Genomic DNA, 62,265 nt, shown 5'->3' on the forward strand with positions numbered 1-62,265 from the left:
AAAAGAGGATTCATTCTTCTAGACAAATCAATCCAATGTGAAAGTTATTTTCTCTACTTCCCTTTGGTGTGTTTTTCCTCCCTTGGCACTACCGCATAGTAATCAATAATCTGATGACATTAGAGATTGATCCTGTGATTTCCTACATGTATGACTCATGTACTGCACTCGTTTCATGTACGCTTGTCAGCAACCGAGCTTTGTTCTCTCCATGAACCTTCAAATTACGGTTGACATGTCACGAAAAACAATACAAAGTAGATAGAGAATCTCTCATATACCCAGGACACCACATGACCGTAACAATCACAAGTTGGTATCATAGAAGAAGATATTGAAATGTGGTGGTTAGTGTCACAATTCAATTATACTGCTATGTATTTTTAACTGTAGAAACATAGGTATTGTCTAGTACGACATGTCAATGGAGTACAGAAGACGAAAATTACAGAAAAGGACTTGGCATACCAACTTCACAATTCGATATTTAAATATTTAAAAATAAAGAAGAATATATAAAGGAAAAATTAGTATCCGGTCCCTAGTTTTTACTGTTCATTGACTAAGACCTTATTAGTTCTCAAATTTTGATTTAAGTCCCTAGCATTAATGTGATAATGAATTTACTTGTTTATTATATAATTTTTTAATATAAAAATTAGTAATTAATTTAGGGTTTAATACTCACACCTCTATTAAACTTCTAATTAATTTTCAATTCAAACATTTTCAAAATAATAAAAAATTAAATTAAATTAAGTTTGTACCTATTAGTTTTTTTTTATATATCAAAAGATTCTCAATTTTTTAATCTTAAATGTACCCATTCATATAATTTTTCAATTTTTTAATCTTAAATGTACCCATTCTCAAATATATCAATTTGTTATATGTAAAATGTACCCTTTTTTTAATATAAAATCCATTCAAATTTTTTAATCCATGTTTAAACTTATATGGGTACATTCTTTTTCGTTGATTTGAGAATGTATCCATGTTTTGGTACAATAACTTTTTTTGTTAATTTTGGTTAATGTACCCATACATATATGTATATATATACACACACACAATATAATAGAGAGTATAATTTATATTTTATTATTTTTAATCCCATAAATTATGGGTTTTATTTAAAATCTCATTAATATAAACAATTACAAATTTCAATTTTTAATTTTTAATTAAAAAATATAGTAACTTACATTATTACATTAATGTCAGGGACCTCAATTAAAAACTAAAAACTAACAAGGTTTCAATCAAAGAATATTGATAGCTAGGGACCGCATCCAAAGTGTCCCATATATAAATTAGTATTTCAAAGCTGCAAAGTCCAAACTTGCATTTTTCGTTTGTTTTTGAATTGGGATGAGGATCCTCTCTGCATCCTCTTTGTGAGGATCTTAGGGGTCAATTCATTTTAATTGTTTATCGTACATCGTATGGTCAGCTTTCATAAAGTATTGTTTATGTTCAAATTTAAAATAATTTATGGCTGTAAGACGAATGATGAACGGATAAAATGAATTGATCCTTATAATTCTCACAAAGAGGATTTGAATAGGATCCTGTTCCTTTATCCGAAGAGTTGCTCAATGCCTTGGTTGGCTGCCGACTCTTGTCTTGTGTACAACATATTCTAAAAGTTCGAGCATATATATAATACAAAAGTACTTTCTTACAACTTATTTATACCGTTATTTGTACTATTTTTCTAATAGAGATGACACTCATATGTGTTGATTGACCTTATTTTTATTAAAAGATAGTACAAATAATGGTATAAATAAATGATAAATGTAGCACTACTCTATATAATATAGCCTGCATTACTAACCATCTCTCTGATTTAGGTAAGGTTCACCTCAGTTACAAGGCCAGGGTTCGCTTTTGATCAAATTACACATGTTTCATGTATTCGGGGTGTTTTTATATAAGCGATTTATTTTTTTAAATTTTTTAGATCAACCATTCCTTCTTTTTTTAAATTTGATCAAACATTTTTCTAGGTGATTAATTTTATTTTATTAGAAGTGTACATTTTTCACGTTACTTCTTGGGAGTTTTACATATAGAGGTGATGTGGTAGAAACTAATACACAAATTAAACCCTATTAAGATAGTTGTAGTATGCGTAAGTAGGGATCGTTCTAGGCCAGGGATTAACTAGGGATGCTAATCAACACAAATTAAACTTTAAAAACTAAAACTAGACTCAAACAACTCAAAACAAGCTAGACTGACTCAAATAACACAAAACTAAGTTGAATTGACTCAAAACAATAACTAGAATGTAATTTGGGCGAAAATTGAACTCAAAAGTTTCAAAACAATGTAAAACAACCAATCTGGACAGATTCTAACCTAAGGACAAGAAATAGAAAGGGGGTTTGGTTTTTGATGAATTTAAAACTATAACTAAACAGATTTAAAGACTCTAAATACTTTGGACGAAATTGGTGATTTAAAGGGTGAATGGCTAGTTAGAGGGTCATTCTCCACACATGACACACATGCATACAAATCGATTTCCAGTTATTCTTCCAATAAACCATGAATGACAATGCCCCAAATTAATCGTGAGAAGCACAAATTAACTTTCAGATTTTCCTAAATTCATTGAATTGGACTCAGTAACGCAACCAAATTATTCTTATCAAGTTCCCTACATGAACTACATAATAGAGATACATATCAAAGATCATTAAGTTTTATGAAAATCATAAGCATTGACAAGGCTTTCATAACTATGAACTGCATGATACTCCTGCCAAGAATTCACTTAACACAATCATGACTAGTGACTTTTACTACTTGTGAATATAAGTTCATAACAATTAGGTGAAATTCCCTTATATCCTAGCATCAAATTCATGCATGCAAACTAAGTAGGCCTCCTTAATCAACATACAAGAATAAGTTATCAATCAAACAGATAAGTAAATTGCACTCATGATTCATGAAATCATAACTGGATGTAATCAATTCATATCACACATATGTTCATGGCTTCGAATTCTCCTCTAACTAAAACAAAATTAGTTCCTCATGTTCATCATAATTGAAAACCAAATTAAACTAAACATTGGACTAAAACTAAGGATAGAAAGAACCCAAAAAATGCTCCAGCACTTCAATGGTAGATTTGGCACAATCCTTGGCTACTAGGCACGTCACAAGTCCTCCTTCCTCCCTTGCAAAGCTCGGCACAAGTCTCTGAAAGAACTCAGAAACTTGCGGCACTCATGTATACTTTCCTCTCTGATTTCTCTATTGTGTGTTGTGTGAATTATGGTCAGAAAATATGTATTTATAGGCTAGGGTTTTGGCACAAAGTAGTGGAGAAGAAGGATTACACAATCCTAAGGGAATAGGACTAGGAAATTCGGCACAAAGCTTCTAGAATGGAATAGGTTTCTAGAAGCTTAAGGAGGCAAAGGATAGGGCTTCTAGAAAGGGGTATTTAGGTGATTTAATGTGCAATTGCTTCCCCTTTGCAGCTGGAATTAAGGTATGATAGGATTAGGATAGGATAAGATAAGATAAGATTAGTTTGGAAAAGATAAGGTTGGATAAGATAAGATAAAGTTGGATAAGGTTTTGGATAATGTTCCTATCAAGAGGCAAAAATATATGTTATATTTTAAGGAACTACACTAGGTTTTCGACATTTCAAGGAGAGACAAAAACACTTAAAGCCCACCCAAAAACATGGAAACAAGTTTTTGTACTATCTTGGGAGTCTTATTGTTATATGTCGATGATATCATTCTTGCCGGTGATATTGATGATACCATTCAAGCTGTGATTTCCCAGTTAAAAAGGGAGTTTGGTATGAAAGATTTGGGTATTTTGCACTATTTTCTTGGAGTTCAGAGTAAGCATTCTACATGGATTTATTTTTCATCAGCCAAAATATGTCAAGGATTTGCTATACAAAGCAAGCATGATGGACTGTAAGCCTTGTCTAACTCATTGCTATCCAAATCAGAAGTTGTTGAATCATGGCAGGCAATATTTACAGAAGAATTTTAGGTTCTTTACAATAATTGATTTTCGCCCGACCATATATTGCATTTTCAATAAATCAGATCAATAAATTCATGCATTCTCCCATTGACTCTCATTTTGTTGTAATAAAAAGGATTTAAGATATCTTAGGAGCACATTGAGTGTAGGGTTTTTAGTCCTGTTCTTTGTATTTAAAAGCTTATATAAATGCAAATTGGGCTGGTGATCTTAGTGATAGATGTTCCACTATTAACTTTGTAGTATTTCTTTAGCTCCAATCATATTTATTGGAGTTTTAAGAAGCAACATATTGCTAGATCTCCAACAAAAGCAGAATACAAAGCTATGGCTACTAGCCTACTACTACTGCAAAAGTTGTTTGGCTTCAACAACTACTATGGATGGGCAAATACTCATTCGGTATGGGTAACCGCGGTTACCCGCCCATTTAAATTAAACGGTTACGGTTATAGGTAACCGTTTAGATAAATAAACGGTTATGTGTATAACCGTTTACCCGCGAAATTTAAATGGGCGGTTATGGGTATTTACCGCGGTTATAAACGAGTAACCGTTTACCCATTTATTTTATATATGTAAAACTAACATAAATCATGTTCTCGATCCAATAATACTTAGCACCCAATAAATTAGCAAGAAATTCATCGGTCATTCTCTCAATAACACTGCTACAGGAATGATGATTCTCCTCATCAAGGAATTCGCCAAATTAATTTAAATTTCTTGCGAGTAATCGTGAAATTGACGGAAATACTTTGACAGAAATGTCTTCTAAACACTTCTTGTAACCCAATAATACTTAGCAAATATTATATTTACCTTCATTGGTAACTGTTAAAAATATCGTCCGTAAACTATTATTTCAATTATTGGAATGGTATAAGGACTTAAAAAATAAAAATACGGAAATGTACAATGAATATATCTATAACTGTGTTTAATTGTAAAAAAAAAAAAATTATGACAATTTTTTTTTTAATTTTCAAGTTGTTAAAAAACATGTAGACGTATAAAAAATGGGTAATGGTAAAAAAAAAAAAGATAAACGGGGTTAAAAAGGATCAATGGGTAGACGGATATTAAACGGTTACGGTTAAATGTGTATACGGTTATGGGTATGGTTAACCGTTTATAAACGTTTATGGGTATGAGTATAACCGTTTAGGCAATTACCCAACAGATAAACAGTTATGAAGGTATAAGCATAAACTGTTATGGGTAAATAACGGCGGTTACCCATTCGTCATAACTGTTGCCCATCCCTAACAACTACACAGGGACATTACACATCTTCAGTTGTCATTCCTTTACTTCCTTGTGACATTTCTGCCATGACATTAGTAACCAATCTTGTCTTGCACTCCAGACCCAAACGTATAAAAATTGACCGTCACTTTGCGTGTCAAAGAGTCCATCCAGGCATTATTCTAGTGCAGTTTGTGGCCTCTACAAATCGGTGACAGAATGCATATATATATATATATATATTCACTAAAAATAAGGATTAGTTGCGGAACCAATTCCACATCAAACTTCAACGATCCAAATAGTCTATTTTGTTAGTCTCAATCCATAAGTCATCTATGAAAATATTCACTGCAATCCGAAACTATTTGCCCATTTAATTATCATGATGAAATTTTAATGTTTCTTATAACATAGTGTTAGTCAAATTTCTTTCAACTTAATTAGATGCCTCAAATATTTCTGATTTGGCTAATATTTTGCAAAGATGATTTATGAAGTGCAACTTGAAAAATAGATAGTTCGGATCGCTAAAGTTTGATATGGTGTGAGACTTACAAATAATCTCCATTTTTGAAATAAAAATAAAAATCTCTTCTCTTACAGAATCGATATAAAACTCATTTCTATCAAACTCACACCCCTCCAATAATATTGAATTACTAATAAAACCGATGGTGTTTATTAGGGGTGGGTGCAGGTTGTTTTGGGTTGGTTTTGGACCAAAACCGAAACCAAACCAACCTAGTCGGTTTAGCCAAAATTGCAAATCAAAACCGGCCAAGTTGGGTCTAAAACCGATCATGTCGGTTAATCGAATGTGGCAAGTTGATTTGGATTGGTTTTCGGTTTGTGTGAAAACGAAACCGAAAATACATAATAAATTTCTCTAACAAAAGCTACAGAATATAGCACCAATATGAATAATTGCTCAAAGAAAAGCACAAATGAAGCAGCCCAAGGAAAGCACCAAAGCAGCAGCTGCTGCGTTCTCCAAATAGTGCCCCTATTCTTTTCCAAAGGGACTCTTAAACTAATCATACTTTGGGACTCTTAAACTAATCATATTTTGTTTTTATGTAGTGAAAACATAGTAACTCGTAAATAACTAACCATTTATATTACTACACGTATTAATAATGATTAAAAAAATAAAATGAAATATATGTGAGTCGATTCGTTTAACCGTACTCTAAAAATTTTGAAAATCGATTGCCAAAAAAATTAAAGTCGGTGCAGTTCGATTTAACCATCGAAACTCACCTTAAGGCCTAAACGATACATCAGTTCAAATTTCAAACCAACCAGCCACCAAAGCGCCACTACCATTTTCTCTCTCTCTCTCTCTCTCTCTCTCTCTTTCTCCCACAATGGCCTCTTCCTCTCTCTTCCAATCTTCCCCTCTCTCCCTCAAACCACAAAATCCCACCTCCCTCCATCCCTCAACCAAACCCCATTTCGCCACCACCATCAAATGCGTCTCCACCTCCACTCCTCCCTCCTCCTCTTCTTCCTCCTCCGACCACCCTCCCCACAACATTCGCGACGAGGCTCGCCGCCACAACACCACCCACTCCCACCACTTCTCCGCCCGCTACGTCCCCTTCAACGCCGACCCCTCCTCCTCCGCCGCCGAGTCCTACTCCCTCGACGAGATCGTCTACCGATCCAACTCCGGCGGCCTCCTCGACGTCCAGCACGACATGGCCGCCCTCAAAAACTACGACGGCAAGTACTGGCGCGACCTCTTCGACTCCCGGATCGGCAAGACCACCTGGCCCTACGGCTCCGGCGTTTGGAGCAAGAAGGAGTGGGTCCTACCCGAGATCGACAGCGACGACATTGTCTCCGCTTTTGAAGGTAACTCCAATCTCTTCTGGGCTGAGCGTTATGGCAAACAGTTTCTAAGCATGAACGATTTGTGGGTCAAACACTGTGGGATTAGCCACACTGGCAGTTTTAAGGACTTGGGCATGACTGTTTTGGTCAGCCAAGTGAACCGGCTGAGGAAAATGAACCGCCCCGTGGTCGGCGTCGGCTGTGCCTCCACCGGAGACACATCCGCCGCCTTATCGGCCTACTGTGCCGCAGCTGGGATACCATCGATTGTGTTTCTACCCGCAAATCGGATATCTCTGGCTCAGCTGGTTCAACCCATTGCCAATGGGGCCTTCGTGCTGAGCATTGATACTGATTTCGATGGTTGTATGCAGCTGATTCGAGAAGTCACGGCGGAGCTACCGATTTATTTGGCCAATTCTTTGAACAGTTTGAGATTAGAGGGTCAAAAAACCGCCGCAATAGAGATTTTGCAGCAGTTTGATTGGGAAGTGCCGGATTGGGTCATAGTTCCAGGGGGAAATTTGGGTAACATATATGCTTTCTACAAAGGGTTTCATATGTGCAAAGAGTTGGGGCTAGTAGATAAGATTCCTAGGCTTGTTTGTGCCCAAGCTGCAAATGCGAACCCGCTGTACTTGCATTACAAGGCAGGGTGGGATCAAGAGTTCAAGCCCGTGAAGGCGAACACTACGTTTGCATCCGCAATTCAAATAGGTGATCCTGTTTCGATAGACAGAGCCGTGTATGCACTGAAGAAGTCGAATGGGATTGTGGAGGAAGCCAGTGAGCAGGAGTTGATGGATGCCATGGCTCAAGCAGACTCCACTGGCATGTTCATATGTCCTCACACTGGTGTGGCATTGGCTGCATTGATTAAGCTTCGGAACCAAGGGATCATAGGCACAAATGACCGGACTGTGGTGGTGAGCACGGCTCATGGGTTGAAATTTACGCAGTCGAAGATTGATTATCATTCAAATGATATCAAGGATTTGGCTTGCAAGTATGCTAACCCGCCAATGCAAGTGAAGGCGGATTTTGGGTCTGTGATGGATGTTTTGAAGAAGTACTTGTTGAGTAAGGTGCCAAAGAATTAGTTGCTGAGTATGCTCTGCTCTAGTAATAATGTAGTCTTATGTTATCATCATTTGGTTCACGGAGTTAGAGCCTAATAGGCATTGGTGTAGTCTTTGTATTCAGTTTTTTGTTGGATTTCTCAATGGTTAGGCTGAGCAACTGTTTAGTTTACGTAGAACTCGGGATCAAATTCTGAGGCAGCATTGCCAATTTTGTACGAGTTAATTATCATTTGAATTCCATCACAGTTTTCTTCAGGTTGAGTTTCTTTGTGCCCATTTGAGATTGCTTCTCTAGAAAACATGTATGCTCATTAGTGCTTTTGCTAGAAGTGCTTTTATTATAAATACATTATAAAAATCCAATCGCCCCCAAAAAAGCACTTGGAAGTGTTTTGTGAAGAAGATCTGGCTGGTGCTTCTAAATTATTGTAATAGTTCCGAACCCTCCCCTTCCTCTTAATAATAATAAAATTTAATAAAGAAAATATCACTCGTACTAAAAACACATAAAACTAAAATGGTAACATCACTTTGGCCCATTCATGTCATGGAGTTGGCTAAAAACACATAAAGCAAAGACAACCTTAGGATCATCACAAGACTGAAGCATTAGAGATTCAGAAGGTAACTGTCATTACCGGCTGGATTTGAGACAAATGCATAGAAACGTGTGCTGAAGTTTTTCTCCGGTCACCACTCAAAAAATATGATCGAACTCCTCCCTTGTTCAGCACTTCACTACACACTGAGATGGAGCAAAACCAAAGCACACAACAATTCAAAGGCCAAGCAAGGTTGCCAAATTTTGCAGTTCTGAAATGCTACGATCTTCATCTCAAGCTTGATATGTGAAGCGAGCGCATTATCCAGCGCTGCAGATCAACGTTAGCATAGTCCAAGAGACCAAGTTTCTTGTCTTGAATGCTCTTGAACTTGATGTTCATCCAAGTTTTGTTCACCAGCTCTCGAGGCCAAGTAACTTATTCTTGATCAACAATGATTTGATTTTATTGGATTTTCGTTTTGTTGGGTTTTTAGTATAAAAGGTTTTTCATTCTTAATTTGCAGCAGCAGTACCACCTGTGAGATGTTTTGGACGGTGATGATGAATTTCTTGTTTTGGTGTTGGATCAATCACTTGGTGTTGGTGAAAGAGTTTTGAGGATTGAGTTTTCAGCAGTCCTTAAAGCGCACCTGAAAGGGTTCTATAAATGGTAAGAAAATTTGAATCAGTTGGTTGGTAAATTATAAGTTGCTGCAGCTATGGGAAAGAGTATTTCCGAACACAATGAATTGCTTATTGGATTTTGCGACTGTCAGGCTGCTGTCTGTTTGGTTGCTAAGAAAATAGAAGGAAAATTTTCTCTTACAAAAAAAAGTGGAAATTTTGTTGTGCTTAATTTGCTTTTGTCCCCTGTAGTTTCTTTGTCACCAAACAAGGTTTTTAATGAAAGCATCTGATACTTTCTCAGCACCAATATGGACGGGGGAGAGAAGAAGAATGTGGCAATTACTCAATTCGAACCTGTAGATGCATGGTGGAGCTTTCCATGTTGCGATGAACCTGCTCTGAAGGTACACTGCTCATATTTGAGAAGTTCCCGTAATTGTTGAAATGTTATAGATGCAACCTCTAAGTTCGCTTGTTAAAATTCCATGATTAAAACAGTCACATAAATTTGCTTAAATCCGACAACTCTTCTTTCTTTTGTTGATAGGACACTTTCAAGATAGCAGTAGATGTTCCACTGGAGCTGACAGCTTTATCCAATATGCCAATTGTCAATGAGAAGCTTGATGCAAATGTTAAGAGTAGACTGCTTATTTTGAGGAGTCTTCTATCATGTCAACTTATTTAGTGGCTGTTGTTGTTGGTGTATTCTATTATATCGAAGACACAACATCCGATGGTATGCAAATAGGCGGACACTGTTCAATTGTGTAACAGAATTCGTTTTAGATATTACTTAAACTTTGTCTGCGGGGGTACTGGTTCGTGCATATTGCCCTGTTGGGAAGAGTGACAAAGGGGACTTTGCTCTAAAAGTTGCTGTTATGGCGCCCGATCCTTTCTCCAAGTAAGTTTTATTTCTTTCACTGCTGTTGTGGTTATTTTATTTAACTGAGTGATCGTTACATCTAGATACTTCCAACGTCATACTTTCTCCCCAAACTCGATGTGGTTGTGGTTCCTCAATTTTCTGGTGGGGCAATGGAGAATTATGGTTTGATCACATATTGTGAAAATGAACTGCTTTATGATCCTTTGCATTCCACGATGGCAAGGGAGCAAAGAATAAGTTTAATTTCTAATTCCACTTTAAGCTTTGTTGCACTTTTGCTGTTGTAAAAGGCTCCACGGAATAGTCTGATGAAATATCTATCAACCCTTTTCTTGTTTTGTTAGATGGCAATAGTTGTAGCACATGAAGCATCACATGACGATGGAATGGTGGACCGATTTGTGGCTTAATGAGGATTTTCGATTTTGTGACAAGGGTATTTTTTCGGTCTTTCAGCTCTCTATACCTTCCAACTGGATGGCATTTCACAGGATATAGTTATCTGATCTTTGAGAGCATGCTTCATCTTATATTCATTTTAACATTTCAGATGAGGGAGGGGGTACAAAAACTGCTCTATGCAGCATATTTATCTGCTGGTTGGCAATTCCTGAAGTCTTAGATGAAATCAGCTATAAAAAGGGATCTTCTGTTATGAATGCTGCAGGATTATCTTGGGGATGACGTATTCCAGGTACAAAATTGATGTCCCCCTAGCGAGATTACCTTTCATGCCGTACCAATAACTTAAAGTTTTCACAGTGAATACTGTGGGCTGAAGTACTCTTCTTAATCTTATCACCAAATACACTGCTTGAAATTAGGCCCTTGCAATCCTTGACAGTTTTCTGCAATTCCATGAAGGCCAAAGATGGGAAATTGAAGAGTTCTTGTTATGAAGACATTCTAGTTTGCAGTACATTGTCAATTTACTCTCTGTAATCAGTTAAATGTGTTAACATATATTCAGTTTGTTTATTTACTGTGGGGCTTCATTACCCAATCGGAAAATTGTTAAGTTCCTATATAAAACGATATTTTGGCAAAAATGCAAAGACAGAAGATTTATGGAGTGTTCTTTCGGAGGAATCTGGTGTCAAAGTCAGTGAAATGATGGATGGTTGGACAAAGGAAAAAGGATATCCTGTTATCTCCGTAATAGTCAATACCAAAATCATATTATCTGCAGAAATCTAATGAATTTTTTGTTTTGCAGACACATTTCCTGTCATCCGCTGTGCATGGTGATGGGAAATGGATACTTCCAATAACTTTTTCACTTGGTTCGTATGAGAGGCGCAGGACTTTCCTTTTGGAAACAAAGTCAACAGAAGTGAACATTTCAGATCATGTCGATTCCTCTGATAATAATTTAAAGAATAAACAGAAATGTGATGAACAACTGTGGTCAAGGTTAACATCAAGCAGAGCGGTTTCTTTAGCGTCAATTATGAAGATAAGCTTGCAGCTAGCTTAGGAAGGCTATTGAGCAAGCTTAGAAGCAACGGAGAAATTCGGTGTGTTCAATTTGTCACTTTTCAGATTGTTTTGATTCTGTGGTTTCGCCTTTCAGATTGTTTACTTGATTTTGAGCCATTATAAGCCATTCATAATTAGACGGTTTATAGCTCCGAGTCTCACATTTCATGCATTCTGGATGATGCATATGCTCCATGTGAAGCTTATGAACAGTCACTTTGATCTTTGCTTTCTTTGATGGATGCATACAGAAAATAAGAAGATAATATTTGTCGTAACAAAATTGATAGATGTAAGTACAAAATTTTGTCTTGGTGAATATCAGTAGCAGCACCAACTATTTATGGTAGCATTATCTTTTGCGTTGTATATGCAACTGCAGGTTTGTTATAATGTTGTTGAAATCTCCAGTGAGGCCATCCCAGATTCGGAAATGAGTTGAAAAAGTTTTTCATTAGTCTCCTCCTGTTTTCAGCTTAGTAGAACACACATTATTAGCATGTGAAAACCTTTTTTTCCTTTTTAACTTATTGAATGAGTTGTATTTTGGCCAGCGATTGTGAATTCGATGCCAGTAAAATTGGTTTCTCTCTCTTTTTCCTTACCTAAAATGAACATTGTATGTTGTTGTGATGTTTTGGAGTCTCCTCACGATCATGCGGTAATACTTTATATAGGATCGCTAAACAAGAGTTTAAAGCTAACATACTTAATATATTTGAATGTATTCATACAGAAAACTTGGTTGGGAATCAGTACCAGGAGAGAGTCACTTCAGTGCACTTCAGAGAGCAGAAATCTTGCAAGATTTGGTTACGTTCGGCCATTACAAAGCATAAAAAGAAGCATTAGACTGATTTCAGACATTATTGAACGACAGAAACACTCCGCTACTTTCCTCATCCTTATTAGGCATTTTCGAGTTTAACAGGCAGAAGTCTGAACATTGTCCTGCAGGCTGTTTACATTGCCGTGATGAGGAATGCTAGCAGTTCAAATAGAGAAGGTTTTGATTCCCCATTAAATGTTTACAGAGAAGTGAATACAGTGCAAGAGAAGGAAAGGATTCTACGTAAGATTGAAAAGCTTGCATTTTCCGGCATTCCCCTATTCTCCGTCTCTTGCTTAGACGAAAGTAACTTGGACTTTTTTCTTTACGTTTTGACCTTGTATCAGGGTTTTTTTTCCATCTTCTCCAGATCCGGTTACAGTTCTGGAGGTTCTGAACTTTTTTGCCAGTTTACAGCTTACTTCATCTTAATTATTTTCAGGTTCGAGATCAATACATCATTTACGGACTTATTGGTACAAGCTTAGAATGCTGTGAAACAGCGTGGAGATGGTTAAAGGCACGAGTTTTATTAATTCCTGGAAACATGTTTTAGATGCGTGTGGAATTGGAGAGTAAACTATTTTTGGCTATGAATGCAGAAGAACTGGGACCTGATCCTGACCAAATACAGCGCTGGGATGATGCTCACCCATTTCGTGAGAGACATTGTGACACCGGTAAGCAGAATGATTTCTGTCCTTAGCCCGGTAGGCGATTGTGTACAGTTTCTTCTGACAACCGTTCGTGTTACTTATAAAGTCTTTGCAATTTTGTAGCAACGAAAAGGCTGATGAAGTCGAAGAATTTTGCGATAGCCGAGCGAATCCTGCAATTTCTCTGACTTTGAAGCAAAAGCATTGCTCAAGTCCAAATCAAGGCGAGGTGGTTTGAACACATGAGGCAACAGCAATCCCTTTTTGCGGTTTAGCGCAAATCCTCACTTCTAATATCGTTGTATGGAAGAGAAAAAAATGTCGACTTGGTATATAATACCATGAACATGTCCTCGTTTTTTTGGGTCAAGACTCAATATATGGCAATCAAACCAAAAAATCAAAGGTTTTCTTGTTGGATTTCTAAGTTTCTTTCGCTTGTAGCTTACTACTTTTACATAATTGTGTATATATACATATATGTGTATGTATATATGGTTGCAACTTCCACTGCATGCTCTAGTTGACCAATGTTTCAAGAAAAAATGTGTCTAATTTCGGTGGTAATTTTTCTTACTTTTAAAAAGCAAGAAAAGTATATTAATATTTGGAAATCCATTACTTATAGCCGCCTTCCCAAACCCCCTCTGCAAGTTACCACCATCTCCATCATTGTCATCAAATTTATCATTAGCATATTGCATATGCTATCCTTTTTCAATTTAATTTTATATCTAAAACCCGAGAAATTGTTGTATATTATATATCTATATATATATATATATATATAATTATATAATTATATATATAAACTACATATTAATATAATTCCCTCTCAATCCCCTTTGATCCTTCGATCAATCCCAATTCCGTCATCTTGAAGCTGGAACAAGCTTAGGATCACCAATTCGAATGGCAGCCATGCCAAGTTTGCTATTTTTTTCTTTACCCCCACGACCATGTCACCCTATCAATACCCTCTAAACTTACTCTCTTTCTCTCTTCTTAACACCAACCCCCTTTTTAGATGTCTATGAACCCCGTTAAGAACAAATAACTCCTCCCATAAAAAATTTAAAAAACAAAATTCGAAAAAAATAAAAATAAAAATCATGTTTCTCACTCATAAAGTGTGTGACATTTTTCTAGTATATATAATATGTGATATAACTAGTGTTATTGTCATAGCCCGTCCCGAATTATTATTATTGGTGATGTAAAATGACGGTTTTATCCTTGGATATTGAAATTTTAGTGTGTGTGTGTGACTTATTTTGGAGACTTAGATGTTATTTCCTTGGTTGGGTGGTGACCACGTGGAGCTCACACACAACACACGCACCTTCTCTCTTCTCTCCCGTGCTCTCTCATCTCTCGGACTCTCTCTCTTTCCCTCACATACGGACAAGCAACAAAGCTCACACTCATGCATGGATCGACATTCTAAAGGTGAGATTCTCGTTCCTTGCAAGCCCTTGAGTACATCTATACTATCCTTAGGACTTGAAACCGTGAAAAACCCGAGAAACCCTAACCTCGATTTTGTGCACAGTTCATGCACACGTAAAATCTTGTGTTTCAGGGAATTTTAAGGACATAGGAAGCTTTAGGACGTCCTTGTGAGGCTTGGAGAAGAAAAATGGAGTGAATTGGACGTCGGAGAAGTGAGATCGAAGCACTACAAGTTTGGCCGGAATTATTGAGCTTGCTCAGGCGTGATTCAGTGGTTTTCGAGGCTTCAAACAGGTATAACGTCGTTCCTCTCATCTCCAGCTTTCCAATGGTTCAAGTTTCATAAAAAATGGTGAAGAAACGAAGGAGAATAAGCGTTTTAAAGTTTTACCCAGTTTCCGGCACCGGCGACGGTCGCCGCAGGTTCAAGGTTAGGGATGATGGAATATTCCATCAAGTTTGAAGGAATATTCCACGGCGTCAGTTAAATTTAATAGATTCTGTTACTATTTGACGGAATATTCCTGACGGCGTTGACTGATGCCGTCAGTATGCCTGTCACGTGGCCGCGCGTGGGGGCGTGTATTGTCGTGCCTTGGTCGGCGCATGGGTGGTTAGAAAATTATTCTAAAAATATGGGGATGTTCGTGGAGTTGTGTAGGTCACTGTGGTATATTCAAATACCAAAATTGAGCATTGTATGAGAAGTTATTAGCTAGTTTTGCCTATGTGCTTTAAATAACGTTTTTATAGTTAATTCGCATATAGGTAAGACTTATCCCGAGGACGAGCGTGTTCAAGGGCTACTCGAGGGCTACGACCCTTCGACATACCAGTGAGTGGGCTTTTGGTTTTCAGTATATATTTATATACTTGATATTTTCCCAGAAATATATGTTTAAATGAAAGTATGCCATAAATGCCATGCATATAAGTATAATTCGTATATGAATTGGTATATGATGCTTTATATATATAAATGTGGTGCTGTGGACGCTCAGGTAAGCTCAGGTGAGTTATGTTTGGTTATGTGAATTGTCAATGGTGCGATATGTGATTGAATAATGTTGAGCACCTAAAACTGCACCTAGGGTGATTATGATTTAGCCAGAGATATGGCACACGCCTGTTTATTATGTCACCTCCCGCACCATATGCTCATATTGGATACAATTTTGGTGTACAGTCTTGTCATACAAACCTTATTTATGGTTCCGACTCATAGGTGACTAGCGATTTATCGCCCAGCTATTATGTGTGAGTAGAATTGAGCATGATTATATTACACCCATTATTGTTGTACAGACCTTTTCCTTTGGTTCCGACTCTTGTGCAGTATGTTGTCGTATAGGTCATTATAATGACTCTGACTAGATTGATTTTGAGCTATGAATTCAGCCGTACAGACTACCACAGTGATTCTGGCTAACATGTTACATTTATATGAAAGTATTGTTACCTGAATTGCTTACTCTGTTATAACATTTGTTTTTGCCCACTCACGTTTTCTGTTTTGCGCCCCTCCAGGTTTTAGGTAAGTTTGCAGTTGCTTGGTGTGAAGACTTCGGCCGTTCTGACCTATTTAAATAATTGTAGGACATCTTAAGGTACTGTAATTAGTACTTGTCCTATTGGACTGCCCCTAAACTTTATATGCTCTGATTATGAGTGTTTACTTTTGTATCTTACTCTTAACACTTCCTGTTTAGTAGTACACTCTAGTAGTTTTGATTTTTAATTATTCATATAATTCTTATCTTCATTGCTTCCGCACTGTGCACATGGCTACGTCACCCTCACGTGACAGCTAGCATGCCTTGATCTCGGTCGTGGTGTGTCAGTTTGGTATCAGAGCCTAGGTTTAGCAGTCCTGTATAGTTCTTGAATATTCTAATCCTTGTGATGTCTTATGTCAGAACTATGCCGCCTTGTAGAGAGCCCCGTCACTCAGATGAGCCTAGTTTCCCTAATATTGCTCAATTAGGGGAAGCTATAGTTACTGCCCTTCAGACTGCATTACGTCCTCCCTAGATGACACCTTTTGAGACTGTGTATAACCTGAAATTGAATCACTTCATAGGAAATAAAGGACATGAGGGAGCGGAAAAATGGCTTAATCATATTGAGAAGACCTTTCTTGTGATGCAAAGTCAGGGGAACCTTCCTCCTGATAGGTGGGTCGAGACGACTACTTGGTTTTTGCGAGAGTAGCCTGCATCTTGGTGGAGACAGGAGTCCCACCAGTTGACCCCAGCAGAGATTGCAGACTGGGGAATGTTTAAAGAGTTGTTTCAAAAAAGGTTCATTCCTCCTGAGTACATTGATCATAAGAAACAAGAGTTTACTCATCTGAAGCAAGGAAAGATGTCATCTAATGAGTATTATAGGATGTTCACTGATTTGTCGCGTTATGGTCCGGAGGTTGCTGCTAATCTGGTTGAGATGCTTCATCACTTCAGATTGGGTACTAAGAAGAAATGGGGTTCCATAGCGACATCGACTCATTGTGCCATTTACCAAGAGTTTTATGAGGTTTTACTATGGATTGAGGACTCGGAGAGCATGCCCAGTGAAAGCGAGATGATAAGGGCAAAGGGCAAACATTTCAGGGACCTCGTAAGACCCATAATTTTAAGAGAAAAGGTGGTAGAGAAGAGGTGGTAGATTTACTGGAGGCCCTAGATTTCAGAGGCAGAGAGACTTTGGTGGTTTAAGTGCTCATTTATGCCGCATGTGTAATAATAGGCATTTTGGGGAGTGTAGGAGAGGCAGCAGTGGATACTACACTTGTGGACAGATGGGTCATAGGGCTGCTCAATGCCCTCAGAATTAGCAGAGACCCCAGCAGACTTTCTTTCCACCACCTGCACCGACCCAGCAAGCTTTAGGATCTAGTGGATATGCCCAGACTGGACGAGGAGGTGCCTATCATTATCAAGGCGATGCCGCTCCTTACACCTCAGGACAACATCAGTACTCTCAGGATCCTTAGTATCAGAGTGGGTACCCTCAGTATCATGGAGGTTCTATGTCGTACCAGCCACATTCAGTCGGTGGATCTCAGTGGTACCAAGGATGACAGCCCTAGCAGAGAGAGATTGCTGCTAGTAGCGCAGGATCTTCGATGCAGTCTGGTCAACCTAGACAAGGACGTGGTGTTCATGCTAACAGAGGTCGTGGTGGACGATAGCATAATCAAGGACGTATGACACTGCAAGATGCTCAGAACAATCCTGATTTAATCATGGGTACGTTAAATATTCTTGGTCATTTTGCTAGAATATTGATTGATTGTGGTGCTACGCATTTTGTTATCTCTCATACATTTGCTCAAGTGACACAACCTCATTCTACACCTCTAGGATATAATTTAGAGTTTTCTATGCCTAGAGGGGATCGATGTTTTCTGGATCGGGTATATCCAGGACGTCTAGTATAGTACAGGATGTTGTTATGCCGGCTAATCTTATGCCATTGGATATTATGGATTTTGATGTGATTTTGGGCACTGATTGGTTGCACTATAATCGTGCCAAGATAGATTATTATGGAAAGACAGTCACATTTCATTGTCCTGGATTTCCTGAAGTTACATTTGTAGGAGAGCCTAGTGGGGTGAGGCATGGTGTTATTTCTGCCATGAAAGCCAAAAGATTGTTGTCAAAAGGTTGTCAGGGATATTTGGCTCATGTGGTGTTGAATGATGATGCTCCTAGTAGTGTGGAGGATGTATGTGTGGTCAGATATTTTCCGGATGTATTCCCTGAGGATTTGCCTGGGTTGCCGCCAGATAGGGATGTGGAATTTGTTATTGATCTGCTTCCAGGTATGAATCCTATATCTTTGACTCCTTATAGAATGGCTCTTACTGAATTAAGGGAATTGAAAGTTCAATTGCAAGAATTAGTGGATAAAGGTTTTATTCAGCCTAGTACTTCACCTTGGGGAGTTCCAGTCCTTTTTGTGAGGAAGAAAGACGGAAATTTAAGGCTGTGCATTTATTACAGGCAATTGCATCGGGTAACTGGTGCGAATTTTACTTAACACACAAATTAAACCCTCTTGTATCAATTGTGGTAAAGAATATAAGTAGGGATCGTTCTGGACCGGGGATTAGGAGAGCTTGCTAATAACCTCTAAATTGACTTAAAAACATAAAATTAAGTTTAAAACACCAAACTAGACTTAAAAGATGCAAACAAACTAAAAAGACTCAAAATAGTTTAAAAGACTCAAAACAGCTTAAAACAATGAATTAGACTCTAAACTGACTCTAGGGATGATTTTGGACGAAATTAGGTTCTAACTTGACTCAAGACACTTAAAAACAAAAATCAAAACAAATTTTGACTAATAAAACACTTTAAAGTAAAGGGGGATTTGATTTTGACGAATTTGAAAACAAAACAAACAAATTCTAAACTAAAACAGATTTTGGATGAATTTGGGTAAACTATGGATGATGGGCTAGCTAGAGGGTTCTTCTCCACACATGACACACTTGCACATTAACCAATTTTCAGTTGTTCTTTCGATAAATCATGAAACTCAACACCCTAGGTTAATTAAGTCTGCTTAAATTAACCTTCAAGTTCTCCTTAAGTTATTGAATTGGATGGGAAAACGCATACAACAATTCAAGCATTCTTCAAAAGTCCTTTTCGTGAACAGCACAATAAAGATACAATCAAAGATCATTAAGCATTATGAAAACTAAAAGTATTGACGAGGCATTCGTTACTATGATGAGCATGAAACTCCTGCCAAGAATTCATTTAACGCGATCGTTTATAAGCGACCTCCACTACTTGTGAATATAAGTTTGTAACTATTAGGTGAAACTCCCTTATACTCTAGCATCATAGTCATGCATGCAAACTAAGTGTGCACTCTTAATAAACATACATGAATAAGTCATCAATCAAGCAGTTAAACAAATTGAATTCACAACTTATGAAATCACAACTGAAGGTAATCAATTCATATTGCAAGTATGTTCATGGCTTTGAATTCCCCCCTAGCTAAGGGGGGTTTAGTTCCTCATACTCACAAAGCAAAGATAAACAAATTTAGACATTGAAAACAAAAGAATGAAAACACCTAAAAACGCTCGAACAATCCAACTTGAATGGCAAGCACGTCCAAGGGTCCTCATTCTTCTCTTTGTTGCGGCATAAGGTGTGGTTTGATGGATGCGTATAGATATATGGAAGGGAATGGCTGAATGTGTTTAGGTTGGATGGAGGTCATGGCAAGGAAAGGGAAATGAAGATGCATGGAATTGTGTTTTTGTTGTGGGAATGTGTAGAATGGTTAAGAAGAAAAGACTCTGCCTTGCGGCAGAATGTGTCTTCCTCCCTTCTCCCTAAACTGTCCCCCTAAATGTGTCTTTGGATGGATATATTTATAGGCTAGGAAGAGGATGTAGTGGGTTGTGGTAATGAGTGGATGTAATGGTGGGTGAATGTGTTAGATGGTTCAAATGAGTGGATGTGTTGGGTGAAATGAGTGGATGTAATGGTAGGTGAATGGATGTGTTGGGTGAAATGAGTGGATGTAGTGGTAGGTGAATGTGTTGGGTGGTTGTAATGAGTGGATGTGTTGGGTGAAATGAGTGGATGTAGTGGTAGGTGAATGTGTTGGGTGGTTGTAATGAGTGGATGTGTTGTTGGTGAAATGAGTGGAATGTGTTGGGTGAAATGAGTGGATGTAGTGGTAGGTGAATGGATGTGTTGGGTGAAATGAGTGGATGTAGTGGTAGGTGAATGTGTTGGGTGGTTGTAATGAGTGGATGTGTTGGGTGAAATGAGTGTGCTAAAATGGTTATTTATAGGAAGAGGATGATGCACAAACTTCAAATTTCGTCCATTCCTTTTGCTCCAAGCATATGCTACCCATTCCATGCCCAAAAATGCTCCAAAATGCTCCAAAATGCACTTCTTTGCCACATTAACCCTTTGGACCTACAAACACACGAAAATAGCTTAAAATAATAAAATAACTACGAACTAACAACATAAATGCCAAGAAACAAGCTAACTAAGTCGCATAAATATGCTCCTATTAGTAACCATTGCCTTGTATAGATGATTTATTTGACCAACTCTGATGTGCTTGTGTATTTTCTAAGATTGACTTGAGGTCGGGTTACTACCAGTTGAAGATTAAAAATGAAGATGTCCTTAAAACCGCATTCAGGACTCGATATGGTCATTATGAGTTTCTTGTGATGCCATTCGGGTTAACTAATGCACCAACAACTTTTATGGATTTGATGAATCGAGTATTCCAGCCATATTTGGACGTGTTTGTTATTGTCTTCATTGATGATATTTTGGTATACTCTAAGCCTAAGGTTAAGCATGCTAGACATCTGAAATTGATGTTGAGCAGTTTGAGGGAACACCAGTTATATGCTAAGGAAAACTAATGAAAAGAGCTTGAAAACTTTGAGTTTTAATGATAAGGACAAAATAGAGGGTAAAGTGAATAGTACTAGGATTGACTTTTTAGTGTAAAAATGTGGTTTTTCATTAAAGTGAACAGTACCGGGTGCTTTTCGTTAAAGTTCCCTATATGCTAAGGTTAGCAAATGTGAATTTTGGTTGAATCAAATGGCATTTTTGGGACATGTCATTTCTGCTCAAGGCATTCAAGTGGATTCTCAGAAAGTAGCAGTTATGGAGAATTGTGAGCAACCTCGAACCGTCACCGAGGTACAGAGTTTTCTTGGCCTAGCAGGCTATTATAGACGGTTCGTTAAGGACTTTTTAGTGATCGCTTTGCCATTGACGAGGTTGACTCGAAAGGACGTTAAGTTTGGGTGGGATAATAATTGTGAGCAAAGTTTTCAGCAGTTGAAGTATTATCTTACTCATGCACCTGTTCTAGCACTTCCAGATGATAGTGGTAATTATGAGGTTTATAGTGATGCTTCCTTGAATGGTTTGGGTTGTGTATTGATGCAACATGGTAGGGTGATTGCTTATGCTTCGAGACAGTTGAAACCTCAAGAGAAGAATTACCCTACTCATGATTTGGAGTTAGCAACTATCATCTTTGCTTTGAAGATTTGGAGACATTATCTTTATGGCGAGAAATGTAAGATCTTCATGGATCATAACAGTCTTCAGTATCTGTTTACTCAGAGAGATCTTAATCTTTGACAGCGGAGGTGGATTGAGTTACTTTGTGACTATGATTGCACGATTGAGTATCATCCTGGTCGTGCAAATGCCGTGGCGGATGCACTTAGTAGGAAGACTCCAGCTAGACTTAATGTCATCTATGATTGTCATGTTCCTCTCCTAGCGGATTTGAGGTCCACTAGAGTGAAGTTAAGAGTGGAAGATCGAGAAGAAGCCTTACTTGCTAATTTTCAAGTTAGACCAATTTTAATTGATCGTGTGCTCGAGGCTTAGATGAATGATGAAGAGATCCAAGAAATAATTCAAGCAAGGAATCAAGGCAAAAAGAAAGATTTCAGGATTCGAGAAACTGATGGAATACTTATGCAGGAAAGCAGAATGTATATGCCAAATAATGCAGAATAAAGGAAAGAAATTTTGGATGAAACACATATTTCAGCATATGCGATGCATCCATGAGGCACTAAGATGTATCATACCATTAGGCCATTTTATTATTGGCTGGGTATGAAAAGAGAAATTGCCTAATATATGAGTAAATGTACTATTTGTCAACAGATTAAAGCTGAAAAGAAGAAGCCGTTTGGGTTGATGCAGCCACTTCCCGTTCCACAGTGGAAATGGGAAAATATTACTATAGATTTTGTATACAAGCTTCCTCGTACACAGAATGGTTATGACGCCATCTGGGTGATAGTTGATCGGCTTACTAAGTCAGCACATTTTATTCTAGTGAGAGAAAAGTATTCATTAAGCCGATTAGCTAAGTTGTTCATATCACAGATTGTGAAGTATCATGGCGTTCCAGTTAATATTATCTCGAATCGGGATCCTAGATTTACTTTCAAGTTATGGGTAGCATTTCAGGAAGCTCTTGATACGAGATTACTTTATAGTACGGCATATCACCCTCAGACGGATGGACAATCTAAGAGGACTATCCAGACATTAGAAGATATGTTAAGATCTTCAGTGCTGCAGTTTGGAAATAGTTGGCATGATTGTTTGGATTTGATGGAGTTCACCTACAATAACAGTTATCATTTGAGTATTGGTATGGCACCATTTGAGGCACTTTACGGGAAATCTTGTCGTACACCTCTATGTTGGTCAGAGGTTGGCGAAAGAGTTTTAGTGGGCCCTGAGATTGTGGATGAGACTACTCAAAATGTTCAGGTAATTAAGTCTAACCTGAAAGCGGCCCAGGATCGACAAAAGAGCTTAGCAGACAAGCATGCCACTGATCGAAAATATAAGGTAGGTGATTGGGTATTTCTGAAGCTATCACCTTGGAAAGGTGTTGTACGATTTGGAAAGAAAGGAAAGTTGAGTCCTAGGTACATTGGACCATATTTGATCACTGAGCGAGTCGGTGAAGTTGCTTACAGGCTTGAGTTGCCTTCAGAGTTGTCCAAGGTACACGATGTGTTTCATGTTTCGATGCTTCGACATTATGTTTCAGATCCTTCACATGTGATTCCTCTTCAACCTTTGGAAATTAATTCGGATTTGACTTATGATGAGGAACCAGTAACTTTGCTAGATTGGAAAGATAAGGAATTAAGGAATAAGACAGTGTGTTTGGTAAAAGTGTTATGGAGAAATCATTAAGTGGAATAAGCTACTTGGGAGACAGAGGATCGGATGAAAGAGACGTATCCATGCTTGTTTTATGATTATTAGTGGATGTAGTGGTTGTATGTAATTTCGACGATGAAAGTTTATAAGGTGGGGAGATTGTCACAGCCCGTCTCGAATTATTATTATCGGTGATGTAAAATGATGGTTTTATCCTTGGATATTGAAATTTTAGTGTGTGTGTGACTAATTTTGGAGACTTAGATGTTATTTCCTTGGTTGGGTGTTGACCACGTGAAGCACACACACAACACACGCAACCTTTCTCTTATCTCCCGTGCTCTCTCATCTTTCGGACCCTTTTTTTTTCCCTTATGTACGGACAAGCAACAAAGCTCACACTCATGCACGGATCGACATTCTAAAGGTGAGATTCTCGTTCCTTACAAGCCCTTGAGTACATCTATACTATCCTTAGGACTTGAAACCGTGAAAAACCCGAGAAACCCTAACCCTGATTTTGTGCACTGTTCATGCACACGTAAAATCTTGTGTTTCAGGGAATTTTAAGGACATAGGAAGCTTTAAGATGTCCTTGTAAGGCTCGAAGTAGAAAAATGGAGTGAATTGGACGTCGAAGGACTGAGATCGAAGCACTACAAGTTTGGCCAGAATTATCGAGGTTGCTTAGGCGTGAGTCAGTCCTTTTCGAGGCTTCAAACATGTATAACGTCGTTCCTCTCATATCCAGCTTTCCAATGGTTCAAGTTTCATGAAAAATGGTGAAGAATCGAAGGAGAATAAGCATTTTAAAGTTTTACCCAGTTTTCGACGCCAACGACGGTCGCCGGAGGTTCATGGTTAGGGATGACGGAATATTCCGTCAAGTTTGACCGAATATTCCACGGCATCAGTTAAATTTAATAGATTATGTTACTATTTAACAGAATATTCCTGACGGCATTGACTGATGCCGTCAATATGTCTGTCACATGGCCGCGCATGGGGGCTCGTATTGCCGTGCCTTAGCCGGCGCGTGGCGGCTCGTGGGTGGTCAGAAAATTATTCTAAAAATATGGGGATATTCGTGGAGTTGTGTAGGTCACTGTGGTATATTCAAATACCAAAATTGAGCATTGTATGAGAAGTTATTAGCTAGTTTTGCCTATGTGCTTTAAATAATGTTTTTATAGTTAATTCACATATAGGTGAGACTTATCCCGAGGACGAGCGTGTTCAAGGGTGACTCGGGGGCTACGACCCTTCGACATACCAGTGAGTGGGCTTTTGGTTTTCAGTATATATTTATATACTTGATATTTTCCCAAAAATATGTGTTTAAATGAAAGTATGCCATAAATGCCATGCATATAAGTATAATTCGTATATGAATTGGTATATGATGCTTTATATATATAAATGTGGTGCTGTGGACGCTCAGGTAAGCTCAGGTGAGTTATGTTTGGTTATGTGAATTGTCAATGGTGCGATATGTAATTGAATAATGTTGAGCTCATAAAACTGCACCTAGGGTGATTGTGATTTAGCTAGAGATATGACACATGCCTGTTTATTATGTCACCTCCCGCACCATATGCTCATATTGGATCCAATTTAGGTGCACAATCTTGTTTTACAGACCTTATTTATGGTTCTGACTCGTAGGTGACTAGCGATTTATCGCCTAGCTATTATGTGTGAGTAGAATTGAGCATGATTATATTACACCCATTATTGTCGTACAGACCTTTTCCTTTGGTTTCGACTCTTGTGCAGTATGTTGCCATATAGGTCATTATAGTGACTACGGCTAGATTGATTTTGAGCTATGAATTCAGCCGTACAAACTACCACAGGGATTCCAGCTAACATGTTACATTTATATGAAAGTACTCTTACCTGAATTGCTTACTCTGTTATATCTTGGCATGGCATACATATGAATATGATTATGTGAAGTATGATTTGAATTGATATAATTACATACATATTTATGTATATGCATATATCTTGATTCTCGGAAAAATTATACATGTTTTACAGCGAGGGGTTAGATATGTTGATAAATGAAATGGTTTTGTAAAACATTTGTTTTTGCCTACTCACGTTTTCTATTTTGCACCCCTCCATGTTTTAGGTAAGTTTGCAATTGCTGGGTGTGAGGACTTCGACCATTCTGACCTATCTAAATAATTGTAGGACATCTTATGGTACTGTATAATTAGTGCTTGTTATACTGGACTGCACCTAGACTTTATATGCTCTGATTAGGAATGTTTACTTTTGTATCTTACTCCTAACACTTCCTATTTAGTAGTGCACTCTAGTAGTTTCGGTTTTTAATTATTCATATAATTCTTATCTTCATTTCTTCCGCATTGTGCACATGGCTATGTCACCCTCATGTGACGGCCAGCATGCCTTGATCTCGGTCAGGGTGTGTCAGTTATAATATATGAATACAAATTTGTCGTATATTATATATATAGCAGGTAAACTGATTCTATTTGGCGTATTCGATAATGCATAAGCAAGTAGCTATTTACCACAATTAGGCATTCTCCAACTATGGGCTAAAACTCAAATTTCCACTTTTATTACCCCCCCAAAACTCAACCCAACCCAACCCAGGCCAAAATGTGGCCTAAAACCTAAAAAAATAAAAAAATTAATTGAATTCAACGGTTAAGATCTAATTTGATGAAATTCAACGGTAAAAAAAAATTAATAGTCCAAATTTAAATCTAACGGCTAAAGTAATAAAGAAAATATTTCTTTTGTTTCATATTTTTTCATAGTGTTTAACGAGTTTCATGGTGTCGATTAGTGATTTTTCAGTATGTGTCAGAATCTAAATATTTTAAGGTTAAAATGTTCATAAAATTAAATTAGGATGGTCTACATAATTTTTTATTTTAAAAAAGTTACTTTAAGAAAAAAATTAGTCTAAATTCATTCTTTAATAATCTGGGGCTAAAATTTAAGGCCAGAAGGGTTGAAGATGGTATTATGAAAATGAGTTATGTTATTGCATTTCGACGTGAGTTCAAACCCAATTGATTCTCTAATCTAACAAAACAAATATAATAATAATGTAATAATAAAATTTCCTGAAATTCAAAGTGTGGACAAGTAAAACGTATTATGTGCCTCAAATCACGGGAGCGTTAGTCCTCTTTCTAAAAGCAAGTGTTGTGTCATCCACCTGTCTAGTGCCAACAGCCAAGAAAGTCATATCAAGTTCGATGGTTTTACTTTTCACTTTCCCAATTCCATTATTTCTAAAAAGCTCAAACTATTACCAAATCTAGTGGACCTTAATACGTGGAGTTCAACTTATATTTGAGTAATTGACAAAAGAAAAATTTATAGAGTAAAGTTATACGCGATCTGGTTTGGATTGATTTCACTTATAAACAACGTTAAAGTGATTAATCGTTTCATATTTGAATTAAAAACATGACAACAAATTTGTTATGATTCAGTATTTTCTTTATTAATTATCTAAACTTGATCATAATCAAATCCAACATCTATTATGTTGGATCAAGTTAGACTGGATCCTCACTTCCTTGAACTAGAAAAAGCACAATCCAATCTACATTGAACTGATTAGATGCGAACTGGTGAAATATTATTGGTTTTGATCGGTGAACATCCTTAGTGGGGCTACCTATCTCTCTCTATCGCACGAATGGAGTGGAAGCGCTGAATGATCATTCTATTAATCTCTCTTCACTTGGACCGATTATTGAGGAATTGAAGGCCCTTCTTCCATCAATCACTAAAGCTTCTTTTTCCCAGGTTCGCCGGCAAGCCAACGAAGCTGCCAACAGATTGGCTCGGTTCGATCTCAATACTTGTCAATCCTGTAATTGGGTTTCGACCCCTTGCCTAATTATAGACCTTTTTGGCGGAGATTAACTCTTGCTGACATGTATTGATCGTTTTTTGAATATCAATGAAATATCTATCATTTCTCTAAAATAAAAGGGAAATACCAAAAAATATGACATTTTCTTAAGGGTTATTTTGGTTATGGTCCCTAATCAACCTAATTGTTAGACTGAAATCTTGTTTGTTTAAATATTTTGATCAAGGTCTTAGCCTCATTTAAGAGATTTAATGCATGCATTTATGCATTTAATGTCACATCCCGGACTCGACTCCGCCTTAGCACGATATTGTCTGCTTTAGGCCCCGACCATACCCTTACGATTTTGTTTCTGGGAATTCACACGAGCAGAACTTCCTAGTAGGTCACCCATCTTGGGAATGCTCTGGCCCCTTTCTCACTTAACTTCGGAGTTCCTATAGAACCTGAAGCCAATGAGCTCCCAAAAGGCCTCGTGCTAGGTAGAGATAGGAATATACATATAAGGCTTATAGGATCCACTCCCCTGGTCGATGTGGGATGTTACAATCCACCCCCTTAGGGGCTCGACATCCTCGTTGGCACACTTCCGCCAAGGGATTGGCTCTGATACCAAATTGTCACATCCCGGCTCGAGCCCCCACCACATCCCAGGCTCTACTCCACCATAGCACAATATTGTCCGCTTTAGGTCCCGACCACGCCCTCACGATTTTGTTTCTGGGAACTCACACGAGAACTTCCCAATGGGTCACCCATCCTAGGATTGCCCTCGCGCGAACTCGCTTAACTTCGAAGTTCCGATAGAACCCGAAGCTAGTGAGCTTCCAAAATGCCTCGTGCTAGGTAGAAATGAGAATTTACATATAAGGCTTACATGATACACTCCCCTAGGCGATGTGGGATGTTACATTTAATGTCCCACAAATTATGAAATTTAAACAAATTCAAATAATATTTAAAATAAATAAATACTTAAAAATCAATTTTAGAGTAATATTGTTCTTCACAAAAATTATAGCAAAAAAAATAATGTACCCTCATAATTATTAACATATTTAAAAAAAATAACTATTGATATATTTCAAAACATAAAATAAATACATATAATTAGTATGGATACATTTAGTAAAATTAAAAATGGGTACAAATAAATTAAAAAATATGGGTACAATTACAAATAAAAGTTTAAAAAATACGGGCATGAAAATGAATTAATATATGGATACAAATTAAAACTGAAAAAGAAATTGGTACTAATTAAAAAAGGGCTGCAATTAAAAATGGGTACAAACTAAAAATAAAAATATATGATAAAAAAATTTAGCCATAAATATAAATATTGACACACCCCAACCTGTGATGTCCACTAGGACTACGAATCGAGTTGTGTTGGTCGACACCTAGAGGGTGACAAAGCCATAAAGTATGATGATGTGGACAAATGTGAATAAATTTAAACCTAAGAGTGCCTAAATACCAGAATGCGCCGGTGAGCAGGAATGAACCCATTTCACACGTGACGTTAGAGCATAAGCAAGTACAGTAGAGTGAATTACAAATCGTACCCTCGAAATAATCTTCAATACTAAGAATCGCCACAAATCTTTAACGATAAGAAAACTTAGCTAATAAAACCTGGAGGGTGAAAACAAAACAAGGGTGAGTGGCCCTGGAAATAAAATTTTAATAGAAACCATATAAAAAAATTATAACCCCTCGCTACAACACTTGTATAGTTTCCAGAAAAATCATAAATATACCACAACACAGCATCTCATCAGCAATATCAATAATCATGTGATCAATAACCCATACTAGCAATCAAGTCGGAGTCACCTATGGTGATCTATACGACTTCCCATCACATATGCTAGCTCATCGCATATTTCATCACATATGCTAGCTCATCTCATATCTCATCACATTTGCTAGGTCATCACATATCTCATCAGATATCTCATCACATATGCTAGCTCTCATCACATATGCTAGCTCATCACATATCTCATCACATATGCTAGCTCATAAGTCGGAGTCACCTCTAGTGACTTGTACGACTTATCCATAGTTCAATAAGTATACCTGCACACGAGTCAGAACCACCTAAAGTGGTATGTACGACAGGACTGTGTGTAAATAAATACACTCAAGTGCTACGATCACGTAAAGACTGTGTGAATAATCGTGGGTCACCTACGAGTTGGAACCACCTATAGTGGTCTGTACGACAGGACTGTGCACCTACCTTGGATCCAAGGTGAGCATAAGGTGCGGGAGGTGAACATCACGTGAAAGATTGTGCCCTAGCCACAAGCGGGAACACTAACACCGGGGTGCAGGTTTATGAGCTCTCGATGTATCTCAACATAACATGTACGACTCATGGGCAACCCGTACGACAGTGTCGGAGTTGCTTAAAACATGCATGGTCATGCCGTAACTCCATCATTTCAACTAATACCATAAACTTACCTGAACTTACTTGGGTATCCTGCGTTCACCTTTGCACTTCAAGCGTTCACAATAATTATGTGCAAGTAATATACATATAGATAAACCATGATGCAATTTGATACTCAAATATGTCATAGCATTATCAATTATGTACATCCATATATATATATATATATATATATATATAATATGGCATAAAATGCATAAGCTGTAACGCCTACTCTCGAACTATTTATTTTCAAAAATAATTATCTGTGATAAGCCTAACTAGACACTAATTTAATTAACTATCATTAATTACGTTTCCTTACTTCAAATTCTTGATTCTCTAAACATTGATTTATGACCAACAATTAATCACCAATTAGTAAGGTTAACTCTCACACTTTCCACCAATGTCCCTCACATTACTCAATTCCCTAACAAGACTATTACCTCAATTATTTAGTCTCACTTCTTGTATGGCTGCATCTAACGTCTCGTTAGACTGCCTACGTACCCTAAACATGGATCAAGCCATTTATAGTTCACATAAGTACTTCAAAGTATTCACAGTAGTTATATGAAATAATCAATTTATAAACGTTTGTGGAACTGTCAATCATATATATATATATATATATATATATATAATAAGAAGGAAAAGATCCACTCACCTGGAGTCTGTGCTACCATTTCCTAGCACAACCATTGAGGCGTCCCGAACGATCGGCACCTAGGACAATTATCAAACCACATCTCATAATTCTTATCAATAGATCATGTAATTTACGTAAAACACATCCCTAAAAATGTTTTAGAGTGATTTAAACCCCATTGACCAAAAGTTGATCGTCGATTAACGATCGACGGTAGGATCCACAACCCCACGTAATTCAATTCGGAAGATTTGCTTCTCAGATTTCAGATTAGTAACTTCCAAAGATCCACATTATGCTTCTAAAACATCATCATAAAATTTCATTATGATCTAACGGTTGGATCTCCGCCAATAGTCAAAACAAAGTGGTGGTTAACGTTTATTTTTCGAACTTGCAATTCAATTTCGGGAAGATCCGTATATCGGATTCCCGATCCGTAAGTTCCTATGGTCCTCAAATATTATGTACTATAATATACTAAAGTTTGGTGATGATCCAACGGTTGGATCATCGATTCATAACGTAACGTAGAGAATTTAGATTCTAACAATCAACCTACGTCATACAATTACCAAAACTGAACTCAAAGCCATGCACCGCCGCGAGTGGCGGTCGGCCGCCCCGACTCGCTAGAAAATCCAACTATTTCCAAAAATTATCAAAATTTACACGAATAAAGATCTCAATGAGTAGAGTAAACTTTATACCTGTGGTCAAGTACAATTTGGCCTGGAAGAGCCCCAATTTTGCTAAAACCCGTCGGAAACCCTAGAAATTGGTGTTCTGGATTTGTCCCCAATTCGACTTCGACGCTCCAACCAATGATTGGGCATTGTTCTAAGCCTCAAGGGAAGCCTAATGGTGGTGGAGATCGACTGTAATTCATTCAAAAATAGCAAATTTCCACCATATAAGCTTTTAGGTATCCCGTCGTAAAACGCTATAGTTTGGTTCAATTTCTGTCCAATCTTGAATGAATGATGAAAGAGAAGGAGTATAAGGGTGATTATAGGTGGTATTTGGGTGAAATTCGCCTGAAAATTGGTTGGGAACCACCGAAATCCAACCAGGTCGAACGGGCTGGGTGTGTGGATCGACGGGATCCGGTGTGATCACACCTCTCTCCCTTCTCTTGTTTCTGATTGGATCTCCTCCTTCCTCTCTCTTCTCCCCATTCGGCCACTCTCTTATTTTCTCTCATGTTCCCTCTTCTTCTCCCCCGTTTTCTTTCTTTTCTGTTTTTCCTCCTTTTTCCCACACACACACACACACACACTAATAGCCTATAATTCAAGTAGTAATAATAATAAATAAAAAATAGTGTAATATAATTAAAATAGTATTTCATTCCAAATACTTTCGGGTTCGTAACTCAATAAAACTTTAACAGTAACTCCAAAATCACTTCTACATGTGCATACGCATCCATAAGATCGAGCTCTATCCAAATATGTCAAGAAACATGACAAAATATACGAGAATCACATATGTCCTCGAAAAATCACGCTTTGCCTGTAGGGCATTTCCGTAATTTCATGCATTACAACTTAAAAAACCATAATTTTTAGGGACAGACTATCACAAATATACCAAATTTAACGTTTTTAACACTAAATGAATATATTTAGAAATAAAGAATATTTTATTATCAAAATAATTAATGACGTTTATTCAAATCTAAGGACCTTGATCAAAAATTGAAAAGGAATAAGGTTTTAATCAATGAAGTAGGAAAAATAGGGATGGTAACCTAATTTTTCCTTTTCTTAATCTTGGGACAGAAATAGTATTTTTTTTTTTTTAATATGCACACGCAATGCATAACAATCGGATAGAAATAAGATTTTTCCTACACCCTAAATAACCAAATTGCCCTCGTATATGAATGGGTTATTTCATCCTATTTTCTTATTTCTCTCTCTACTCTATCTCTCCCTTCCTCTCTCTTTCCCTACAAATGATATTTATTGGATGTTCTTAGATTAGTGAAAGATAATAAAAAACCCAGTTCGAAGATTTGATTTATTTGGAGATTGTTTGTGTTTGATGATTGACCTTTTGGGGAAATGAACACATTTATGTGCTTGCAGCTGCAGATTGGGGATTTCTTCCTCAAATCATCATCTTCAACCCCAATTTCGAAAACCCAGTTGGAAGATTTGATTTATTTGGAGATTGTTTATGTTTGCTGATAGGTCCTTTCAGGAAATGAACACATTAATGTGCTTACAATTGCATATTGGGGATTTTTTCATCAAATCATCTTCTTCCCCAAATTCGAAATCTCATTCAAAACCTATCTAGGTCAAAACCAATCTGCAGTCCATAAAATTTTTAGATGTCGAAGAAAATCCATTATGAAAAACTACAGCCACTCAGTCGTACAGTCTGGTTGTATTCATTTTCACTTGGAAGTGAGAAGTCTTAGGTTTGAATCTCGTAGATGGAAAATTCAATACCAAATTAGGCTACCCATTGTTCGGCTTAGCGAACCCCCCTCCCTTTAGTGTAAAAATATCGATGTACTAAAAAAAAAGAAAAACTGAAAGCACTACTTTTTCTACTGCAATCTATCTCTCCTCTGCCAATGAACGCCTGCTCCATATAAGTTTGAAGAAATCCCAAATTGTTATTTGTACCAATATGTGCAACGAAGTCGATTTTGTTGTGGATGTGCATCATGCAATTAATGGCATTAGAGGATATGTTGGGGCTTAGATTCTGGAAATCCCTTAGAGATTTGTAGTTTACAAATCTTTGACGTAAACCTAGATTATGGAAATGCCATTTAAAATCATCTATTTCCAGTAACATGCACACAACATGCACATGATATGCTAACAGATTTAAGCCAACCCAAAAACTCAGAGCTTATAGCTTTCTCTCTTTGAAATTAGAAAAATGACATCATCATCTATGACGTCATCACTTATGATGTCACCAACATATACACTATATGCACACCACATGCACATCATATATATTATGACAACCCGTCCCTACTTTTCACTGTGATTTCTTTTCTGTTGGTGTGAGTTGACTATTATACCCTTTTTGGACAAAAGTGGAATCTGACGTGGACGTGGTTTCGGCTTCCAATTTCTTTTTCCTGGTTTCGTACTTAAATAGTACTCGTTGTCACGAACATGTGATGCGAGTTGGAACCGAATCGGATTTGTAACGAAAAAGTTACTCTCCGTTAAATTATGTTAAATACAGATGCTTTTGTACACGCGCGTACAAATTTACAGTGTCATAATACTGCCAAAGAGGCAGATTTTGTACATTTTAAATTGTACAAAATCCATCCACCAATCAATTTCAACTTTTCCTTTTCCCGGTTTCACTCTCCACCACTCATATCCTTTCCCTCTAGGTTGGCAACCAATCAGAAATCAAACCTTACAAACCCATCACCTAATCAATTTTCAAAAAGTTCAAACCTCATTCTCCCTCTTCTCTCTCAACTCCCTCGTCTTTTTCCTTCTCTGCAACATACATACATACACACTGAACCCCCACCGTGCCTTATCCATTCTTATCTCTGTAAGCTCAAGTTATGAACTTTAAACCTAGGCGTAGAGCTTGCATTGCGCAGTGGTCACTGCCACTGTTCATCATTTTCTTCGATGAGTTCTTGTCGATTTTGACCAAGGTAAGGTCTCTAGACACTAGTTTTAAATTCCTCTCATCGAATTTGTGGATGTGTGACTAATTTCAAACATATTAGTGAAAGATCAACGTTGAAATGACTCAAAGGATCAGATCCTGAAATTTTTGCAACAAGGATCTATAACATCCCACATCGCCCAAGGGAGTGATCCTTAAATGTATATTCCCATCCCTACTTAGCATGAAGCCTTTTGGGAGCTCACTGGCTTCGGGTTCCATCGGAACTCCGAAGTTAAGCGAGTAGCACACAAGAGCACTCCCATGATGGGTGACCCACTGAGAAGTTCTCGTGTGAGTTCCTAGAAACAAAACTGTAAGGGTGTGGTCAAGGCCCAAAGTGGACAATATTGTGCTACGGTGGTGGAGCGGGCCCGGGAAATGATCTGCCGGGCTAGGATGTGACAAATTGGTATCAGAGCCAATCCCTGGGCGGAAGTGTGTCGACGAGGACATCGGGCCCCTAAGGGGGTTGGATTGTAACATCCCACATCGCCCAGGGGAGTGATCCTTAAATGTATATTCCCATCCCTACCTAGCATGAGGCTTTTTGGGAGCTCACTGGCTTCGGGTTCTATCGAAACTCTGAAGTTAAGCGAGTAACGCACGAGAGCACTCCCATGATGGGTGACCCACTGGGAAGTTCTTGTGTGAGTTCCCAAAAACAAAACCGTGAGGGCATAGTCAGGGCCCAAAGCGGACAATATCGTGCTACGGTGGTGAAGCGGGCCCAGGAAATGATCCGCCCCAGGTTGAGATGTGACAGGATCCGTGGCCCTTTGGCAACTTTCAGACCAAATTCCCGACCAACCTCGACCATGACTAAACTCTTATTAGATATAAACTTGTTCTCTATATTCCTAACTTCAAAATGGCTTTTGAATCACTCTGTTTGGTTAACTATCGAGTTAGCTTTTCACTCTGAAAGTTGGGAAGAAATTCCCAGATTTCTGGAAATTAGGATCCGTGGCCATTTGACCACTTTAAAGCTAAATTCTTGGACAACATGGACCACATTTGAACTTTCTGTGAATATGGATCAATTCATTACATTCCTAGCTTTAATTTGGTCTTTGTAGAATTGGTTTTGGTTGAGAATCGAGCTCGATATGAGCTCGGGAAGTTGGACCAAAACCTACAAAAATTGCAGGAACTCGTGATGAAGGCAAGTACGTATGTACTCATAGGCGTGTGGGCGTACGTAGTCTCATATGGGTCATCAGCACGTGCAGCGCGTGAATGCCAGTACAGCTACTTATGGCGGCGCGTCCGGACTCAGATTGACCTTCTGTCAATTTGTGTAGGTCTGTGACGTCGAGTAGATCGATTTCGTATATTCAAACCCTATGTTTGAGCAATCTACGAAGGTTTTATTTAAGTTTCCGTTTATGTGTTATTAAACTAAGTTAATTAGTAATTTCACATATAGGGGAAACATATCCCAAGGACGTACGGGGTCAAGCAAGGCTTGGAGACTTCATTTCGACTATGTATCTGTGATTGGGCAGTTTATTTTATACCTATACATATTGATAGTTTCCCTAAATGCGTATTTACTTCACTTTTACGTTTATATTGCCAATTATCATTATTGTGATATTAATTGTGATAAATGCTGCTATATGGTTGGGATATTACTGTCATGACATTCATACATATTTGTACATGCTCATTTTGCTGCACTGGTGTTAGTACTTGCCCAAGGCTAGGGCCAGTCCTTCACATGTATGTACATATCTCACCATTTGCTCGCCTTGGATCCAAGTTAGGTGCCAGTCCTGTCGGGTATATTTCATTAGGCAATCCGACTTGTATATGACGTGTTTCTGTATCAGTCTTCACGTGATCGTAGTATTAGAGCGTATTGATTTCACCCAGTCTTGTTTGTATCAGAAATTATCTGTTCGAACTTGTGTGTCAGCTTAGATGGTTGAGCCACTTAGCTATACTTGATTATCACATGATTATATTACTGCGGCATTTGATATATCATGACTTGCCATATTTCTGGTTGTAATGCTGTTGTATTATTGTTTACATACTTACATAGTATGTTTTAAGGAAACTATACTTGTTTTACGATGAGGGGTTAGTATATTCGAAAATAAAGGTTTTTACAAAACGTTGTTTTACTGACCCACTCAACTTTGTTTTTCGCCCCTCCAGGTTTAGTAGCTATGCTTACGTATATACGAGGATTCTGGCAAATCTCAGGAGATGGTTACCTTCCGTGGTATAACCCTCATCCTATTCACTTTAGTGTCTTATGCTCTAACATCACGTGTGAAAAGGGTTCAATTCTGCTCACCCGCGCACTTTATTGTTTAGGCACTTTTACATCTAAATTTATTCACATTCTTTTTCCACTACACTACACTTTATGGCTTCGTCACCCTCCAGATGTCGGCCAGCACAACTCGATTCGGAGTCCAGTGGAACTTTTCGGGTCGGGGTGTGTCATATACAGTACATGCACATGATATGCACATAACTGGAGATTGAGCAATGAGTTACTTTTCGCATTAATAAGAAACTTTAACATAAATCTATTGGTATAGTGGATACAATTAAAACATAATTGTTACATATATAAGGTTACAGTGATAGTTTGAAAAGTCTTGTTACGTACATCAACCACCGCTTAATTGTGCACGTGGAAAACATGATACTCGTTGTCATTATTTCATGGACATGCATGACCCTTAACGTCCTCTAAGCTTTTTCTTAATTTTATTTTTCGCCGAAGCCAACTAGGTTGTGTACATACTCGTTAAATTCTGGGGCCCAACATACGTGCATTATAACTAGTGAACATTCTCACTTCCCATATTAAGTTGTAGTCATGCACACCATATGAACACCACATGCACATTACGGAAACATTTTCACAAATTTCTGTAATTGAACACTTGAACCAGAAATAGTTCCATCCTAATTTTGTAGCATGTTGATGCACAAAACCGGAAGTCTTGGAACAACATAAATCCGACCATGAATATGCAAGAAAGTAAATAACACAAGATGTATCGTGGTTCACCCCAAGGTTTGGGCTACGTCCACATTGATTGTATTTCTCTGAGAGTATTTATGAGGGAGAGAGTGTGAGAGCTTTGCTCTAGAAGGAGAGGCTTAGGGTTTGTGAGGGTGAGGATGCCTTTTTATAAATGAGGGCTCCTCCCCTTTTTACATATTCGCCATTTCCTTTATTACATAATTACATTTGAGTCCCCCGAGTATTTATACGAGGTCTAAATACGGAGGCCCTAAGCATGGTATAAACAGTAGTCCCGCAAGTCTTCAGTCAAGAGAGTTTTTTAGCTGGAGACTTGAAATTCAGTCTATGTGTAGGCTGAAGTAACTAGATGTTGTCTTGAACTGATGCTCGATATGAGGCAGTGCTTAATCTGAAATGATGCTCAACTAGAAGTAGCACATGCTGCGAGGCTGCTCGGCTCGTGGCTTATGTTGCCTTGGTTGGCTCGGCTTGTGGTGTTTGAAGGTGAGGGAGTCTCTTTTATAGAATAAGGGCTCACTCCTTAATACATGAATGATGGACTAGAGTTGATGTTCTCTAATGATGGTGAGGGAGTCCCTTTTATAGAATAAGGGCTCGCTCCTTAGTACATGAATAATGAGTTAGGAGTGATGCTCGTGGCGAGGCGGTTGCTCAACTGGCAGCGATACTCTCTAACGAAAGTGAGGGAGTCCCTTTTATAAAATAAGGGCTCGCTCCTCAATATATAAGTGATGGGCTAAGTCCCCCAAGTATTTTTCATGAGTGCTCTCTAATGAAAGTGAGGGAGTCCTTTTTATAGAATAAAGGCTCGCTCCTCAACACGTAGATAATGGGCTAAGTCCCCCAAGTATTTTCATGAGGCCTAGTTGAGGCCCAATATATGGTACATAATGTAGTCCCCCAAGTCTTCGGTCAATAGAGTTTGTTGGCTGGAGACTTCAAATTGAATCCATGTATGGGCCGAAGTGGCGGTTGTTCGGAAGCGGTATTTGTATACCCTGCACAGAAGCTTTGCAAGTGAAGCTTTGCAGCTGGAGCTCTGTAAATGAAGCTTGTGAAGCTAGAGCTTTTGTAAATGAAGCTTTTGAAGCTAGAACTCTGTAAATGAAGCTTTTGAAGCTAGAGCTCTGTAAATGAAGCTTTTGAAGCTAGAGCTTTTGTAAATGAAGCTTTTGAAGCTGATTGACATGAGTTATGCTCATGAATGTTTATGTTGATTGACATGAGTAATGCTCATAGATGTTGACATGAGTGATGCTCATGAATGTTGACATGAGTGATGCTCATGAATGCTGACATGAGAGATGCTCATGAATGTTTATGTATGATTGATATGAGTAATGCTCATGAATTTTTATGTATGATTGACATGAGTAATGCACATGTATGTTTATGTATAATTGACATGAGTAATGCTCATGTATAATTTGGGAGTACTGGATGTACTTTTTTATCACCTGGTTGGTGATAATAGCAGCAGGTTGCCGAATAATTTTGGAGTATTGGGTGTATTTTTGATCACCTGGTTGGTGGTAATAGCGGCAGGTTGCCGAATAATCGTGAAGTATGGGGCCTACTTTTGGTTACCTGGTTGGCGATAATAGCGGCGGGGTGTCGAATGATTTTTTATGGTACTGGGCGTAGTTTTGGTCACCTGGTTGGTGATAATAGCGACGGGGTGCCGAATAATGTTTTGTAGTACTAGACATACTTTTGGTCACCTGGTTGGTGCTATTTAGGGCTTATGGGCCTTCACCCTCCACACAACATTCCAGCCCATTTATTTTGGGCTTTGCCATTTTTTTTTTACCCTCTGATGGGGTTTATACAGATGTCTCCGAAAGATATGAAAAATAATTTACATCATTCAGAAATAAGGAAAGTAAACCACATCATTCTAGTGGCGTGTTTATTGGTTGCTTTTGCTTTCTGCTTTTGCTGTCCTCCCTGTTTCTTCTCTGTCCACCCTTGTTGCTTTGTAAGGTATCTTTTGTTTGCAAACCACTTGCTTTTCTTGGACAGCTTAGTCGTGCCCATCAGTCCTCATTTTTCTTTTTCTTTTTCTTTTTTTCTTTTCCTTTCCACTGCGTCTCTGTCTCTGTCTGTCTGTGCGCTGCTGTAATGCATGTGCACCATGCACTAAAATAGGTATTGGAAAAGAAAACTGACATCCATGGGGAATGACGCTGCGGAGTGAGGGATGAGGAATTCTGAGGTGGGTTCTCTGCGACTCATCCAATAAGGCAGGGGCAGAATGGTGCTGTTGACGGTGAGCCAGATGAGACCGTAGCCAAAGAAACAGGCGAGAACGCTGATTAAAATCATTAGCCATGGCGGGTGCTTCTTGGAAAGGAATCCGGGGATAAGGTCGAAGTTCTCGCCTATATCGTTAGCCATACCCAGCATGGTGAGCTGCTACTGGTTGAAAACCCAGAACTGACTTCAGGGAGTGGGAGCAGAGTGGGAAAACGAAGGCATTACCGGCTGTAATTTGCACCTACACTACCGCTCCTAGGCCGACCCACGACCGTCGGGTGCCTGCATTCATGATCGTGGTGAGCCATAACTCTCTCATCTTATTCATCGTTAGTGGATGACCGTTGTCCGGATCCACAATCATAGCTTCCATGCTCGTCGAAAACAGCCCCGTCGTACCGTACTTACGACTCTCCTCCAGTGAATCCGTTGACGCTCCGACTCCTGTCGATTTCGTTAATCCGTAACCTTGAAGAATTGTCACCATCAGATACTTCTCCAAGAACCCTCGATCACTTCCTTGCTCAGCGGGGCCCTACCCGATAACACCCACCTCAATAAACTCAGATCGTACTTGGCCTTCACCTGGTCGACGACGTTAATCAGCGCCACCAGTGGCAGATAGCTGACACGGTTCCTCTGGATGGACAAAAGCATGTCATGCATCTCGAACTTAAAGAGCACGACAATCGTTGATCCAGAGGTAAGTAGGCCCGTCGCGAACGCCACCAAACCATAGATGTGGAACATGGGAACCGTGCAGAGGAACATTTGGTGGTGGTTATCGTCCAAATAGAACCGACCGATAACGGTCTGGACCATCGCTATCAGATTCCTATGAGACGACACCACATATTTACTCGCCCCCGTCGTGCCCGACGAGTAAAGCAGCGTCGCCGTGTCGTCCTAGATGATCGCTTCCCTCGATTTTAACCCATCATGTTTTTTATTCGCCATCATCTTTCCCAAGGTATTCACAATACTTTTATTATCAATGGGCGCATTAATTTCGTCATCGATAAGGACGATGGGGAGAGGAATTGGACCGGCGAGTTTGGGGATGAGCTGGCAAGTAGTGAAGGCGAGCACTGGTTTGGAATCGACGATTTGCTTGGCGATTTCTCGAGTAGTGTTGAGGGGGTTGGTGGTTGTCATGATCGCGCCCAGCGACATCACAGCCAGGCAGACGACCGGGAAGAAGATGGAGTTCGTGGACAGGAGAAGGACGACGTGGCCCTTTCGAATGCCCATGTCAGAGAGCGACGAGGCAACTGAACGGACGATATCCCATAATTGAACGTAGGTGAGTTGTTAGCCGGTGGAGCCGTCGATGAAGGCCACGTTTGTTGGAAATGTGCCCTAAAACCAATCATGTGATGATACTTTACGAACATTTTACATGTTAAACTAATCTAGTTTAATATCAAGGGCAAAGATTATTCTTTTAAGCCGTCTCATATAAATGTTATATGCTTAAACAATAAGTCCAAGGAATATGTAATTAGGAGAATGTAATTTAAACAAGTTAGATTTATGAGACCAATCTCTTTCGTATACATATCATAAACGTTCCTGATCATAGGATTGCCAATTGGGCATTGACAGTCCGTTAAGATCAGTACGTGCTGTGTCTTCTCTCATGGAGAGTGACTGGTCTCGAGTCATTGGTGTGATTGACACCAAGACAAGCATGTAGGTGCTCAATAGCGAATGAGTCCACTGAACACGATCAATGAAGAGTTCTCATACTCATGTCACATGAGAACTCATGGTTGGGATAATGCAAAGTAGTCCTTTGACCTGAGGCATCATAGCTGTCTTGTGGTTAGGTCCTTGATCTTTGATTATGTCAAAGTCACTCCATTCGCGGGTGTCCACGGCATAGTTGGGGTTAAGCCACTTAGCCATGGAGGCAAGTGAATGCACAACAAGGGATCTCTAACCTTCAAACCGTTTAAGGGAGAATACTCTATGATATGATTAAGAATCTCTGGCCAGAGTATGAATGAGATTTAGGAAGTCGTTCCAAATCACATTCAAGATAATCATATAAGTAAATGAATCACATTGGATAGTAGACATGAATAAACTATCAAACCAAATAATGTGGTCAAGAGCATTGTATTAGAGAAAGACCGTATTGCATTGTAATCCTAAACTGATTAGCTTGGGTAACCATGATATGCTGCTAGGTGTCACTCATGGTTTGTGGAAGCCCTAAACGTGTATAAACACTAAAGGAAGAATTGAAAGTAAGTTTCAATTCACAATCGATTTGAAAGAGTTCTAAACGCCCACTGCCTTGCTAAAAGGAACCTAATGGATCGTACACCGTGTAAGGTAGAGATTGAAGAAACAACGGAGATGAGTGAGAATAATTAAATGATTTAATTATTTATGGCAAGGATTAATTAATATGTTAATTAATCAAACGAATAAGTTCGTTAAAGACCTCGGGATAGTATTGGACCTTAAGGCCCAATGGGCTTTGAACGTCAAGTCCATTGACTTAAGTTGTATGACAACTTAATGAATAATGATTCACAAAGGCCCAAATAGCCCAATAATACCCTAAGGCCGGCCATTTAGAGGAAGGGTATAAATATGACTTTATAGCCAAAATTCATTTAGGGTTTTCTTTTGGGGAAAGGATGAGAACACAAGCTCTCTTTTCTCTCTAAAGAGGCTGGCCCCCTTGGAGGGATTAGCTAGTAATCTTTCTCCTCCAAGGTCACTCATCTCTTCTTCACATCTCATCTTGGTGTGGAGACTTAGAGGTTCTCAACTTTGGGAACTTGGAGAATCCTATTCTTCCATCCAAATCCATAGATCTAAGAAGCAAGGAATGAAGGCCCTCTCCTTGGGTGATTAGCCTTTGCTTATGCAAAGAGGAATCTACAAAGGTATAAATTTCTCAACTCACTTTGATTTGAGTTGAGTCTTGGTTCACCAATCTACTAGGCTTTGAATTTCATGGTTAATGTTTTGTTTTTAAGTGCATACAAGCATGATTCCGCCTTTTAATTGTTAATTACATGCTATAGATGTTGCTTAAATGAACATGTTTTTCACAAAATCTCCTTCAACGTTGCCACGGTGGGCCTGAGAGAAAATGAAGGTTGTGATGTCGATAGAGTCGTTGGGCGGGAGTGGTATGGGCCTGCGCTTGCTGTAGAATACTGAATTAGAACTGCAGAAGCTGTTTCTGGCATCGACCGTCGAAGTGCTGGCCATCGTGTCGTTGAATTTGATTAACGATTGGATGAGATTGTTTTGTTTTGGTTTTTCTAGGAAGTGATTGGAAAATTGTGATATATCTGAAATGAGATTTGAGTGTTTTTCTTTGTTTTGGTAGATGAAAATGGAGATCCATAGGTGTTTTGGATTTTTTGCGGATCCACGGTGGACAGTGGTTGTGATGAAAAAATGGGAAAGAATCGACATAGCTTTTCATGTTGTTTCCCACAGACGGCGCCAAATGTTGATGCACAAAACCGGAGGTCTTGAAACAATGTAAATCCAACCGTGAATCTGCAAAAAAGTAAATAACACAAGATGTATCGTGACTCACCCCAAGGTTTGGGCTACGTCCACATTGATTGTATTTCTCTGAGAGTATTTGTGAGGGAGAGAGTGTGAGAGCTTTGCTCTAGATAGGAGAGGCTTAAGGTTTGTGAGGGTGAGGAGGCCCTTTTATAGAATAAGGGCTCTTCCCCCTTTTACATATTCGCCCCTTCGTTTATTACATAATTACATTTGAGTCCCCCAAGTATTTATACGAGGTCTAAATACAGAGGCCCTAAGTATGGTATAAACATAGCACGTCAAAAAGTAAAGTATTCCATAACCCATAGACCTCAACATGAAACACAAACCCTAATTTAGCTTCTAAGTATTAATTCATCTTACAAACAACCTATTTATTCCATAAATCATTGATGTAGAAACTTGGAACTAAACACCCTACCTTACTATGTCTGTCGAAGCTTCAGTTGCCGAAAAAAAATAGAACTTTTTTCCAGGCAAAACAAAAAATATGGTACAAACCCCAGCTCACTCCTCTCACCTCTATCTTGCATCCCTTTGTTTGAAATTAGAAGTATGAGGTCAACCCAAAACTCAACTCACTTTATTCACCTCTCTTTAATCTGAGCTTAGAGATCTGAGCTCAACACAGAAACCCAGAGCTTACAGAGCTCTCTCCACATCCCTTTCTTCCAAATGAGAAAAATAATGCAATGGATTGATAATTTTTAGTATTTATATTTGAGTATTTTAGTAATTATGGTTTTGTGCATGATGTGCATAAATTGTGCATTGCCGGTTTGTTCTATTTCTGTTTCAAGATTAAGAAAATGTCCTAATTTTTATTATTTGCAAAGAAAATGGACACAAATTGTATGGGAAACAAACAACCAATTAATTCAGAAAAAATAGTATAAACATTGGCACCTAATCTTTAATTCCATACAAATTCTGACACTCATGTGAAATCCAAATCCGAATACTGATGCACTCCCTTTACCCCCTACCATATATTAACAAAATCAAATAAAATAATTTTTCTAACCAACAACCATTAAATAATTTTAAATTAAAAATAAAAACCCTATACACCTCTGTATACTATACTTCCTCAATGTATATGTCAGAAAAAAAACTCATAACTCATAAACAACTCAAATCAAGATTTCTATCTCTACAATCCTTAAGCACAGTATTTAAGTATCTTCGATCAATTACGTACTGTTTTTTATTTCAACTTTTCTACATGGCGATTAAGTTACCGCTACACCACAATCCTCTTAACTAATTACGCAATGCGTTTTAACTTTCCGGCACAGCAATAAGTAACTAGTTTAGATATCCGTGACATCTTCCTCACTTGAATGTGGGCCTAGATTGGACCTTCCCCTTACAGAGTTCATCTTCTCCAACTTCAAACCAGCTCTGAACCTTGCAATGAAGGTGTCAGCTTTGGTGTTCACATCCGGGCTCGGACAGAACATAGCTTTTGTCGGCGACTCTCCGCTCTCCGATGGAGTTTTACTACCAGCTTCCATGGTCGGTGATGGAACTGAATCCTGATCACTGTCGTCCAAATCAGGTGAGCCGCTGCGTGAACTGTCGTTGCTTTTGATCCTCACAAAGTCCCCATGCTCTGCGTATTTCATAACCGGTATACTAAATGGCGGTAGCGGCGGCGGCGGCGGCGGCGGTATTCCAACCGATGGCGACTCCCCGCCACTGTTCGCATTCTCATCATCTCTGTTGATGAAACTGGTCACCTTAACTGGCGGGAGCGGCTTTTGGGTTGTCATCGTGGGCCTGATTTGGGATAATCTCCCTGTGGAATTGATCCGTGGCAGCGGTGGTGGCGACGGCGGTTGTGGAATTGGGTGAATAGTTTTCTTGGGTTTGTTGGATTTCTTTGAAGAAAACAAGTTGTGAAAAACCGAAGGTGGTGGTAGCGGTGGGGGAGGAGGCGGCGGTGAGGGCGGCGGAAGTAAAGACGAAGGAGCCGAAGAGGCAGAAGCGAGGAGAGTCTCGAAATTTTCGACACTCTTTTGTCTCTGCTTCTTCCTACTCCTCCTTAATGACGTGATCAAGAACTCTTTAGTGGTAGCAACTCCCTTCTTCTTCGCATGTTTCCCAGCTGGCGTTTTCTTGTTCTCAACCTCCTTCGACATCTGCGGTGGCGATGATGGCGGAGCTAACAGCGGAGAAGGCGGGGCTTGGAGAGGCGGTGGGGGCAAATTATTCTCCACTTCCAAATTGTCGCTAGCATTCGAGTTTTCTTTTTCTCCAATAGCTTGGTACGTCCTCTTTGTCTTGCGCGGCGGCGGCGGAGGTGGCGGAGATTTTGTCCTCGGCGGCGATGGTGGCGGAGAATAGGATTGAATAACCTGAATCTGTGCGTGTGAAGAACTAAGAGGATCGGATTGAATAACCTGAATCTGTGCGTGTGAAGAACTAAGAGGATCGGGTTGAATAACCTGAATCTGTGCGTGTGAAGAACTAACTTGCTCCGCAGGGATCACAAAAGTGTTTACTGGTATATTCTTGGTCCGTAGTACACATCCTACTCGTGCTTGAACCTCTGCCGGTTCTTCCTGTGCTAGAACCTCTGCCGGTTCTTCCTGTGCTAGAACCTCTGCCGGTTCTTCCTGTGCTAGAACCTCTGCCGGTTCTTCTTGTGCTACAACCTCTGCCGGTTCTTCATGCCACGACCGGTGACGGCGGTGGAGCTGATGCTGCGGATCCGAATCCGGAATCCGATAACCGGCCACATGGGTATCGTCGTGGGATCGCCACCGTTCGTCCCTAACCACATTCCATGAAGGTTCCTGTTGACGCAGATCCGGGTACGAGCTGCTGGTCCTCACTCCTCTGTCCATCGTGCTAGTAGCACCACTGCTCTGATTATCGACCGTCCGACTCCGATCTGAATACTGATCGTACCACTGACGTGGGGTTGATGGGTTTGACTTCTCAAATTTCTGCGGAGAAGAAACATCGTACGACATGGGACTGCTAACATTGTTGTCGTTGCCACTGTTTCTGCTGAGAAATCCGCAAACAATTGCGAAGAGTACGAGGACGAGGTTGAGAGAATCCCAACTTTTTTTTACCAAATGGGGTCTAAAAATTTGAGAAGTGAAGGACAAGAGTGATGGGATTACGAAGAAAATGAATACCAGAGCTATGACGATCAAGGCGAAAACGAAGGCACCGGAGCTGAAAAAAACGGAGGAGGCAGAGCGGCCGAGGCGGCTGCTGCGATGGTTGGACTGCCGGAAAGAATTGGAGGCTTGGAGCCAAAACGGTGGCGACATGTTTTCCTCTTCTTCCATAGTGTTTTGGGCTTTTTGTTCAGAAAACGGATGATAGATTGGGTGGAGGAGAGAGGTGAGAAGTGAGCTTTCTTTTTCACACCTTAGCTTTTTGTTTTTGGCTTTTGGGGGTTGGTCTTTGCTTGTTAATGCTTTTGCTTTTTTGGTGGGTGCTTTTGCTGGACGAGGATCCTTGTTGCGAGGATCTAGAAAACAATTCATTTTAGTCGTTCATCATATATCTTTAAATTAAATTTCGTTTGGAACTAATTATGATTTCTGAACGCAGGATGACAGATGAACATATAGGATGAACTTATTTCTCGGATCCTCTTTGTGAGGATCCGAATAGAATCATGTTTCACTTTTGCTTATATGAAGGGTTATCTACAAAAGCATATTGAAATAGAGGAATGAGGATCCTCTCCGGATCCTCTTTGTGAGGATTCTGAAGATTTTCAAATCGTGTCCGTTTATCGTACATTATGTGATCAGAAATCATTTTAAATACTTTTATTTAAAATTATATATGAATAATTATTAAGAAAACTGATTATACGATAAATGAAACGATTTAAGGATCCTCAAAATTCTTACAAAGAGAATCCGAAGAAGATCTTCATTTCAAATAGAGTGTTGTGTGTTGCCTGTCATTTGCAAGAATGACAGCTAAATGAAATGTTAGATTTTTAAAATTTGAGAGAAAACTATGTGCTTTTAGGCCATCTTTATAAATTGGTAACCTACATCACTGCAATTCAAGCGCAAGAACCCGAAACGATTTCAATTTTTTATTTCTTCATTTAAACTTAATATTTTTTATTTTTAAATGTTACCCCATAATGAAGATTTATAATCAAATTTATTGGCATATGTGGCATAATCACATCAGTTTCAAGAGGAAAAGGAAGAGGAAGAGGAAGATGAGGCGGAGAAAAAGAGAGAGATGTAGTTAATAATTTAATATAAAAGAGGAAGATATAATTAATAAAAACATATTGTATATTTTTGTTAATATTTTATTAATTGTAAAAAACATAAATTTTAGTACTACCTAGATAATTCATTTTATGGGATGAAGATTAAGGTTCCAAAAAACGCTATGTGCTAGTTGGTCGGCAGACCGGGGCCTAGAGCTTAGGCCGCTAGGCGAGAATCTAGACGGACTAGGCGGATTTACATAAAACCATATAAATAAAATGCTTATTTATACTAAAAAAATTAAATAATTGTACTGAGATACATAAACTATAAAATAAAATGACATTTATTATTTTAAGTAAATTTATTATATATATTACAAAATATGACTTGTGCACAAAAGTTTAGGAATACTCTTGGTTTTGTAACGTTTTTTCTAAGCCTAATATGTTTTAATCATTGTTGAGCCTTACTTTTTAGTTTTCATTAAAAAAAGATTGGGCCTTTGTTTTCACATTAAATAAATAAATAAGTTATTCCTTAATTTTGAAAGAATTATCAGCCAACTCTAAAATCCTTAACTCTAACCTTAGCCGACATAACCTCTTCTCTGCAATTGCAGATTTACAGAGTCCTTTCTCCCTCTCTCTCTTCCTCTCTTGTCAAATCTTTGATGCCGACTCTTCTTCTACGCACGCAGACAGGGGACAAGGTGCAACAACATGATGAAATAGCAGTGAGATGCCAAAGATTCACAACCTTTGTGATAGGAGCATATTTATGCGACTTAGTTAGCTTGTTTTCTTGCATTTTCTTAGTTCGTTTGTGTTTATTATAGTGATTTAAGCTATTTTCGTGTGTTTGTAGGTCTAATTGGCAAAGTTGGCAAGAAAGTGCATTTTGAAACATTTTATAGTAATTTTGGGCTGGATTGGATTGCATGCATGTGGAGCACAAGGAATGGATGTTTTTGAAGATCAAGTGAAGCTAGGAATGTGCTAAAGAGATGGAGAAATCAATTCAAGTCTTGGAAGATTAGTATTCAGCTGCAAGGGGACCTAAATCCCTTCTAGAAGGCCTATCCCTTCTCTTATACATGTGCCGTACCCACCTTTCTAGAAGCCCTAGAAATGTGGCACCCCAAACCCTTCTAGAAGTCCCAAAATCTGCCACAAAACATTTTCTTTCTAGAAGCCTAAAAGAGTGGCGCCTATTCCCTTTCTAGAAACCCTAAAATTTGCATAAACCCTAGTTTTTTTCCCCCTTGGATTGGGCCAAGCCTTGTGTCGTAAACCCTAAGCCTCTCTCCATCAGAATTTGTGAAAACCCTAGCCTATAAAGATATGTTTTCACCCACAATTTCGACCACCCCCCCCCCATATAATTCTACACCTCCTTTCAGTCGCAAAAACACCAATTAACACCCTTCGCCGCAACTTTGGAGAAGAATGAGCTTTGTCGTGGCTTCCATTGGAGGATGAGGACCTTGTGCGTAAGCCACCTGCAACCATTGGAGTTCTAAGAGTTATTTCTTCCCTCGTTTTAGTTTCAATATTTATTTCAGTTTACTTTTCAATTGCTATGAACATGTGTAACTTAGTTTTCTTAGTTAGAGGTGAATTCGAAGCCATGGACATAGGTTTAATATGAATTGATTACCTTCAGTTATTGTTTCGTAAAACATGAATGTGATTTACTTATCTGTTTGATTGAGAACTTATTCTTGTGTGTTGATTAAGGATGCATACTTAGTTTGCATGCATGAATCTGATGCTAAAATATAAAGGAGTTTCAGCTAATAGTTCCAAACTTATATTTACAAGTAGTGAAAGTTGCTAGTCACAATCGTGTTAAGTAGATTCTTGGCAAGAGTATCATGCAGTTCATAGTTATGAATGCCATGTCAATGCTTATGATTTTCAAAGAACGTAATGATCTTTGATATGTATCTTTATCATGCTGTTCATGTAGGGAACTTGATGAGAATAATTTGGTTGCGATGTGTTGTCCATTCAATTCAATGAACTTAGGAAAATCTGAGAGTTAATTAGTGCATTCACAATTAATTTGGGGCATTGTCATTCATGGTTTGAAGAAATAATACTGGAAATCAATTTATGTGCATATGTTTCATGTGTGGAGAAGGACCCTCTAACTAGCTTTTCACCCTTGAATTCACCTTAATTTCGTTTTAACTTACTTTGTTTGCTGTAATTACTTAGTTTTGTCAAATTCGTCCAAAAACCCCCCTTAGTTCTTATTTGGTATCTTAGTTTAGTTAATTTTGTTCAAATATGTCCCCATTTAGTGTTTTGAGCCAAATTAGTTTAGAATTCGTCCAAATCACTCTTTAGTAGTTGTTTTGAGTCTTTTTAACTTAGTTTTGCTGTTTTGAGTCAATTTGGTCAGTTTTGAGTCATAAGAGTCTAGTTTCCTGTTTTTGAGTCTATTTTAGTGTTTTAAAGTTTAATTTGTGTAGATTAGCAGCCATTCTAATCCCCAACCTAAAACGTTCCCTACTTACATATACTACAATCATAGGGTTTTAATTTGAGTGCTAATTAATATCACACCAAATTTTGGCGCCGTTGCCGGGGATTAGCAAAATTGCTAATCTTCCCCTAGTTATTATCGTGAGTTTCATTCTAGTTTTATTTCTGTTTTGTTTTGTTTTCTGATTTTGTTTTATCTTGTTTTCTTTGTTTTAGGTACTATTTATGACTCGAAGTTCTCAACCTATCAGTGCAAATATCTTGGAGTTTGACAACGATCAAGGAACTCTCTGCCTCGGCTATGGATAATCGAACAATCAAGGAACTCTCTGCCTCGGGATTGGACAATGTCGTGCCCTTATGCATTCAATACCCTTTAGCAGCCCAAGGCAAAACCAATGAGTTTTAGTTGACGTCAAGCTTGCTGCATCATATTCCCAAATACCATACGCTGTCCATGGAAGATCCAAACAAGCATTGGAAGGAATTTGAAGTAGTATGCTCATGTATGACACCCATCAACGTGGATGGGAATATTTTGAAGATGAAAGCCTTTCCATTCTCTCTTATGGACAAGGCTAAAGATCGACTCTATGAATTAGCACCTGGAACCGTCACTTCTTGGGAAAGCATGAAAATAGCGTTCTTGGAGAAATTCTTCCTAACTTCAAGGGTCATTCTTTTGAGGAAGAAAATCAGTGGCATTCAATAAAAACAAGGAGAATCGTTTCCAGCATATTATGAGCATTTCAAGATGTTAGTTGCATCTTGTCCATAACATCAGATGAATGATGAGCTTTTAATTCAATATTTCTACGAAGGACTTCTTCCAATTGAGAGACAAATGCTTGATGCTTCAGCGAGAGGTGCTTTGGTTGACAAGACTCCAGTTGTTGCAAAGATCTTAATTGCAAATCGAGCCTTGAATGCACAACAATATGAAGGAGTTGGTGGAAGAGACCCCCCACGGCATCAACAACAAGTGAATAAGGTAAGTGCAATTTCTGAAATTCAATCCCAATTGGCTAATCTCACTGTTCTTGTGTCACAGGTTGTTGAAGGAACCAAAGTGCAAGGTGCAGCCATATGTGGAGTGTGCTCTATGCAAGGATATCTCAATGATCAATGCCCTCAATTGATAGAGAATAGAGGATGGGAAAGTGCCAATGTCGTGGGCTATCAAGGCCAAAATCAGTCACGGAATGATCCATACTCTAGCACCTATAATCCGGGCTGGAAAGATCACCCAAACTTCAAGTGGAGGGAGCCTCAACAACAAGGAAGATATAGATAGCCACCTCTCGAGCTTTATCAAAGGTCACTCACACCAATTTAACCAAAAACACAATCTGGCCAATCCAACTTAGGTTCGTCTTTGGATAATGATAAAGTTCTTTCAATTACTAACTTCATTGACGTAGGGATTACAAAATCAAGCCAAAGAAATTGGAGAATTAAAGAAGCAAACGGGGCAAATGGCGGAATTCATGGGACAATTTCAAGAGCAAGGCAAACTGCCTAGTTCAACAGTTATCAATCCAAATGGAGGATTCGAAACCGCCAACGCTATCACTTTGAGAAGTGGCAAGCAAGTTGGAAATGACCCATAACCATCCAAATCAAGTCAAAATGAGGATGAGAAGCTGTTGCTTGAAGAAGATGAGAAAGTAAAGCCCACGGCAAGGGTAGAAAAACCTTTGCCGCAATCCCCTAAAGCCTTTAAGCCATCCACCACAAGTAAGGTTGTTCCAAACTTGACTCATTCTAACCCTATTCCCCCCAATCTGCCTTTCCCTCGCAGATTTATGCAAGTCAGGAACGAAGAGGATGAACAAGACATCTTAGAGACTTTCAGGAAGGTGCAAGTTAATATCCCACTCCTTGATGCAATAAAGCAAATTCTGAAGTATGCTAAATTTTTTAAGAAGCTTTGTACAACAAGGAAACGGATTTCGAAGAATGAGGTGGTACATGTGAGTGAAAATGCCTCTGCAACGTTGCAAAGAAAGCTGCCACCTAAATGCAAAGATCCAGGTAGTTTCACCATCCCTTGTGTAATTGGTAATACAAGGTTTGAACATGCTATACTAGATTTAGGTGCATCAATTAATGTCATGCCATATTCCGTTTATGCATTTATGAATCTAGGAGAGCTTAAAATGACAGAGTTATTATCCAATTAGCCAATCGTTCTAATACATATCCGAAAGGAGTTTTTGAGGATGTTTTGGTACAGGTAGACCATTTGATTTTTCCTGCAGATTTCTATGTGCTTGACATGGAGGATTCAGCCCACTCTCCACCATCGTAAATCTTACTTGGACGACCTTTCATGAAAACCGCCCAAACCAAGATTGATGTGACCAAGGGAGCGTTAACAATGGCATTTGGTGGTGATATGATTAACTTTAAAGTTTCTGAATCTATTAAGAATCCTAATGATGTTCATTCTTGTTTTGCCATTGATGTAATTAAAAATATAGGGCAGGAAAATTTAGCACCAATTAAGAAGGATGAATTTCGAACCACCAACGAAGAGGGAATTAGAGTGGACCACAAAGAACACACCACTATCCTTAAAATACACAATCTAGCCGAGAGCACCCCTTGTGCAGCTGTTGACAGTGCTGCCACTTCATTGCAGCACATTGGTGAGCCACCTCCTCCAATTCAAAGTCATGTTTCAACTAATAGGTTTTTGCCTTGTATGGTATAGGCATGGTAAAAAATATCCATAATATCCCAATATTTCCATCGAAATTTCCGTGTTTTTAGACTACCGATATTTCTGATATCATTGATATTTTAGACCTTGCTAAGTCACTCATGTATCTTACCATGCAATGTATAAAGTGTAAAATATTGTACTAATTCATTATATATAAATGATTATGGTGTGTTTAAACTTTTTTCATTAATTACTACATATTTTCTACACTCACAATGTTTGCCAGCTCGCTATATAATCAACTTAAATCAGTTATATCTATCATGCAATGCATTTCCTTCCAATTTTTTTGTGATAAACTAATAAATAATTGACTAAATAAACATCCTGCAAAGTTTCAATAAAAATTTCAAGTTTTTCTTACAATTTCCATGGTTTTTATTCAATTTTTATCGATATTGATAATATCCCTATATTTCTATCAAAATTTCCGTGTTTTTGGACTACCAATATTTCCAATATCATCGATATTTTATACCTTGGGTATAGGTGCCCAATCGAATCCAAGCTGGTGGGAATAATTACATTGACTTTAGGAAGCGAAATGCCACAATCAGGAAGGATCATTACCCTCTGCCATTCATAGATCCAATGCATGAGTATTTTGAGAAGCATTTGTGGAGGAAATACCCCTCCATGCTGTGAGCCCTACCAGAGCTTAAAAGGAAGTATCGTCCGACTGGAAGATGTTAAAGCAAGCGCTTCTTGGGAGACAACCCATGTGTTCAAACGAGGGCTTGATGGAACTCTAGCTCCATAACCAAATTTGCATTCTTAAACTCTACTTTTTCTTGCTTTTACTTTGACATGTTTGTCATGCTTGTTTGTTTTTTCATTTGCTTGTTTATGTGTGAGTCTATGTTGAAACATTGAGGACAATGTTTGGTTTAAGTGTGGGGGGGTAAACAAGCTGTTGTTGCATGATTTTCGTGGGTTTTTATCACCTAGCACTACTAGAGTTGTTTTCACTGTTTTTAAGTGTTTTTAGTGTGTTTTGAAGTGTTTTAATGTGTTTTGAAAGATGTTGATGCATAAAATTAGTGAGGACTTTGGTACAACAGAAAGTGTTAAGTTTGTGACCTTCGCTAGATTGCTCCAGTCACTAGTGTGGATAAGTATGTAAATGATAGAGACAGGGAAGCAAAAACAAGATGTATGTGGTTCACCCAGATTGGCTATGTCTACGGAGTAGAGGAGTTCTCATTAATTGAAGGGTTTACACAAGTACATAGGTTCAAGCTTTCCTTTAGTGAGTATTAGTGAATGATTTAGTACAAATGACATTAGGAAATATTGTGAGAGAATGATCTCTATTTATATAAGAGAGTTTTTAGTTTCATTCTGACATTGACACGTGTCGTGTTATGATTGGCTTTTGATGTTGACACATGTTGCGATATGATTGGCTTCTGATGTTGACACGTGTCATGCTATGATTGGCCTCCTAGTTGGAGGGAAACTCTTATGGGTTCTTGATGGTATAACGTTGATCGGTGCTCAGTAGTTTCGAGATTGGTCAAGTATGGTATAAATAGTACTCCCCTAAGTTCCCAAGTGAGGGAAGCTCCTTGGTTGGGGACTTGCAAAATCCAAGCTATTGAGTAATCACGAAACTTCTAAGTACCAAAGTGTGGTATCATTTTCACTTGCTTTATCTGTCTCATGTGGCATCTTTTCTAGAAGTATTTTTCCTCCATCCAGGGGTGGTATCTTTAACCGCTGAAGATGCACAAGGTAATGTATCAATTTCACTTAAAGCTTACTTGTAGTTTCAGGCTTGGTCAAGTGCGATACAAACCCTATAGTAGGAGTTCCCCAAGTCGCCAAGCTAAGAGATTTGCCGAAGGAGGAAACAGACAAGGTAAGCAATCAGATTTCCAAGCAAGCAACCTGGATCGGAGGTTCGACTTCAGCTTCCGGTTGATTGTTCTCCTCTCCTTGTGTCGTAAAGGATAAGGAGAAGCAAATGGAGAAGAGATGATATGAGATACTTTTGCTTTTGAAGAAGTAACTTTCCACAGGCTTATTCTTGAACTGGGCTGGAGGGTTTTCTGGTTTCCTTCAGAGTATAAGGTCGACTCAAGAATTTGAGGGTCAAAACAAGTCCATCAAATCTAGAGTACGTTCGACCCTGATGATATGGGATACTTTTGCTGTTGACAAAGTAGTGGATGTGTCGACACGTGTTTTGTTACGCTTGTCTCCACATGCTTCCTTCTATCCTTCTCACTTTCCTTATCTGTTCCTTAGGCAGATGTGGTATCTTCTCTAGAAGCATAAGATGTTGAAGATGAGTACTCGAGAGCAATGCCAGGTAAGTAATCAGGCAAAGGGTTCTAAGCAGTCAGTTCCTGACTGGAAGCTTGATTCCAAGTGCTGACTGATTGCTCTCTTTCTCCTTGTCTTGCAGGTAAGAACAAGGCCAAAGGAAAAGACAGGGAAAAACCATGATATGGGATACTCTTGCTTTTAACCCTGATGATATGAGATACTCTTGCTCTGGTGTGGCTTGTTTATAGAGGTATTATCGGAAGGAAAAGAAGTTGAGTATTTCAAGAGACTCTGCTGAGAGTGCCTCTCGGATGTGAAGAAAAGTTTAGCATTTTTTTTATTTGCAGGTTTGCCTGGCTGTGGAGGATGGAGGTCGATATATATAGGAGTCTCCCTAACAACAAGTAGTAGTGCTATTCCTTTACCCTTCTTGGTCATAGCAATGTAGTGGGAGCTGCAAGCTTCACATGTTTTAACTTTGTCAGATCACTTTGAAAAAGTGGTATGTGGTATCTGGAAAGCTGATGTTGCGTGTGAAGATTGCAGACAAGCTTTGTCCAAGGAAATCTGGCTCTCGAAGTTCGGAGAGCGATGCCTCTTCGGTTTTTGAACAAGAAATCATGTCGGGGATTTGGCTCTCGAGATTTAGAGAACAGTGCCTCTTCGATTTTTGAGAAAACAATCCTATTAGAAGTCTGACTTTTGAGATTCGGAGAGCAGTGTCTCTTAGATTTTTTAGAAAGTAATCCTGTTGGGAGTCTGGCTCTCGAGATTTGGAGGGCGGTGCCTCTTCGATTTTTTAGCACGTAATCCTGTTGGGAGTCTGGCTCTTGAGATTCGGAAAGCGGTGCCTCTTCAATTTTTTAGAAAGCAATCCTGTTGGGAGTCTGACTCTTTAGATTCGGAGAGCAGTGTTTCTTCGATTTTTTAGAAAGTAATCCTGTTGAGAGTCTGGCTCTCGAGATTCGGAGGGCGGTGCCTCTTCGATTTTTTAGCACGTAATCCTGTTGGAAGTCTAACTCTCGAGATTCGGAGAGCGGTGCCTCTTCGATTTTTTAGAAAGCAATCATGTTGGAAATCTGACTCTTGAGATTCGGAGAGCGGTGCCTATTCGATTTTTTTATAAAGCAATCCTGTTGGGAGTCTGACTCTTGAGATTCGGAGAGCAGTGTCTCTTCGATTTTTGAGAAGGTAATCCTGTTGGGAGTCTGGCTCTCGAGATTCGAAGGGCGGTGCCTCTTCGATTTTTTAGCAAGCAATCTTGTTAGGAGTCTGGCTCTCGAGATTCGGAGAGCGGTGCCTCTTCGATTTTTGAGAAAACAATCTTGTTGCCCTTTATTTTATAAGGGCACCAATTGTGTGAAAGAAGTACATTCAAAAAGTTATTGGTTGTAGGAATTTTCCCCTTACTTCAGAGATTTATTGCACCTCATTTCTCCTTCATCATTTCTATGAATGTCTGGCCCATCTGATCGTCGTTTTGACTTGAACTTTGGTGAAGAGGCAGACGTGCCTTCTTAAGACAACATATGGCGCCCATCCTTCTTATCCTCTACTGGTCCTCTTACCGTTGGGGACTCTATGATGAAGAATGATATGACCATACGATGGTGGCCAGGAACCTTCTCACTCCCAAAGATAACATACTACTTTCCAAACGGTCTGATGAGTTGATTGTTAAGGATTCTCTTGCTCTCAGTGTTCAGTGTGCAGGTTCTGTGTCTAATATGGCCCAACGCCTATTTGCTCGAACCCGCCAAGTGGAATAATTGGCGGCTGAAGTGATAAGTCTCAAACAGGAGATCAGAGGGCTCAAGCATGAGAATAAATAGTTGCACAGGCTCGCACATGACTATGCTACAAACATGAAGAGGAACCTCGACCAACTGCAAGAAACTGATGGTCAGATTTTACTTGATCATTAAAGGTTTGTGGGTTTGTTCTAAAGGTATTTGTTGCATTCGTCTTCTGGGGCTGTACCGCGTAATAAAGCTCCAAATGATCAATCTTCGGTGCCTTCTCCTTCTAAGGTTCTGCCTAGTACAGAGGCTCCGAATAATCACCTTCTAGTACCTCCTATTTCTGGGTCTCTGCCGACTGCTGAGACTTCTCATGAGCAACCTTTGTGAAGGCTCCCTCTTGTTTGTTTATTTTGATTCATGTATATGTGCATATTTGTAACTTATCGGAGATATCAATAAACAAGTTTTTCTTCATTTCAACGTATTGTGTTAAATACACCGAGGCCTTCTTCACTAAGTTCTTTGAATTTTTCCTTTTGTTGAATCTTGTATGTTGAAGCTTTGTGAGTGAAGCATGTTGGTTGAGGTAGTGTTCCCTTAATTTCCCGAGTGAGGAAAACTTCTCTATTGGAAACTTGAAAAGATCCAAGTCACTGAGTGGACGTGAGACTTCCGAGTATCAAGGTACAATAGCATATGGTAGGAGTCCCCCAAGTCTCCGGTCGAGGGAGTTGACGAAGGAGGTGTCTTGCTAGTAGCCAAGTTTCCAAAGTGACAAAACTTCACCATTTTCCTTTCTAAGTGGTAGCCCAAAACTCGTCATTCATATATATTTGTTATGAAAGTTGTTAGGCCCAAAGAAGATTCCAAAGTGACAAAACTTCACCATTTTCCTTTCTAAGTGGTAGCCCAAAACTCCTCCTTCATATATATTTGTTATGAAAGTTGTTAGGCCCAAAGAAGATGAGGCCTAGGCAATTTGTTTTTCTTTTGAATTTTTGAATTTTTGAATTTTTGAATTTTTGAATTTTTGAATTTCCGAATTTTTGAATTTCCAAAAAAAAAAATATATATATATATATATTTTAAGCTTTATAGGTGAAGCTTTGTTGGGTACCATGAATTGATTTTGCTTCACACTATCTTGATCAAGATAGTGTGAAGCTTTTGTAGGTGAAGCTTTTGTGTTAAAACTTTGTAGGTGAAGCTTTTGTAGGTGAAGTTTTTGTGGGTGAAGCTTTTGTGGTGGGGGAAGCTTTTGTGGGTGAAGCTTTTGTTGGTGAAGCTTTTATGGGTGAAGTTTTTGTAGGTGAAGCTTTTGTGGTGGGTGAAGCTTTTATGGGTGAAGCTTTTGTGGTGTGTGAAGCTTTTGTGGGTGAAGCTTTTGTTGATGAAGCTTTTATGGGTGAAGCTTTTGTAGGTGAAGCTATTGTGGGTTAAACTTTTGGAGGTGAAGCTTTTGTGGTGGGTGAAGCTTTTATGGGTGAAGCTTTTGTAGGTGAAACTATTGTGGGTGAAACTTTTGCAGGTGAAGCTTTGGAGTTGAAGCTTTGTAGGTGAAGCTTTGGAGTTGAAACTTTTATTGGATACCATGAATTGATTTTGCTTCACACTATCTTGATCAAGATAGTGTGAAGCTTTTGAGAATTTCTAGTTGTCATCCATTGATGAAGCTTTGTCGAATTTCCCTTTTTTTTTTTTTTTTGGAAACTAGAAATTTGAAAATGTGAGAGAGACAACATATACAAATTTTGTTTCCACACTGTTGAGCAAGAGATTGTGATGCAAGCCACACCTTGTAGTAGTCGAATGTTTGGATGAACCATATAAATTGAATTTGCTTCGAAAAGTCTTGAATTTGCCTCGAAGGTTTGAGAATTGTAGTTGCCCTCCATTGATGAAGCTTTTGTTGGCACCATAAATTGGTTTTGTTTCACACTATCTTGATCAAGAGTGTGTGAAGCTTTTGAGAATTGTGGTTGCCCTCCATTGATAATGCTCTTGTTGGCACCATAAATTGGTTTTGCTTCACACTGTCTTGATCAAGAGTGTGTGAAACTTTTAAGAATTATGGTTGAACTCCTTTGATGAAGCTTTTGTTGGCACCATAAATTGGTTTTGCTTCACACTGTCTTGATCAAGAGTGTGTGAAGCTTTTGAGAATTATGGTTGCCCTCCATTGATGAAACTCTTGTTGGCACCATAAATTGGTTTTGCTTCACACTGTCTTGATCAAGAGTGTGTGGAACTTTTAAGAATTGTGGTTGAACTCCTTTGATGAAGCTTTTGTTGGCACCATAAATTGGTTTTGCTTCACACTGTCTTTATCAAGAGTGTGTGAAGCTTTTGAGAATTGTGGTTACCCTACATTGATGAAGCTTTTGTTGGCACCATAAATTGGTTTTGCTTCACACTGTCTTGATCAAGAGTGTGTGAAGCTTTTGAGAATTGTGGTTTCCCTCCATTGATGAAGCTCTTGTTGGCACTATAAATTGGGTTTGCTTCACACTATCTTAATCAAGAGAGTGTGAAGCTTTTGAGAATTGTAGTTGCCCTTCATTGATGAAGCTTTTGTTGGCACCATAAATTGGTTTTGCTTCACACTGTCTTGATCAAGAGTGTGTGAAGCTTTTGAGAATTATGGTTGCCCTCCATTGATGAAGCTCTTGTTGGCACCATAAATTGGTTTTGTTTCACACTGTCTTGATCAAGAGTGTGTGAAGCTTTTGAGAATTGTGGTTACCCTTCATTGATGAAGCTTTTGTTGGCACCATAAATTGGTTTTGTTTCACACTATCTTGATCAAGAGCGTGTGAAGCTTTTGAGAATTGTGGTTGCCCTCTATTGATGAAGCTCTTGTTGACACTATAAATTGGTTTTGCTTCACACTGTCTTGATCAAGAGAGTGTGAAGCTTTTGAGAATTGTGGTTGAACTCCTTTTATGAAGCTCTTGTTGGCACCATAAATTGGTTTTGCTTCACACTGTCTTAATCAAGAGTGTGAAGCTTTCTACAAGTTGTAGTGTTTGCATTGTTACAGAGGGGAAATGTCTGAAGCAGATGCAAGAGGGCTGAATAGCTTGATCTTTGTATGCCATGCACTGAAGTTATTGTTGGCTTGCAATAAGACTTTGTTGGTGACTATAACTCTTGTTGGGCATAAGTGCTCCCCTAGTTAAGTTGTCAAGCTTGAGGGTTTTTTATTATTTGTAAATGCTAGGAGTTCACATGTACAAGTTGTACCACTCGTCTTCTGGTAAGTGGAATGAATGGTGAGTTGCTTTCATCACTTAGTTGGTGGTACGAAGGTAAGTTTCTTTATCACTTTTCATCATATTTCGTCACCTAGTTGGTGGCACGAGGATAAGTTCCTTCTTCACCTGGTTGGTGGCATGAATGGCAAGCTGCCAAATGATATTAGAGTACAGGTTGTACATTTCATCACCTGGTTGGTGGCACGAAGATGAGTTCCTTCTTTACCTGGTTGGTAGCATGAGTGGCAAGTTGCCAAATGATATTAGAGTACGGGTTGTACATTTCATCACTTGGTTGGTGGCATTAAGGAGAGTACGGGTTGTACATTTTATCACCTGGTTGGTGGGATGAAGATGAGTTCCTTCTTCACCTGGTTGGTGGCATGAGTGACAAGTTGCCAAATGATATTAGAGTACGGGTTGTACATTTCATCACTTGGTTAGTGGCATGAAGATGCGTTCCTTCTTCACATTTCATCACCTAGTTGGTGAGAATAAGGGCAAGGTATTGAGGCACATTGTAGCAAGTGTTAAAGACACAAAGTATGTTGAACCCTTTTGAAGCACAGTTGGCTTATGTATGGATGTCTTGGAATGTATGATGTTTATGAATGAATGTGTTGGAATGTATGATGTTTATGTATGAATGTGTTAGAATGTATAACGTTTATGTTGATTGATATGAGTGATGCTTATGAATGTTGTGCTATGCATGAAGGGATCCATGCTTTTGATATGTGAACCATGTTGGTTGTAACACTTAGTATCACATACTTTGTGTCAAAGTACGCATGTTGAAGCTCTGAGTTGGAGTATAAGGATAGGTCAGCGTAGACCAAGTGTTCCAGTGCTAGGAACACAAAAGACTTAGAAGAAGTTGTCTGAATTCCTTTTTCTTTAAATATTTGTCGAATGGCTTGTGTGACAAAAGATCTCAAGCGATTGAGAGTCAAAGCATTTGTAATGTGTATGCCTTCTTATAATAGCATTTCCTTCAGTACCTAGTCCTCCACTTTGAAGGAGTAAGGCTTGGCCCCATAGTCATAATAGTCGATGGTACGTTCACCCCTGGTTGTCTTGATACGAACTTTTATCCCTCTTGTTGTAATGGGCTTGCTGAGAGTAAAAATATTTCCTCTTACCAAGAGACAGATACGTTTGGTGACTTAGCGAATAGCTAAATGAGGCAGGAGATGATGCAATAAGTGTCTGAATGGCCAATATCTCCTCACTTGGTAGAACTTGACTTCCACTTCCCATTTGTTAATAGCTGTTAACCATATGGGGGTTCCCTTGGTATGTCCTTGCTTCGGCAGAGGCGTGGTTGTAAGCCTGTGCCATCACCTTAAAGTAAGTCTTCCAAGTGTTGGCATTGATCATATACTTGAAAAAACAATCATGTAGGCTTGCCGTGAAGGCCTTGAGGGTGGTTTTGTCATCTGCCTCAGCGCAGCGAGAATACTCATGGCTAAAGCGACCGGTATACTCTCGTAGTGACTCGTCCGACTTCTGGCGAATAGTGTACAAGTCATCTGCAGAATGCAAGTAATCAGTCTGAAAGATGTGTTGAGAGACAAACAGTTTCCTCAATTCCTCAAATGAGTCTACTGTCTCAGGTGGAAGACGGCAACACCAGTTTAGAGCTCCACCAGAGAGGGTGGAGGGGAAAAGAAGACATCACTCTTCGTTGGTATGCATCCAATATGCCATGGTGGACTCAAAGAGGTTAATGTGTTCAACTGGGTCCTCCCTTCCAGTATAGAGTTGTAAACCAAGCTTTTGTTTTGTATTCGCTTGAATGGGGGTGTCGAGGATCCTTCTTGTGAGAGGGCCAGGCCTGGGTTGGTTCTAGTCAGGTATCTCGGCCTGACATTCGGCCTTCAACTTGTTTACTTCCTCAATGAGCTGTAGGACAAGGAGGTCCTGAGTGAAGTCATGTACCACTGGAATTTTCTTTCATAAGTCTTCATCACCTCTTAGAAGTAGGAAAGTTTGAGCAAGGGCGTGTGGTTTCTTCTTGGACTTGCCGTATTGACTTCTAGGGCAAGTCTGTCGGAATACCTCAGAGTCCCTTGTACCTTCATGTTCCTCTGGGACCTTTCGTTCCTTCCCTAGATTGGCAGCTGGCCTAGGTTGTGGGAGGGGACCGAGTCTTTTAGAAACCCTTGGGTCATTAATCTTCAAACATATGTGGAGGGGATGTTGGAAATGTGCCCTAAAGCCAATCATGTGATGATACTTTACGGACATTTCACATGTTAAACTAATCCAGTTTAACATATAAAGGGCATACATTATTGTTTGAGCCGTCTCATATAAATGTTATATGCTTAAACAATAAAGTCCAAGGAATTTGTGATTGGGAGAATGTAATCTAATGAAGTTAGATTCTTGAGACCATTCTTTCGTAGACACATCCTAAACGTTCCTGATCATAGGATTGCCAATTGGGCATTGACAGTCCGTCAAGATCGGTACGTACTATGTCTTCTCTCAGGGAGAGTGATTAGTCTCTAGTCATTGGTGTGTGTGACATCAAGACAAGTACGGTAGGTGCTCAATAGAGAATGAGTTCACTGAACGCGATCAACGAAGAGTTCTCATATTCCATGTCACATGAGAACTCATGGTTGGGATAATGCAAAGTAGTCCTTTGACCTGAGGCATCATAGTTGTCTTGTGGTTAAGACCTTGATCTTTGATTA

At 38.9% G+C, this 62,265-nt stretch overlaps 2 protein-coding genes and 2 pseudogenes across 2 annotated transcripts; 2 read left to right on the forward strand and 2 right to left on the reverse strand.

Annotated features, from left to right (window-relative positions):
- Window positions 1-6,553: 6,553 nt before the first annotated feature.
- On the forward strand, window positions 6,554-8,456 carry LOC126611305 (threonine synthase, chloroplastic-like). Its single transcript, XM_050279524.1, has one exon. The coding sequence runs from the start codon at window positions 6,651-6,653 to the stop codon at window positions 8,217-8,219; it is 1,569 nt and encodes a 522-aa protein (XP_050135481.1). The 5' UTR covers window positions 6,554-6,650; the 3' UTR covers window positions 8,220-8,456.
- On the forward strand, window positions 7,022-13,648 carry LOC126611308 (aminopeptidase M1-like; annotated as a pseudogene).
- Window positions 13,649-38,774: 25,126 nt separating this feature from the next.
- On the reverse strand, window positions 38,775-43,065 carry LOC126611863 (probable CoA ligase CCL5; annotated as a pseudogene).
- Window positions 43,066-44,045: 980 nt separating this feature from the next.
- On the reverse strand, window positions 44,046-46,354 carry LOC126611302 (formin-like protein 7). The gene is made up of 2 exons (XM_050279518.1): window positions 45,316-46,354; window positions 44,046-45,225 (listed from the first exon to the last, which is right to left on the reverse strand). The coding sequence occupies exons 1-2, from the start codon at window positions 46,171-46,173 to the stop codon at window positions 44,179-44,181; spliced, it is 1,905 nt and encodes a 634-aa protein (XP_050135475.1). The 5' UTR covers window positions 46,174-46,354; the 3' UTR covers window positions 44,046-44,178.
- Window positions 46,355-62,265: the final 15,911 nt, after the last annotated feature.

The sequence above is a fragment of the Malus sylvestris genome, chromosome 17, assembly GCF_916048215.2.
Source record: "Malus sylvestris chromosome 17, drMalSylv7.2, whole genome shotgun sequence".
NCBI classification, from domain to species: Eukaryota; Viridiplantae; Streptophyta; class Magnoliopsida; order Rosales; family Rosaceae; genus Malus; species Malus sylvestris.

Coding starts and splice junctions, on each gene's coding strand:
- LOC126611305 (XM_050279524.1), top strand. CDS start 6,651: ATGGCCTCTTCCTCTCTCTTCCAATCTTCCCCTCTCTCCCTCAAACCA.
- LOC126611302 (XM_050279518.1), bottom strand. CDS start 46,173: ATGGAAGAAGAGGAAAACATGTCGCCACCGTTTTGGCTCCAAGCCTCC. Junction 45,226..45,315: donor CTTCACACGCACAGATTCAG/GTTATTCAACCC, acceptor GCACAGATTCAG/GTTATTCAATCCTATTCTCC.